Source organism: Zea mays, chromosome 1, assembly GCF_902167145.1.
Source record: "Zea mays cultivar B73 chromosome 1, Zm-B73-REFERENCE-NAM-5.0, whole genome shotgun sequence".
In the NCBI taxonomy this organism is placed as follows: domain Eukaryota; kingdom Viridiplantae; phylum Streptophyta; class Magnoliopsida; order Poales; family Poaceae; genus Zea; species Zea mays.
The window spans coordinates 53894935-53966600 of NC_050096.1; the positions used below are offsets into that span (position 1 = coordinate 53894935).

The 71666-nt window shown below is 43.7% G+C and overlaps 3 protein-coding genes across 5 annotated transcripts in view; 2 read left to right on the plus strand and 1 right to left on the minus strand.

Annotated features, from left to right (window-relative positions):
• Positions 1–2233: 2233 nt before the first annotated feature.
• Positions 2234–31008, plus strand: LOC100273928 (uncharacterized). Of its 2 annotated transcripts, none has more exons than NM_001360497.1 (31): positions 2234–2801; positions 2890–2996; positions 3975–4137; positions 4224–4342; positions 4794–4906; positions 5027–5082; positions 5204–5298; positions 5451–5588; positions 9450–9764; positions 9845–10108; positions 10228–10395; positions 10480–10671; positions 10754–10797; positions 13987–14056; positions 14165–14326; positions 16187–16294; positions 16447–16484; positions 19944–20088; positions 21579–21705; positions 21799–21992; positions 22541–22671; positions 23679–23754; positions 23921–24031; positions 24454–24636; positions 25294–25437; positions 27952–28125; positions 28203–28550; positions 28628–28957; positions 29144–29329; positions 29420–30394; positions 30501–30977. In NM_001360497.1, the coding sequence occupies exons 2-31, from the start codon at positions 2904–2906 to the stop codon at positions 30753–30755; spliced, it is 5517 nt and encodes a 1838-aa protein (NP_001347426.1). In that variant the 5' UTR covers positions 2234–2801; positions 2890–2903; the 3' UTR covers positions 30756–30977. The 2 variants fall into 2 exon arrangements, with proteins under 2 accessions (NP_001347426.1, XP_020403585.1); XM_020547996.2 differs by having other exon boundaries at positions 2425–2801; positions 10754–10878; positions 30501–31008.
• A 5013-nt stretch (positions 31009–36021) lies between these two features.
• On the plus strand, positions 36022–40316 carry LOC100194062 (uncharacterized). The gene is made up of 3 exons (NM_001139118.1): positions 36022–36570; positions 37504–37569; positions 40137–40316. Exons 1-3 carry the CDS (start codon positions 36135–36137, stop codon positions 40184–40186), a joined length of 552 nt encoding a protein of 183 aa, NP_001132590.1. The 5' UTR covers positions 36022–36134; the 3' UTR covers positions 40187–40316.
• A 23809-nt stretch (positions 40317–64125) lies between these two features.
• Positions 64126–71666, minus strand: part of LOC103644626 (putative GTP diphosphokinase RSH1, chloroplastic) — a 9135-nt gene continuing 1594 nt past the window's right edge. The window contains exons 2-12 of one of the 2 annotated variants that reach the window (XM_035963655.1): positions 70054–70126; positions 68508–69089; positions 68379–68431; positions 68103–68177; positions 66362–67149; positions 65804–65864; positions 65648–65710; positions 65517–65573; positions 65339–65440; positions 65071–65173; positions 64553–64954 (exon numbers count right to left, since the gene is read on the minus strand). In XM_035963655.1, the coding sequence (XP_035819548.1) occupies positions 64905–64954; positions 65071–65173; positions 65339–65440; positions 65517–65573; positions 65648–65710; positions 65804–65864; positions 66362–66504 (579 nt within the window). In that variant the 5' untranslated portion in view covers positions 66505–67149; positions 68103–68177; positions 68379–68431; positions 68508–69089; positions 70054–70126 and the 3' untranslated portion in view covers positions 64553–64904. Of the gene's footprint in view, positions 64431–64552; positions 64955–65070; positions 65174–65338; positions 65441–65516; positions 65574–65647; positions 65711–65803; positions 65865–66361; positions 67150–68102; positions 68178–68378; positions 68432–68507; positions 69090–69511; positions 69541–70053; positions 70127–71666 lie in introns of those variants that run through there. The other variant, XR_002266087.3, reaches the window with a different exon arrangement.

Sequence of the window (71666 nt, forward strand, 5' to 3'; positions counted from 1 at the left end):
CAGGACCGCGATCTTGTTGTTCATGTTCACCTGCAACTCTGCGTGGGGGTAGGTATGCACATTGAATGCTTCTATCTCCTGCGAGCTTTAGCTGAGTCCTACTTCGGGGCTGTCTTCCTTACCCGAGACGTGCTCAGGCGAGGCAGAGGAAGCGGTTCTGGGGAGAGGGGACCTCGGCCGGGACGAGGATTCTCCCAAGAACATACCACGTCCGATGGCAGGCTCGGGTGAGGCGGAGCTATGGTGACCCCTGAAAGGGTCATCGGGCGAAGCATGATTTGCACTCCATTGTCCTCGAGGAACGTGTCTTAATGGTGGTCTTGGGGTTAAACGTGTTTTAGGGGCGTAATCTAGGTATCCCTAATTACGGTACCAGACAACACTGTTTGACTGCGAGGTTTGAAAGACACCGCTAAGGCTACTTATGCTACTGCACAGTGACGTTCGACCACTTGAGTCAAACCCTATGCTACCATGCCATTTCGTCGAGGTCCTCCTACACTACACTAATGCACCGCCACGACAGACCATATGGACACCAGCTGTTGCTTATGAAAAAGAGAAGTAAAGGATCAGAGAGAGGAGCAATGAAGTAGGAGAGGCATGTTACCGTAGCGAGAAATAAAGCAGGGAGAGGTGGTGTTGGATGGAGACAGAAGCCCTAGCGGGCATCACCGCATGGGTGACTGCCCTAACCCAAAAACGCTGTGTCGGCTAGGGAGACCCATGTGTAGAGTTGTTGTGGGGGGAGAAGAATTGTAGGCGAAGAAGAGGCATACATCGAGGAGAGGAGCCATGCAAGGCGACAAATGGACGAGGATAGTGACATGTAAGTGTGAGGATGTGAGGGAACAAACAATGTTAGTAATTCTTATTGGCCACATGGTCCGGACGACAAAAATACTTTTTTGTCGATATAGTGGAAAACCCAACAAAAGTTAGTTATTTTATAGGAATAATTGGATATATACCATTAAAATATTGCAACTTTAGATATATATCACTGATTCTGCATGTCATTGATTCATGTGAACCCCACATTTAAGTTGGAAATCAATGGTATATATCTAAAGTTATAATTTTTTAGTGGTACCGATTCAAATTTCTCTATTTTCTATGGCCTGCTTGGTACAAGCGATATAAACTACTTATGTTCGTCATTTTTCTCTAGTTCAATGGAAATTGTTAATTCACGTTTGCCGTGTGGTTCTGACCGATGGAAATTACTTTTTTCCATAGACTTAGCATTGATCGACGAAATCATTCAATTTCTATTGGCTATCCTAAAGGTCCTCAAAAATTATTTTGGTTAACAAAAACTCTTTATTTTCCTGTATGGGGGTAAAGCCTTCGAGATCTAGAAGGATTTATATTAGGTTCTTAACACGGACCCAACATAGCTGGATCTGACTACGTCATGTCTGGTTTCACAAGTAAACTTAGGAACACAACGATAACTTACACTTTTTTAGCTTCATCGGGCCATGGAAGATCCTCCTGTACTGGGCTACCTCATTATCCTCATTACTAAGGACTATTTGAACGGACCATGTCATGATAATAACACTTAATTCATAGGAGCTGCACCAGCCTCGTCAACTAGGGCGAGTATGATTGTCTCATGACCAATATAATTCAAAAGGGGAACAGGTCAACAACAATCTTCCTTAGCTTCGAGTAACATGGTCAACACCCACAAGTCAAAGGACACAATTGCGAGAGTTATCGTACATACCCTCACGAGATTATGTCAACTTTGAGGTTCCACTCGAGACCGGAGAGTATGTCAATTTTGAGGTTCCACTTGGGACCGTCCACTAGATTTCAACCTGGCTTCTCAACATCAAGGACGTGTTGGCCGCCAAAAACATCTAGGAATGATTCAGTGCCAAATAATAAATGACTTAAGCATCATTGTATACTTTTTAAACAACATTATTTTTTATACGATCAAGATAAATCATAATCTTGTGCGGATAAATTAAAATCCTTGCAATTTGTGAGAGTGAGATTCATCTCTTGAACAGATTTTATTAAGGTCTTGTTTGGTTACTAGTTTTTTTAATTTAGACAGAAATCTAGCGCGTTTCATTAGATTCTGTACATGTGTATAAAATTCACTAAAATTTAACCTGCTTAATAGGATTTTGAAATTCTATAACTTTTATATATTTTTGGAAAATCCCTATGAACCAAACGGAGCCTAATATACTTCCCCTGGCAGTAGCGGGGCAACACTTTCTTGGCTGTCCTTCAGTCTGCTGACATTTTGACAACGAAGCACTCATGCGTGCGACAGCGAGAGCAGCCGCTGCACTGCACAGTACGAGTGCACAGCTGCACTGGCAGAAGGGCACTTCAAAAGATTTTGAAAACCTGCGGAACAAATTAATAAACGAACCAGTAGAAGCCAAACGAAATCTTTGTATTTCATACACTTAGCTTTTCCCCTCCTTTTTCAAAAAAAAAAACCCTCTCCCCCAACTCCACCTGCTTCGTTCGCTTCCCTTCATCCCCACTCCACCAAACCCTCGCGTCGCTGGGACTGGGAGCAGAGTAGAGCACAGCGGAGCAGATTAGCAGAAGGTGTCGAGTGGAAGCAAATGGCCAATGAGTGGCCGCGGTGGTGGTAGCATCCTCCTCGCCTTTTCTCCCCGTCTCCCGCGTTCTGGTTGTTGCAGCGAGCGGGAGCGGGAGGACACGTGCTACCCCCGTCGCTTCTCGGGCACGCCTCCCTCACTCGGATCTGGGCCGCGCGCGCGAGATCCTGAGCTCCGGGTTGGAGAGCTCCCGTGCTCCAGGTGTGAATTTATTCGGTCGGTTGATGCGTGTTGGTTGTGCTGAACTTGTGCTGATTCGCGCTTAACTGGTCTGTTGGTTGAATGGCAGCTCAGGTGACGTCGATGGAGCCCGCGGTGGCTACAGCGGGTGAAGGGCAGCGGTTCAAGCGGATTCCGCGGCAGGCGTGGTCGGGGAACCTCGAACTGGGTCCTCTGGTAGGGCTCGTTAGCTCCCTGCTCGTCCGTGCTTGTGGCCCGTGGTGGCTGATATGATGGTGCCGGTGTGATTTTATTGGGTTATTTGGGGATTGCTGTGCCGTTGCGTAGTCAATGTAGTGTTGAGGGAAGCCTGAGGTGTTTGAAATGTGGTAGAATGGTGTTCGGATCTCAATGTCATGCTGCTTGGTGGTTAGGGTTCAGGGGTTTCTAAATGCGTTAATGCTTTGGTGAGAGCTCAGGAGTGTAAACTGATGCCACTGACACTTAGTGGTGCAGTGCCACGAGTATCACATTGTTGAGGTCAAACCTGCATTGTGTTGCACAAGAATCTTCGAATTGCTGTGAGTCTTCAGTTGGGGTTATCCATGTTGGGTTAATAACAGCTTTAGGGCTAGTTTGGAAACTCCATTTTCCCAAGGGAAAATGAACTAATTTCTCTTGGGAAAATGAAAATCCCTTGGAAAAATGGGGTTGCGAAACTAGCCCTTATATGTTCAATACTCAAGGGTGTATTATTATTTTTGGATTGGTGCTATTCGGGCAGTATTTTCTACATATGGAAAATAAACTAATTTTCCTTAGAAAAATGGAAATCCCTTGGAAAAATGGGGTTACCAAACTAGCCCGAAAACAGAGGACTACACCATGCCTTTTTTTTTTGCTCTGTTGTGAACATGGTATTTTGTGATAGAATCACCCAACCGTTTCAAAAGTTACTTGGCATTATGCATTGTGCTTGCACATGTGTTGGACCAGGATCATCAAGGTAATGCTGAGACAGCCTGGACGATTTTAAAAACATTTATTATTCCCTGCCTATTAGTGTTGTCTATTGTGTCGCTAATAATTCATTTTCTTTCTTTTTATTATAGCTCAAAAATCAAGTAATGATGCCTGATTTTAAGAGTTTCAGGTGATATCAAGAGCTAACTATCTTTTCATCTGAAAAAAACTAAGCGCCTTTTCTATTTTCAGCTTAATGAAAGCTTAGATCACTGGCCACATCTAAATGAGCTGGTACAGTGCTACAAGGCTGATTTTGTGAAGGATGACTGCAAATATGGACACTATGAGAGTGTTGCATCACCGTCTTTCCAAAATCAAATTTTTGAGGGACCTGATACTGACATAGAAACAGGTAATTCATCTTCCTTTCTACTGAATGGCTGTATTAATTTCACATGTATCATGGAAAAAGTTCTATACTTTTGCTCTGTGTCACAGAATTGCAGCTTTGCAATGCAAGGCATTCCAAGTCTGAGGATGCTACTGAAGATGATACACCAAGCACCTCAGGGAGGCAAATATATGAAACTGAATCATCTGGTTCGTCTTCAAAAGTGGTAAGGGCATCCTCTCTTGAATCTTGATTTCTGTACTGGATAGGTCTGTCCTTTGCCACCCAGGTTTTCTGTAATGCTGGCGGCTGGCCTATAATCTGCAATTAATCTTAGTGCTTTTATAGTGGGCTATTCATAGTGGATAAGAACTATTTCATGCTTGATTCTTTATGTATTTTTTTTATCTTTGATCATTCGCGTCCCACTCCAATCACTTCTAGTACCTTTTCCATCGCTTTCTGATTTTCTTTGCTTCCTGTGCAAACAACTTGTAAATGGAGCTATAATACTGGATGGAGACTGGTAAAATCATTTTAAGTCTTTTGAACTAACACACCATGGGTTTTTATCTTTTAAAGCGTGTCAATTTTTTACTCCAAGTTATTGCAACCAGTATCAATTCTCATCTTGATGTTGGGCATTAACATTATCTTTATCATCTGTGTTTTCTCAGCACTGTAGTTTGTCACCATTGCCAGCATATGAGGCTGCATTTGATTGGGAGAATGAGAGGTCTTTGATATTTGGCCAAAGGGTGCCAGAAAGTATACCTGCAATAAGCAACAGGTTGCTTCAGCACACAGACTAAAACAATGCATCCAACATTTCTTTTTCCCCACCCCTTCTGGTGCTCTGATCAATGCTTATTAGTTACTCCTGTTTTAAATTACTCTGTACTGATTACAGTGGCTTGAAGATAACTGTCAAGGTACTATCTTTGTCATTCCAAGCTGGATTAGTCGGTGAGCAAAACTAGAATATTTTGTGATTGCTTCTTAACTTCTGTACTGTGTAATATATCTCAGTTACACTTAACAGCACAATCTTAACTTTCTGTTTTCACGATCTATCATGTGCGTGCAGAACCTTTCAGTGGAACGATTTGCTTGTATAACAGAGATAGAAGAGAGAGGCTGTCAGAGGACTTCTATTTCCATATGCTTCCAACAGATATGCAGGTTGTAAGCTTAGCGCAAGTCGCTTTCTTCTTTTTGTTCCATATCTACAATTCTACATATATAGAATCTTGTAGCATGTTAACCATGTTAATTTTCTACTTTAATCGAATTCGTATTCTTACTGATCATTTAACTTTCTCTGGACTTAACAGGACCAGGGTTCCTTGGATCGTCGAGGTGTTTTTTCATTGGACGCACCTTCTCCATCGGTCTGCCTTTTGATTCAATTGGAAAAGGCTGCTACTGAAGAAGGGGGAGTAACACCTTCTGTTTATTCTCGTAAAGAGCCTGTAAGTTAAAAACATTCTTTATTGTAATTGTTGTCATTTGTATGACACTAGGGTGCCGTAAGTAACCAAAACAGAGAAATAGCTTATGGATAGAGCGAGGGACGTAGGCTGGAGGCACACTGATCCTGGGTGCAGCCTAGTTACCAGCACACAGGCACTTTATAGAGGTCCGCACAAGATGCATAATACCCCGTGTCCCCTTTTTAGTATGGTGGGTTGATGAACACAAAGGTGAATAAGATTACAAACTCAGATATCAACTGAGCGCCATGACCTTCTAGCTCTACCTTCTTGTTTGGTTCTGGTGGAAGTTTTAGGCTACTAGTCTCTAGCTCATCTCTATGTTGCCCTTATTCTTCTTTCAGTCGGAGCTCATTGAACCCTGTAGAGAATGTGTTGAATTGAGTCGAGTCCCTAGAATCAAATCGGATCCTCGTCACGTTGTTCTACTCCTCCCTTTTATAGGGGGTGTTTGGTTAACTAAAGTTTAGTTCGTGTCGCATCGGACGTTTGAATCCCAATTACGAGTATTAGATATAATCTAATTACACAAATAAGGACTAAACGGCAAGATGAACCTATTAAGCCTAATTAGTCCATGATTCGCCCATGTGATGCAATAAACATTTGCTAATCGTATTAATTATGCTTAATAAATTTGTCTCTCCATTTAGTCTTAATCTGTGTAATTAGTTTTATAATTAGACTATGTTTGGGATAACTCTAGCTCCAGGAAATTTGGTGGAGTTGGTGGAGCAGGTCATTAGGTGCTCCAGAAAATCGTGGAGCTAGATCTGTAAGCCTTTAGACGACATTTAGATAAGTCATTTTTTGTTTATTATTTAGATTAAAAATGTTTTTAAAACTATTTAAATTGATATTATAAACTACAACTCCATACTGGAGTTGGAACATGGAGCCATCCCAAACACCCCCTTAATACTTTTTTTATCGAAAGCGCAGGGGAACTGCGCCTTAAATATATTAAGAAGAAGATAAAAAGGTCTATAGAAGACCACATGTTACAGCAATGAACTCCTTACGGAGGCCAGTAGCGCACATAAGCGAAAGAATCCATGGAAACCGGACTAAAAAAAACTACTAGAGATGAAAGAAACCAGGGGGGTTTAGTCATTAGACAAAGGAGCTGCCAAGAAGGAGAGACCCTTGGCCCCCGCTAATTCCCAAAGTCTTCTCTCGTCGTCAGCCTGCCGAAGGATAGAGGGGAGACTGGGAGTTTGACCATCAAACACACATCTATTGCGGTGATTCCAGATCATCCAGCCCCCCAAGGAGATCAGAGAACTCAATCCTTTCTTGACCATTCCTTGAACTGTTTCAGAAGATGTCTCCCACCAGTCCAAAAAGGATGTCAGGCCCGGTTGGGGAGCAAAGTTATCCAACCCAAACTTTCTGAGCAGATTATACCAGAAAATCCTTGCAAACACACATGAGACCAGCAGGTGGTTAATAGATTCAGGTTCTTGGTCACATAATGGACAATTGCTTGGATGAGTGAGCCCCCTTTTTGCCAATCTGTCAGCAGTCCAGCACCTGTTATGAGCCACCAGCCAGAGGAAGAAACGACATTTTGCTGGAGCCCAAGTTTTCCAAACCCTCTTATAGTGGCCAAATGTGCAGGATCCCAGGAACCAAGAACCCTCTTACTAACTATTACATTTTGCTTGTAAGCTGCTTTAGCCGAATACTTTCCATCTGGGGCTACACTAAAGATATGTCTGTCTTCAATGAGAGGGTGCAACTCAATTTCGGAGAGACAGTCCCAGAGCTTTAAGTAATCTGCCAAAACTCCAACAGTAAGACCACCTCTAATGTCGGATATCCATCTTCTGTTTAACAATGCCTCATGAACTGTTCTACTTTTTGTTATCCTCTTTGGGATTATAGAGTATGGTCTAGGGGCAATGGTCGAGATGCTTTTACCCTGCAGCCAATTATCAGACCAGAAAAGGGTACTATACCCATTTCCCACCTCAGAGACAAGGACCTTACTGAAGAAAACTCTGGCTTTACTTGGAACCTAAATAGGAAGCCCTGTCCAAGGTCTACTGGAGCCGGTTTTTTGAAGCCACAGCCAACGCATTCGGAGGGCCCATCCAAGCTCTGGGAGGCTTGATATTCCCAGGCCTCCAAGCTGAAGAGGACGACACACCTTGCCCCAAGCCACCAAACAGTGCCCCCCTTTGGCGTCCTTTCTTCCTCTCCAAAGAAAGCCCTTTCTTATTTTATCAATCGCATCAAGGGCCCAACGGGGTATATCAATTGCCATTGCAAGATACACAGTCTTACCTGTAAGAACATGTTGCACTAGGATTCTCCTGCCTGCTCTGGTCATCAAATCAGCTTTCCAATTAGGAAGTTGGTCAGCAGATCTATCAACATATGGCTGAAACTGCTGCTTGGACAGCTTGTGCAAGGATAGAGGAAGCCCCAAGTATTTGCAAGGAAAAACTGCAATTTCACACGGTAGCAAGCTTTGGACTTCCAATAGAATTTCCTCTGAGCACTGTATGGGGTAGACATTAGATTTTTGCACATTATTTTTCAGACCAGAAGCACTGCCAAAGAGCTGCAATATATCTAAGGTAGTGGTAATTTCATCAACCGTAGGGTGTAAGAAAAGGGCTACATCGTCTGCATAAATGGATACTCTATGTAACTTTCTTCTTGCTGCTAGCTGTTGTAGTAGACCTGCCTCTTCTGCCTTCAAAAAGAGGTAGCCAAGGACATCCATGACCAATATGAATAACATCGGGGAAAGGGGATCCCCTTGTCTAAGCCCTCTTCTATGCTGAATTTGATCTCCAGGAAACCCATTGAGCATGACTTGTGTGGTGGAGGAAGCAAGGAGACCACAAACTATGTCTCTCTACTCGTAGTTAACATTCAAATATCTGATATGACACGGACTAAACTTTAGTCAGGGGAACCAAACAGCTCCATAGACCAAGGGAGGAGAGAGTTACATCTTACTAAGCAATGGGCCCCACCCAACAGAGGCTCAACAACTCTCATCTCGCATAGTCGTGGAGTCCTACATGGCCGCGCGCTCCGGATATGCCACAATATTGATCATGTCTTGCTGAGATATGTCCCGTCGTAAAGGCATGCGTGCCTTGTTGTAGTGGCAATAATCGAAGTCCACGCTGTTAGGTACGTCATAGTTAGTAACCGGTGTAGGAACCTATACCTTATGCATGTTGAAGTGTGGCTACAAGGAATGATGACACATACTGAATAGTGGTCCTGAGTACGTCTGCTGCCTATGTCGTAACAACAGTGACACCTCCTTGATCGCAATGTTGTCCATCACATTTAATGTGATGGACGGGAGCCTTATTCAGAATGATAGTACTGCGAGGCCGTCTGGAGTAGAGATGAAGATGATACGGGGTTGTCCTGTCCCAAGGGCAGGACCGAACATTTACCTTAGTTTGCAGGTACTCCCATCCTAGCCGTGTCGGGTGCCTTTTTTTTTGGGGGGGGGGGGGGTGGAGAGGCCTGGGAGGTTGAGGTCCCACCCGTTCAGACAGATGACAATGGTCGGGACAGCCTTACAGGCCCGGGGGCCGCTGAGATCAGGCCCTCTGGCGCGATGGGCCCCTACATTAGGCAAAGCTGAGGTAAGTTCCCCGGGTCGCGGGCCCAAGGGCACGTGGCTGGCGTTAGCCAGCCCACCCCGCGATTTCTTATATCGGGATCTTTGGAAGGCTTCTTGGTAGCGTCTGAGGGTATGACCTTCCCCAGGCGCTGACTGCAATATTAGTGCTGTGCTCCCTAGTCCCTACATCGATTTGTGTGTTCTCATATTATTCCTGCACTCATTTTTTTTTGTGTCAGGTGCACTTAGCTGAGAAAGAGAAGCAAAAGCTGCAAGTATGGTCTCGAATCATGCCTTATAAAGAGTCATTTGCATGGGCCATGATTCCTCTGTTTGAAAGTAACCGTGCGGGTGGTCTTAGTGATGCTGCTTCTCCTAGCAGTCCTCTAGCACCGAGTTTATCAGGATCAAGTTCTCAAGATAGTATTGTGGACCCTATTTCGAAGCTTGCTTTAGATGGAAAAGTCAACCATTACTCAAGTGGAAGCTCAGTTATTGTAGAGATATCAAACCTAAACAAAGTGAAGGAAAGCTATATAGAGGACTCCCTCCAAGTAAGAAGGATAAGTGCGGCACATTCAGTTAATAATTGTATTTTGTTATGCTAAATAGTTATTACTTTTGTCTCTTATAGGACCCAAAACGGAAAGTACATAAACCAGTGAAAGGTGTTTTGAGATTAGAAGTGGAAAAACTTCATGATGACCATAATGATGTGGATAACGCTTCTGAAGGTGGAAGCATGGCCAATGATTTGAATGATGCTGGTGACATCAATAATGGCAGAAGCAACAGAAGTAGCTTTGATGGGATTCACAGTTCTGTGAATTCTATTGCCATTGCCAAAAAAGATGCTCATCACAATGGACACACTTCTAATGCTGAGAATGTTGACAATGTAAGTGGCTGGATACTGGACTACAGGTCATATAAAACAACACTTTTCTGTTTATCCTTGATACGTTCTTGTGTTATTCATGTTATTCTGCTTAGAGGAGATGCACTCTCTTATTGCAGTTTCAAGCTTTTGACTTTCGGGTGCTGACCCGAAGTGAGCCATTTTCGCAACTTTTTCATTGCCTCTATGTGTACCCATTGACTGTTAGCTTGAGCCGCAAAAGAAACCTCTTTGTTAGAGTGGAACTGAGAAAGGACGATTCTGACATCAGGAAGCCTCCATTAGAGGTTTGCTTGCTGGATTTTTTGTCATCCTGTTGAATGTTGGTGTCTAGTCAAACATCCTTATCTATTAGAGATGTGGGCTTCCAGGCTGTTCATCCTAGGGAGCGGAATACGATGCTACAGAAGTGGGGCCATACACAGATTGCTGTTGGAACAAGAATGGCTTCCTACCATGATGAAGTTAAAATCAGCCTACCTGCTCTTTTGACACCCCAACATCATCTTGTGTTCACATTTTTCCATGTAGATCTTCAAATGAAACTTGAAGCACCGAAACCAGTATGTGCCATGTTCCTTATTAGTTTGGATTATGCTTCATTGTTTAGTTTGCTCATGTCTGACATGTTCTTTATTTCTTCAGGTGATCATTGGATATTCTGTACTTCCACTGTCGACACATATTCAGTATGCATCATCTACTCAATTATTTTTCAGTGTACTAGTAACATCATATTTACTCTTTGTCACTTGCCAGCTGCTTCAGATGTGAGATCACATTCCATTCTCAGCCATTGCTGTTTTAGCCTCTGAACTTATTATGTGATCCATAGCTAATGTCATGTAATTGCATAAAGTTAGTCTTGGTGGTGAAGAAAAGTTTATGAATAAAACTTAGGGACAATAGTTCATATGCTGTACTCCTTACCATTCTTTTTTTAACTTTTTAAGCATTCTTATTTAGGGTATGTTTGGTTTGGCTTTTGCCTCCTAAAAGCCAAAAGCTAAACCAAATGGCTGGATCTAGAAAGCAGCTTTTTTCAAAAGCTGGCTTTTTCGTAGTGCAAAATTGAAAGCACATTTGGACCTGCTTTTAGCGGCTTTTAGATGGGACTGGTCAAATATATATGAAAGAACTTTTAGTGGTTTTTAGCGACTTTTACCAAATGGTTTTTAGCTTTTTTACAGTTCACAGCCCACGACAACTTTTTCCACAGCTCACAGCCCACGACAACTTTTTCCACAGCTCACAACTCACAACATCTTTTTTCACAGCCACAACCCAACCAAACATACCCTGAATCTTTGGGTATATCCCATCCTTTCAAGTCTTCTTTTGCTGTCTCTTCCCATGTCAACTTCCGTCTTCCTCTTCCTCTCTTTTCATTACTATCACGTCTTAGGATCCACTACGCACTTGTCTCTGTTGCACATATCCAAACCATCTCAATCGATCTTGGACGAGTTTTCTTCAATTGGTGCTACCCTTAGGCCTTAGCTTATCATGTATATCATTATTCCGGATTCGATCCCTTATTGTATAGCCACAAATCCAATGCAACATGAACATACATATTTCCGCAAAGTGCTGAACATGTCGTTTTTTTTGTAGGTCAACATTCTGCACCATACAATATAGCAATGCTAATCGTTGCTCTATAAAACCTGCCTCATCTTCATTAATATCCTCGTCTCTCTGTACTAAAAAAACTCGGTCGGGGAGGGAAAGACCGCCCTCCCGGTATTATAATTAAGAAGAGATCGAAACATGGTCCCGACCGAGAAAATCCTCGAACCCTGGCGTCCCATCACTAGCAGGCCGTCACCGCCCACTCTGCAACGGCTCAGCCGAAAGATGGCATGCAGGACGTAGCCCGGGAGCGGGTAGTGCACAACGATGTTTTTTAACCAAGCCAGAAATTCACCCCCGAGGGGGATCGAACCTAGGACCTGGAGGTGCTACTCGGAAGCCTTAACCATTACGCTAAAGGCCCTTTCGCTCGTCTCTCTGTACTCTGTAGCATTGATCCTAAATACCTAAGGTGTCATTCGTGGGCACAACTTGACCTTCCAAACTAACATTTTGTTCCTCATATGTAGTGCTGAAATCACATCTCATATATTCTGTTTTAGTTCTACAGAGTCTAAAACCTTTGGATTCTAGAGTCTCTTGTCACAACTCTAGTTTTCTATTTACTCCTGCCTGACTGCCATCAACTAGCACTACATCATCCGCAAAAAAACATACACCAATGGACATCCCCTTGTACATCCCTTGTGACCTTATCCATCACTAAGGCAATAAGGTAAGGGCTCAAAGCTGATCCTTGATGTTATTCTAACCGGGAAGTCATTTAGGGTCTCCATCACTTGTTTGAACACTAGTCGCAACATTGTTGTACATGTCCTTAATGAGTCCAATGACTTCATTGGAACTTTATGTTTGTCCAAAACCCATCACATAACATTCATTGGTATTTTATCATAAGCTTTCTCCAAGTCAATGAAAACCATGTGTAGATCCTTCTTTTGTTTCCTTGCTCCATCACTTATCTTATTAAGAAAATGGAAGCAATGGCTTGCATGGTTGACATTCTAGGCATGAAACCAAAATTGGTTCAAAGAGATCATTATTCCTCTCAAACGATGCTCGATAACTCTCAATCATAGCTTCATAGTATGGATCATTAACTTAATTCCCCGGTAATTAGTACAACTTTGAATATGTCCCTTATTCTTGTAGATTGGTATCAATATCTCCACTCATTAGGCATCTTGTTCGACCAGAAGATATGGCTGAACAACTTGGTTAGCTATATTATAGCTTAGCTATATCTCCATGCCTCAATCGGGATACCATCAGGGCCCATCACCTTACCCCCTTTCATTTTTTCAATGCCTCCATAACCTTCGATTCTTGGATGCTATGCAGAAAGTGTCAAATGGTGTCCTCCAAGGAGTCATCCAATTGGCAGGTGTTGTTCAATACCAGGAAGAATAGAATTGAGAAAAAAACTCGTCCGGGGAGGGAAAGACCGCACTCCCGGAATTATATTAAGAAGAGACCGAAACATGGCCCCGACCTAGAAAATCTCCGAACCATGGCCCCCCATCACTAGTGGGCCGTCACCGCCTACTCTGCAACGGCCCAGCCGGAGGGTGGCGCGCAGGACGTAACCCGGGAGCGGGCGGGCACGACGAGGGGATTTTTTTTAACCAAGCCCGAATTTCACCCCTGAGGGGGATCGACCCGGGACCTGGAGGTACTACTCGGAAGCCTTAGCCATTATGCTAGAGGCCCTTTCATAGAATATAATTGAGAAACATGAGTGGACTCGCCACCACATGGGCAGTTACAGATTGATTAGCAAAATTTTGACCAAGGAAAAACAAGAGAGAAATGGACTCACCACAACACGGGCAGTTACAGACTGATTAGCAAAATTTTGCTCCCCAGTAACTTACTTAGCAGGTTCATGGTGTGGACATTGAATTGCAGATTAATAGTTTGCAGACCTAGGTGACAAGCCCTTAAAAGTTAAGGGACTGCTGATGTACTTTACTCTTTATGTATATTATTAGTGGTCAAACTTTCTCAAGTTAAGCAAACAACATCTATGTAAGATCTGAGAGTGTATCATTGGTCTTATATCTGGTTCATGATTTAACTCCAGTATGCAAAGATACTGTGGTGAATTTTGGATAAGCAACAGTACTTGGATTTGTTTTATACTAACAGAGCACTGCAGTGATTCATGATTTACTAACACGGGTGTGTATTGTATGTCACCTTTTTTTACTATGTTAAAAAAGAAAATTGTGGACAAGCGATAATGAATTGGAACTGATACACTACAACTTTTCTGCATCTAATAGGTTACTTTCAGATGTGTCCTTGCCGATTTTGAGAGAGCTCGTTCCACATTACCTGCAGGAAAGTGGAAAGGTTTGCTTCTTGATTTTGTGTTTCTCGGTGCCACCTTAGTTGCAGAAATTTCATTTATGGAATTATATCTGTGGTAAGATTCTTCTCTAATTTTCAGTTTTTATACAGGAGAGAATGGACTATCTGGAAGATGGGAAAACTGTTTTCAGGTTACGTTTAAGGCTCTGCTCTTCATTGTTCCCAATTAATGAAAGGATAAGGGACTTTTTTGTTGAGTATGATCGCCATACTCTACATACAAGTCCCCCATGGGGTTCTGAGCTTCTTGAGGTAATTATTCCTTCTGGCCAACTTAATGTGTGTTAGATAGATAGGGGTGTTATTTGTATGAGGGGTTTTCTGTATATTTGTACTCCTCCTGTACTTGTATTTATTTGGGCTAGTTGCTACATAATGCATATGTGCTATTCATAATATGGGACCTAGAATCAGGTTATAGGGTTAGTTTTCCTCTCCCCCTTACGGGCGTTTCTCCCCTTTGCTGTGAGGATCCGCCAGCTTAGTTGGGATCGATATGGTGCGCCTGTGGCTTGTCTTCGTGCTTATCTCGGATTGAGTTTCCTTGATTTGGTGGGATTCGGACCTGTCTTCCACGAGCAAGACCTCCAGCTCCAGTGGGATCAAATCCAATCGCGAGAATCAAATCCAATCGCAAGAACCTTGATCGTGTATTTCAATCGGATGCTAATCGAGGGACGGAATCTCCTCTCTGGTCGGCGAATTTGTCCTCTCCAGCGTGTGGATTCGACCTGTCTTCCACGAGTAGGACCTCCAACGATTTCAAATCCAATTGCGAGGAGATTGGTCCGAATCCGATCAGGTGCACCTGCTTCCTCGCTCGTGCTGATCCCATCTTTCTATTCGGTTCGTTTGCTTTCGCTCAACGGATCGCTTGCTGCTTATTTTGCACTCTCGCCGTCGACTGTTGCTATGGGCTCATCTTCGACTTCTTTATTTAGTGCCGTTCTCATCTTGGCGATGTCCGGTGCTGGTTTGCGACTTTGGGACTTCCTCACTGGTGACCTGTATCCTGAGTCGGTTTGTTTCAGCTCCCAGCCTCCCACCCAGGTTCACTATAGTCACTTGCTTCGTGTCCTTCGGTATCTTCATGGGACCATATCTAGGCGCTTGTTCATTCTCTTCATTCTATGCTCTAGCTCGTTGCAACTGCAAGCTTATTGTGATGCTACTTGGGCTAGTGATTCCTCCGATCGTTGATCACTTTCTGCCTATTGTGTTTTTCTTGGTGATTCTCTTATTGCTTGGAAGACTAAGAAGCAGTCAGTAGTTTCTCGTTCGAGTACAAAGGCTGAGTTGCGTGCTATGGCTCTTGTGACTGCAGAAGTTACGATGGTTGTTTTAGGATTTTGGTGTTTTTGTTTCTATGTCGACTCCTCTTTTGTCTAACAGTACAAGTGCTATCAGTATTGCTCGTGATACAGTGAAACATGAGCTCACTAAGCATATTAGAGTTGATGTTTCTTATATACACGCTCAGGTCTAGGATGATGTTATCTTGCTTTGATATGTGCCTTCACAGGCCACAACTTCAGCTGGCTGATTTCTTCACGAAGGAACATTCTCAAACTCAATATAGATTTTTCCTCTTGAAACTCAGTGTTCTACATCCATCTTAAATTTGAGAGGGGGGGGGGAGGGGTAGATAGATAGGGGCCTTATTTGTATTTTCCCCTTTTATAAGGGGGTTTCTGTATATTTGTACTCCTCCTGCACCGTATATATCTTGGGGCTAGTTGCCCCATAATGCATATTGCTATTCATAATAATGTGGACCATTGTGTGTGTGTGTGTGTGTGTTTTTTTTTGCTTTCATGATTAACACAGAAGCTAGAGATTTTGCTTTTGTGGTTAGCAGATGTTTTGTCTTCTGTGCTTATATTTCGAGAAGTAGCCAAATATATTCAAGTTGTAGAAGACACTAAGACAGTGGAACCTACCTTTTTTCCTAACCCCAATTTTCTTTATGAAAGATGGTTACTAAATTTCCTTTGTAATTTTTTTTCTCAAACAATTGGTTTCTTGTATCACTTTTGCGTAATGTTCCATGTGGTACTTCGCAGTAGATACCAGTGCTATACACTGACTGATTTTGGGATGAGACTTTTGCAGGCCATAAATAGTTTGAAAAACGTCGAATCTACTGCATTATTACAATTTCTGCAACCAATACTTAACATGTTGCTTCATCTTATTGGTGATGGCGGTGAGACCCTTCAGGTTGTTGGTTGTTACAAGCTCTTCTTGTGCATAATTATTTTACACAATTTTCTAGACATACATATTTGTAACAGAATATACTCCGTTGTATATATTTCCACTTACTATTTGATGGTAAGGGTATTAATGGCTGCAACATTGCTGTTTTGCAGGTTGCTGCATTTCGAGCCATGGTTAACATTTTAACCCGGTAATTTTGAGTTTTCTTGTTTTATTTAAGTTACTACTACCATTTCTGTTATGCTGGTTTCCTTATTCATTACTCCCTCCGTTCTAAATTGTAAGTTTTTTTGGCTTTTCTAGATCCGTAGCTTTTACCACATAGCAAAAACTATGTACCTACAACTGATTTCCAATTTGGAACGGATGGAGTACCAGGCTACCAGCTATCCATGCGGATTGGACTTCTTGAATTCCCATTCTTTGACATTAACAAGGCTAACTATTTGCTGGAGAAGATAAAATCAAGCCTTTGGATCAAGGGTGTCATTTTACTCGAAACCCCATATTATCCATGTATTTTGTAGAAGGAAAAAAAGTCCAAATTACCCCCCTCACTTATGTACATTGTTCACATGACCCCCTAAAGTGTTTTTTAGTTCATTTTACCCCTCCAATCCTTTGAGTTGGTTCAATCTACCCCTTAACTAGATTTGTCTTTTTCATTTCTCTATGTACAAACTGAGTTTTTTAGTTCAAATTTTGTTGGTTAGTAGCTAATAGCATAATTTAGACTAGAAAAATATATTATGATTTTTTAATAATTATTTTGACAGGTTAGAGATCAGATAGATAATAACTTTAATGTTACAAAAATAAATATGAAATGATGATGAAAAATTCTTAACATATTTTTTAACATAAGTTATGGCGTCCTTAATCACCTAAAAAAATATGAACTTGAAATTCATCTTGTACATAGAGAAATGAAAAAGACAAATCTTATGTACAAGTTAAATTTCAAGTTCATATTCTTTAAGGTAATTGAGGACACCATAACTTATGTTAGAAAATTTTGTTAAAAATTTGCCATCATTATTTTGTATTTAATTTTGTATCATTAAAGCTATTATCTTATCTAATTCCTAACCTATGAAAATAACTATAAAATATAATATATTTTCTAGGCTAAATTATGCTATTAGCACTAACCAACAAAATTTGAACTGAAAACTCGGTGTGTACATAAAGAAATAAAAAAGTCAAATTTTGTTAAGGGGTAAACTGAATCAACTTAAAGGAGTAGAGGGATAAAATGAACTAAAAAAATACTTTAGAGGGTTATGTGTACATTGTCCTTAGGTGAGGGGAGTAATTTGGACTTTTTCCTTTGTAAAACGTATTATCTTCTATTGGACTGTAGTTACTAAAGATGGCCCGCATGTGTTCAATATAGGAATGCTGTTAACATGGGCAAACGGTTAACATTTTTTTTCAAACACGCAGGAGAGCTGCTTATCATTATATTAAGAAGAAAAGAGCAAATAAAAAAAAACAAAAGCAAATACAAATAAATGGAAAAGATCCCAAAGTCTCCATAACACACTCACGCCTACAGGGTTCCCCACCCTTGCTGGCTCCAAACTAGCAGCAGCAGCATGGAGAACACCGACAGCACAAGCAGACACCCCTACACTTAGACGAAACTAAACTGTAGGAATCTGCGCATGAAGGAAGGACAACCCCTTAGCACCAGCCATCGGCCAAAGTAAGGCTTCCTCCTTGGCCAACCTAACAGCCACTGCCAAATGTGGAGGAGAGCCTTGAAAGACAGAGTCATTCCTTTGTTTTCATAAAATCCAAGCTCCCAGGACAACCATAGAATCAAAACCTTTTTTGGACAGCCCATTCAAACGACCACTAGAGAAGCTTAACCATTGATCAAAAAGAATGTCATCCGGTCCTGGGTGAAGGTTCTGCATCCCAAAGGTCCTGAACAGCTTGAACCAAAGCTGCCGCACAAAGGAGCAGCCCACCAGCAGGTGGTTGATTGTCTCATCTTGCTGATCACATAACGGGCAGTGGATGGGATGAGGCAGCCCCCTTCTAGCAAGCCTATCCGCAGTCCAACATCTGTTGTGAGCCACTAACCATATAAAAAATCGACATTTGTTAGGAGCCCAAATCTTCCAGATTCTATCAGCTTGCTTGAACAAAACTGAGCCATGTAACATTGCTGCGTATGCAGCATTTGCTGTATAATCTCCTGAAGCTGAAAATCTCCAGACATGGTCCTGTACCTCAGATTGCAAAAAGACCTTATCCAAAATTTCAGCCAAATCAAGCAACTGTGACAATAAATCAAAGGAGAGAGCTCCCCGAACATCCTCAACCCAAGATTTTTTTGCAAAGCATCTTTAATCAATCTGGTCTTGGTCACCTTCTTGGGGATAGAAGCAAAAACTGCAGGAGCAAGATCTTTAATAGGTTTTCCACTCAACCATTTATTTTTTTTCTCGAAAGCGCAGGGGAACTGCGCCTTAAATATATTAAGAAGATGAAAAAAGGTCTATAGAAGACCAGAGGTTACAGCAAGGAACTCCTTACGGAGGCCAGCAACGCACATAAGAGGGTGTTTAAACCATTACCAATCTCAGTGACTACTGCAGCGTTAAAGAGGCTATAGACTTCTTTTGGAACCTGAATAGGGAATTCAGCCCAATGTCTCCTTGGGTTGATTTTCTGCAGCCAAAGCCACCTGACCTAAGAGCCCACCCAAATAATTTCAGATCGAAGAGACCAAGACCACCTAGATCTTTAGGACGGGTAACTATAGGTCAAGCCACTGAACAGTGACCCGTCTTAACTTCCTTCCCACCCTTCCAAAGAAAGGCCTTTCTTAACCTATCAATTGCCTTGATTGCCCAGCTAGGGAGATCCAGGGCCATGGCCAAGTAAACAAACCTAGAAGTCATAACTGATTGAATATAGATGGCCCGACCAGCTTTGGACATTAGCTCAGCTTTCCATCCAGGGAGCATCACTGCAATTTGATCAATAATAGCTTGTAGTTGAGAGTGAGAAAGATGTTTTAAAACCAGGGGAAGCCCAAGATATTTGCAGGGAAAATCAGATAATTGGCAAGACAATACGTCCTGTATAGTGGCCAAATCATCCTCACTGCAACGAATCGGGTAGAGATTGCTCTTCTGCATATTAGTCCTAAGGCCCGAAGCCTCACCAAACAGCTGCAAAATCTCCTTAATTGCACCCAAATCCGCAACATCCGGCCGTATAAAAACAACTGCATCGTCAGCATAAAGAGAGATCCAATGTTGTAGATTCCTTGATGAAAGCGGTTGGAGAACTCCTTCCTCCACAGCCCGTTGAACCATAAGATTTAGAACATCCATCACTTTCTAATTCTACCGATATTCACTCCTTAGCTCTTTTAGATTTCACTTGCAGTTCAGATATGACATATTGAATATGGTAGCAGTGCCCTCTTAAATAAGGTCTTAATTTATGGGATCCTGTTATCTAAGAATACTATTTGTGATTCTTTTTCTATAGCATCCATCTTTCATTATCTATCCACAAAGTAAATAGGAAAACTGTTATTTTTTTGGTTTGCAACAGCTCAGCATTCATAAGTTAGGGTCACACTTATATCTTAAATTGAATTACAGATGATGCATGTCTCTTGCAGTGTGCAGCAGGAGTCATCAGATGGGGCTGAAAGAAATAGATTCCTTATTAACTATGTTGATTTTGCTTTCGATGACTTCGGTGATCGGCAAGCCCCTGTGTATCCTGGTCTGACTACTGTTTGGGGAAGTCTTGCTCGGAGTAAGGTTAGCCTGGATTCTCTGTTGTGAGCTACTCCCTCCGTTCATAAATACATGACACCGTTGACTTTTTAAAAAAACTTTGACCACTCGTCTCATTCAAAAAAAATAATGAGTTATCATTTATTTTTTTGTGATTTGTTTTATCACTTAAGGTAGTTTGTGCTTGACTTTAAATTTTACATTTTTGAATAAATATTTTGAATAAGAAGAGTGGTCAAAGTTTTCGAAAAAGTCAACGGTGTCATATATTTGTGAACGGAGGTAGTATCTATTATTATGTTTGTTTTTTCTGGAATACGCAGGAGAGCTGCACATCAATAATATTAAAGAGAAAAAAGGTCCAAAGTGGACCTAGTACAAGAAGACCTTATGGAGGCCAGAATTTAGAGTACAGAAACACACACACAGTAAAAAAAACTCAGCAGACACCTCAGCACTAGCTAGGCATAAAACTCTACCACACAGCTAGAACAGGAGCTAATCGACCTGAAGGAAAGACAGAGCTTTGGTCTCCGTTAGAGACCAGAGGATAGCTTCCTCTCTTGCTGCCCGAAAGGCCACCACCAGACTTGTACTGCAGCCATCGAACACGCACCTGTTCCTATGCTTCCAGATAATCCAAGCTCCTAAAATAACCAAAGAGTTGAAGTCTTTCCTTGCTGCCTCAATCACTCTGGAGCTTCTACTCATCCACCGTGTCTCAAAAGAATGGTCTTCCTATTGGGGACAGAGGCCTTGCCAACATCCAATCTTCAAGAGCTCAAACCAGAATTGTTTGGCAAAGACGCAGTCAACCAGTAAATGGTTGATTGATTCAGCAACCTGATCACACAACAAGCACCTCTCCGGATGGTCAAGACCTCGCTTTGTGAGTCTATCAGCTGTCCAACATCTGTCATGCTCAACTAACCAAATGAAAAATTTGCACCAGGGGCAGGGGAGGCTGGCGGCGGCTGGAGGGAGGGAAGACGAGGAAACTAGAAACCCTAGCTCTGATACCATGTAGAATGGGAGTAAACCTAACCCTAGCAGGGGTTGGGAGATGTATTTATAATAGGAATAGTTGGGCCTAGGCCCATTACAGAGGGACGAGAGGGTGGACCCTAATACAGTTCTAACACTTTTGATCTCTAGCCTAGCCCAACTAGTTTGGGACTAAAAGGCCTTATTGTTATTTTACTTGATTTATCGATTATTTCCATGTTTAAATTGTATCTGCTGCATAGAAGACCTTGACAGTGACAGCTGTCATATTGCTTATAAAACATCTCAGATCTTGAATGCTGCCATGTTGCCACACATTGTTTGATCACACTGTATTTTGTAACTTATGAAATCTCGAGAAATTCACATTGTATTGATTTTTCAAATCAAAAGGGCTACAAGTAAAAGGGCAAACTGGGGTTAGGCCCAGTGCTATTTTTGCAATTTCTCTATTGTTAACATAATTACATCCTTGTACTGCTCCCACTATTTACTCTTTTGGCTTTTAGGCGAAAGGTTATAGAGTTGGTCCTGTGTATGATGATGTGTTGGCAATGGCTTGGTTTTTTCTGGAGCTTATTGTAAAATCAATGGGATTGGAACAAAGTCGTCTCTTCTACCACAATCTTCCACTAGGTAGAATAACCTTAGTGTTTTGTAACTATTTTTTTAATCTCTTCATGTATATTTAGTTCTAGAACAATTGATTTTTTTTCTGTCATGCAATAGGTGAAGATGTCCCACCACTGCAATTGAAAGAAGGTGTCTTCAGGTGCATCATGCAGCTCTTTGATTGCCTTCTAACTGAGGTTCATGAGCGTTGTAAAAAGGGTTTAAGCTTGGCAAAACGCTTGAACAGCACACTTGCTTTCTTTTGCTATGATCTTTTATCAATTATTGAGCCTCGCCAAGTTTTTGAGCTGGTAAGTTAGGAAATCATTTAAAGTTTATGCTCTCTACCTGTTTTTTTTTATTATTTACCAAGCTTATTAAAACAATAAAACGTTGGAACGCTCATGGGTGAAATTTTGACTTTTAAACGTTTAAACTTTGTTTAAACGTAGTTTTAAACAACATAGGAAAAATACCAATATATCATAATTTCAGATAATAATATGAAGTTAAATACCAAAACAGAGAGGTTAGTGGCTTACCAAAACTTCACCCATGAGCTAGCTGGATTGAACCCCAAAAGTAACTAATATACTGGGCCCAAAAATAGCTAATGGTCTAAAATGCATAAAACACTGCGTTTTACAGTTTAGAACGCCAAAGCGCTAAAACGTGATTTCAACCTCTAATTAGAGTTTTGACGTTTAAACGTAGTTTTAATAACACTGTTATTTGCATTTATGTTTTTGATTTCTCAGCGTGTCCCTGAATTGCAAACGCACTAATGCTTTGCCACAAGAAAGTTTCTGTGCACAGTTATGTTTTATATGGTGCTAAAACATATGTATCTATTTTTCAGGTTTCGTTGTACATGGACAAGTTTGCAGGAGTTTGTCAATCAGTCCTTCATGACTGCAAATTGACATTCCTGCAGATAATATGCGACCATGATCTATTCGTTGAGATGCCTGGGCGGGATCCTTCTGATAGGTAGCTTGTTGAAATGTTGCATTTGCAAGCAGTTGTTGAGTGTTGACAATGCTTATATGTTTTCTATATTTTCTTGTGGATGTAATTTTTTGAACTGTCTTGCTAGTGAAGTTGTCCTGTTGATTTCTAAGCTTACAAGTTTGACAGTACATCATATTTCTTTTCATAGACTGATTATTGTTCGAGCAGTAATTCTATTAAGATTCTAAACTTGCTAGTTGATTTGAAGGATTGCACTTGAATCACGCAACTTGTGTCTCTTGTTTTCAGATTTTAAATTAATCACACATAGATATGTTGACTTTGTCCAGGTCCAAGATGCTGTCCTAAAAGACATGCATCCAAACCAAACTTTTAAAGCTTACCACAATCATACATTGAGGTTTTTAGATCCTTCACATGAGAATGATACTACTTGATTCATTAGAAGTATCAATGCATCATTGTATCTTTATCATATACCAGTACAATGCCCGTACGTTACGACGACACACAAGAACAAATATTACACTTTATCTTAGCCAAATGACATATAATGGTATGAGTTGAAAATGAGCCCGACCTTTTTTTTATAGCTCAGTCGCTCGCTTGTCCTCCTTAAGTTAGCGTGGTGATACTATATGGGTGCGTTGTGTGCGACTTCCTGTCGTGTTATTCTTGGGTGGTTTCTCACGGACCATATGGGCTTGGGTGGTTTTCATTGCCCATCTATGGGGTAATGGCCAACAGGTGTGTGTGGGGGGGGGGGGGGGGTGGTGGGGAGGCGCTTCGCGTGTGACGCAGTATGACCATCAAAACCGGTGGTTTATAGTAGAGATAGAGACTAGAGAAGTAATGGTAAATGGTTGCATAATCGATCATGTTCATATACTAACAACAAATAAAGGTGGAGTATCTTGAGATTCCAATAAAGCACAATGAAGCTCATGGATGACAAACATTCTACATTTTTTCTCATGTTCATTTTTTGGGGACAATGTTTTGAACAAAGCAATTTTGTTTTACAGAAACTATCTCTCGTCAGTTCTCATCCAAGAGATCTTTCTGACCTTAGACCATGATGATTTATCTCAACGAGCGAAGGTAAGAAACTCAGTTCTGAGAAAACAAAATTTGTTTTTATTACGACTCTTTAGCAACCCTCCATATGAACTCAGAACTATTTGGGCATAGTGGCATACATAAATTTGCAATAGGCTATAATACTTACTTTGTTATGTATAAACATACTGTTTTCCACCCCTCACAGGCTGCTCGGATTTTGGTTGTCCTTATATGCAAACATGAATTTGATGCACGCTATCAAAAAAGCGAAGACAAATTGTACATTGCTCAGCTGTATTTTCCTCTTATAGGGCAGGTATGTGCCTTATACACTTCATATCTAGCTATCATGTAATGATATCAGTAATTAGCATGTCATTCTCTTTGTTTGAAAAAAATGTTGTTCCCTCACATGATTTAGTATATGCTTCCTCCGATCACAAATATAAGTCCATCTAGGTTTGCTTGAGTCAAACTTCTTCAACTTTGATCATCGATATATAAATTTTATATATATTGGTAACATAAGGTTGATATTGTTGGATTTATTCTGAGAAGTACTTTCATATGCAATTTTTTTTGTAAATCCATACAAATTTTAAGATATTAATTGTTAGTCTTAATTCATAAATGAATTTGACTTAGGACAAACTTAGATGGACTTATATTTGTGTCGGAGGAAGTGAATTTTTTTCATTACATATTTCTTTGCTTATGAGAAATCATTCTTTGTTTTAGATCCTTGATGAGATGCCTGTTTTCTATAATCTGAATGCCATTGAAAAGCGTGAAGTGCTAGTTGTCATTTTGCAAATTGTGAGGAACTTGGATGATGCAACTCTTATCAAAGCATGGCAACAAAGCATTGCTAGAACCAGATTGTTCTTCAAGCTTCTTGAAGAATGTATAATCCATTTCGAGGTTAGTAGTATGATCTTTGAGTTTTTAGAATTCCAAAAATACTTTCCAGTATAAGACTAGTACTTCTGCCTGTCGCAGTTATTATTTAGTATTCTGTTAATGTGGGCTTTGATTTTGTGTTAAGCTACAAAGCTCTTGATGTTATTCATATAAATTCCTTTGCAGATGTTTGATTGGAGTATATCTGAATGCGAATTCAATATTTGATTCCATACCTATTATATTTTTCATGCATGGACATCCTATGAACCTGAAATGCAATACGCTATACATGCATATTTAAGTTTTTTTTTCGAACACGCAGGAGAGCTGTGTATCATTATGTTAAGAAGGAAAAAAAAGGTGAGGTTTAAAGAAAACCTCGAACGACTTCATACAAAAACTCACACCCTAAACTAGAAACTTTACAAAAGAAAATAACTGGACCCTTGACTACTAGACCCCAAAAACAGAGCTCACTGATTGGAAGGCTAGTTCAAACTACACTTACTCATCCACACCTGTTTAATTCCGTACTATGACAAAATAATTATTGTTAAATAGGATCTGTGTATTTTGTTTACTTGTCATGTACTCATGCATTTGCTTTGTTCCATTGAGCCGTGTTAATTCTTAATAATTTATTTAAAGTTAAATATCTTGAATTTTTCTCTGCAGCACAACAAAACAGGAGACAACATGCTACTTGGTGCTAGTTCTCGGAGCCCAGATGTCGAGCATCCTGCATCCCCAAAGTACTCTGAACGATTGTCCCCATCGGTCAACACATATTTGTCGGAGGCTTCGAGGCATGAAATAAGGGTAATTGTTCTCCAGTAGTTTTGTTTTGTTTTCTTGTTGTTGGGGTTGGCCTTTTCCCTTACTAAGGTGTAGTCTCAGGACTGTTAGAATATAATATAAGTGAATTGTCCACCTTCTTCCATCAACTTAAGCTTTTGGTTTGAATTGGTTGGTGCATGCAACTTAATATGATATCAGAGCCACTTTCCTTTGCCATGCCTTCCTTGCGCGCGCTTTCCTTTGCCATGCCTTCCTTGCGCGCGCTGCTGCCAGCGCCCCCTGCGGCCTCTCGCTTTTGGCGCGCATAGGTGCGGCCCCACATGACAGGTCTCAAGTTCGAATCCTGATTAGCACAATTAAATAAAACAATTGTTGCTCGCTCCTATATTCCACGTCAGAGACCCAAAATAGGCTCGACGTGAGGGGGAGTGTTAGAATATAATATAAGTGAATTGTCCACCTCCTTTAATCAGCTTAAGGTTTTGGATTGAACTGGTTGGTGCATGCAACTTAATAAGGACTGCCACTTATCAGGTACAGTCCCCAAGGCATTGAACATTAGTTGCACTCAAATCAGGCTCCTTTCTTGGCCTAGTTTAGGGTAGGCTGAGTGTCTCTTTAAGGAGAAGCCCTCCTAGACCATGTGTTGACCAGGTAACACGAGCTGTTCAGAACTGTTGCTTAGTATTTTTTTTGTCAACTGGCAAACTAATAGGTTGTTGCAGAAAATGTGGACAATAAGCATCATCAATTCAAACCAGCCTAGAAATGATTCAATTTGGTCCCCAAGGACTTCTTTCTTTGATCTATTTAACACATTTCTTATTTTTCTACTACTTATTTTGGTTTATTTATTTTATTCCATTGAGTATTCAGAAAATGCTACTCCCACAACCAGACTGCTCCCTCAGCCTTAGTACTGCTGCAACAAAATATGGAATAACAGTTGCTAATACGATGTCTATTGAGATTTGGACATATAAATATGGTGACAATGGGGAGTTTTGGTTTGAGGAATTGGATGTCCATCGCATTCTCACTCACCTTTTTGTTTGATTTGTGAATGGTTGATTCACCACAGCGGCACAGCCTCATCCCTCACAGGCTAGTAATTAGTATTGGCATGGGGATGGAGTCATCGCACCGATCCATGGGATGGAGTCATGATGGACCACCTCATCTATTATGGTGGTGGTTCCTGAAACCAAACATCTGATGTTCCATGCCACTGCCCGCAACAGTGGAATTGACCGTGTGTCAAGCAATGTTTTCAAGTCATGATATGGACTCTAGTCTCCTGGTCACAGACTAGGTGATTAATTGTGCGTAGGCATCGACTGGTCGTGATCAGTTTGGGGCTAGTCGACATGTCGCCCAGGACAGCTTAAATAAAGCACTTAACATAGCATATTAGCATTTGTCATTCAAGCAGCATAACAGGCAGCCAACCATAAATAGAAGTGCTAAACAAGAGTGCTTACTGCTGCACATTGAAGTGCTTAATAACTTAACAAGTTCTTAAATCTGAAAGTTCATGATGGTATGTCAGGGCCTAAGGAGGCCTACGGAGGGGCTGCGGCAGCAGCAGACATGGGTCCTCCAAGGGGGATTAGATAAGGATAGTTAGAGATAAGATTAGAAGATTAGTTGATATTATTTAGGAGATTAGTTGAGATTATCTAGGAAGGTTATCAGTTAGTAGTTTGTTGAGAGTTTTTAGAAGAGTTTTAAGGAGATAATGATCTCTAGCTAGACAGGGGCGGCCATCCGGCCTATTTATATAATCAATGGATGAGAAATAAAGTAGGCAAGAATTAGAAGGGAGAAACCCTCCTCTTGCTCGGCTGTGGGCAGAGGCCCTCGGCCGACGTTCCTGCCCATCGATACCCCTCTTCAATCCCTCACCGATCTAGCGACCATAACATGGTAACTATTACTAAAAGGAACTATGAAAGACAGCTTGTCCATTGTCATCATCGAAAACCCAGTTTGCTGCATATGCTGCACATCAGCATTCAGCCATCCAAAGCACTATTCAATTGGAAAGCCCCTCCCTCTTGAATCCTGGTCCCAGATTCATCCTCCATATCTTCATCTTCATCTCTCGAGTTAGAAAAGTGGGATCATTTCTGCCATCAGAAGCACATCCTCCTTGCTGTTTTCATCATCTTCACTGATATTTTCTCTTACAGCAACCATTGACCTTGTACTTTTCCTTTGCATAACTCAATTGTGCACTTTTAGGCCCACTATAATAACCACAAGCTGCTGTTTTCCTACTGGGACCATTGCCTCGAGCAGCTGTAGGAATATTAGACCTATGAGATTCTGAGATGCACCTAAAGCTTCAAAGGTTCATGCTCAGTCGGTTCAGCTAATCGATGTCAAGGGACCGATTTGTCAATTAATCTAGCAATTTGAAACAATGTCATGCACATATGCTTCCTAAACTGATGTGAATAAAGTGCTTCCTTAATTTAAGCCAGTTTAATATTAGTTATTTCTTTTCATAACAATCACTGTTATTTAATGTAGCCTCAGGGAACACCAGAAAATGGATACATGTGGAACAGGGTTAGCCCTCAATTAAGTTCCCCTAATCAGCCCTATTCATTGAGAGAAGCACTTGCTCAAGCACAATCTTCAAGAATCGGGTCAACCGCCAGGGCATTGAGAGAGTCTCTACATCCAGTGCTGAGACAAAAAATGGTATATTCTATGTATATTATCATATGCGGTGTTGCAGGTTACATGTTTCTCTTTTTAACCTGAGGCAATTCTTGCAGGAACTTTGGGAAGAAAATCTCAGTACTGCCGTGAGCCTCGAAGTGTTGGGAATAACTGAGAAGTTTTCAGTTGCTGCAGGCGCTCGAAGCATCACTACTGATTACGCGAAGCTAGATTGTGTAACATCAATCTTAATGGGTCTTTTATCTAGGAACCAATCCTTGGCTTTTTGGAAGGCTTTCCTTCCTGTGGTCTACAATATATTTAATGTTCATGGTGCAACACTAATGGCAAGGGAGAATGACCGCTTCTTGAAGCAAATTGCTTTTCATCTTTTGCGGCTTGCTGTTTTCCGAAACGATTCGATTAGAAAAAGAGCTGTTGTTGGGCTGCAGATTCTTGTTAGGGTAAGCTGCTTAGCTGAATTGTAGCTTTATCTGGTCTTCAATTGAATGACACTGATTAGATGTTCTTGTGGTTCTAGAACTCATTCAACTATTTCAAAAACACTACAAGGTTAAGGGTCATGTTGACAATTACTTTGTCCGAGTTGATGTCCGACGTGCAAGTAACTCAAATGAAATTCGATGGTTCTCTTGAAGAAAGTGGTGAAGCTCGGCGCCTTAGGAAATCACTGGAGGAAATGGCTGATGTGAGAAGCAAGGATCTGTTAAAAGATTGTGGCCTCCCTGTTACTGCATTGGAGGCGGCCCCTGAAGGCTCCTCTGATAATAGGTGGTCTTGGGTAGAGGTGAAACATTTGTCTAAATGTCTAGTCCAGGCCCTTGATGCTGGTCTGGAACACGCCCTCCTGGTAAGAAAAGTTCATCAATGAATTCTAGTGTGCTATCCATTTTTATCGTGGCAAAATGGCAATTTGTAATCTGCAAAGGAAAATAGATTTAAGACATTAACACACAAGTAGTGGTATTATGCTTGGTTCTGCCACTTTATTTGAGTCCTACCACTCACGCCATGTAAATCCAAATAATTCTTGTAGGGTTCTGTAGTGACTGTAGACAGGTATGCAGCTGCCGAGGGTTTCTATAAACTAGCTATGGCCTATGCACCCGTTCCAGATCTTCACATTATGTGGTTGCTTCATCTGTGTGATGCACACCAGGAGATGCAATCATGGGCTGAAGCAGCACAATGTGCAGTTGCTGTAGCTGGCGTGATCATGCAGGTTGTGATCTTTGCTCCTATACTAACTTTGATTCCAGCAATCTTGACATATCCTGTATGGAGTTTTGTAACCTCTGTAACTTCCTTACAGGCACTTGTTGGAAGGAATGATGCTGTGTGGAGCAAGGAGCATGTTGCTTCGCTGCGCAAGATTTGCCCTATTGTCAACACTGATGTGAGTGCAGAAGCATCTGCAGCTGAAGTCGAGGGATATGGTGCATCCAAATTAACAGTGGACTCAGCGGTCAAATATCTTCAACTAGCCAATAAACTTTTCACACAAGCTGAACTCTACCATTTTTGTGCAAGCATTCAGGAACTCATAATTCCTGTGTATAAAAGCAGAAGGGCTTATGGACAGCTGGCCAAATGCCACACATCGCTCACAAACATCTATGAGTCAATTCTTGAACAGGAGGCTAGCCCTATACCATTCATTGATGCCACATACTACCGAGTTGGTTTCTATGGTGAGCGTTTTGGCAAGCTCAATAAAAAGGAGTATGTATTTAGAGAACCACGGGATGTACGTCTTGGTGATATTATGGAGAAGCTTAGTCATATATATGAGGCTAAAATAGATGGAAGTCACACTTTACACATAATTCCAGACTCTAGACAAGTCAACGCTGATGAGTTGCAGCCTGGCTTCTGCTATTTACAGATCACTGCTGTTGATCCTGTGATGGAGGATGAGGACTTGGGTAGCAGGAGGGAAAGAATATTTTCTTTATCTACTGGTACTGTTCGTGCACGTGTTTTTGACCGTTTTCTTTTCGATACACCATTCACAAAAAATGGAAAAACACAAGGTGGTCTAGAAGACCAGTGGAAGAGGCGCACAGTGCTCCAAACAGAGGGTTCCTTTCCCGCTTTGGTGAACCGTCTGCCAGTTATCAAATCTGAATCTCTGGAGTTCTCTCCTGTCGAGAATGCGATTGGAATGATCGAAACAAGGACAGCTGCATTGAGAAATGAGCTAGAAGAACCACGGAGTTCTGAAGGTGATCAACTCCCAAGGCTTCAGAGCTTGCAAAGGATACTCCAAGGAAGTGTGGCTGTGCAGGTGAGGCTGAATCCCTTCTGCAGAATTGGAAAGGTCTATGGGTTTGTCACTATCGTTTGCTCATTTTCTTGTTTTTTTAGCTAATTCTTTTGATGCTGCCATGCAGGTCAACAGTGGGGTATTAAGTGTGTGCACTGCATTCTTATCTGGTGAGCCAGCGACTAGGCTCAGATCCCAAGAACTGCAGCAGCTCATCGCTGCATTGCTTGAATTCATGGCTGTCTGCAAGCGTGCAATCCGTGTGCATTTCAGATTGATAGGGGAAGAAGACCAGGAATTCCACACCCAACTTGTCAATGGGTTCCAGTCACTCACCGCTGAGCTATCTCACTATATCCCTGCTATACTCTCCGAGCTATGATAGAACTGTAGCAAGCCAGAAATTAGGTAGCATGTGAATGGTTGTTCATTCATTCAGTTGCAGGTTCCCACCAAATGTCCATATTTCCATTAGCTTTGGTTGTATAGTTCTAGGAACCGGAAATTAACTAGTCTTCGAAGTTCTGTACCGTATTGCAGAACCGATTCCTGATTTTGGAGTGTAAAGTCTGTATAATACCTAGTGTTATCTGTTATGCACCAGTTATATGCTGAGTTCCTTCTTTTTTGCAGTTTGCTACTATGTCACAACTAGCGGACATTTTGCACTTGTATTGTGATACATAGTGCATATATATATATATATATATATATATATATATATATAAAATGCACCTGGGTGCATTTTAGTTTGTGGATGCACAGACCCAAGACTTCCTGTCTCCGTCGCTGCCTCGCGCACAGACCCAAGATTCCCTGCCCCCCGCCGCCGCCTTGTGCCTCCCTGTCCCGCGCCGCCGCGCGCCTCCTTGACCCGCCGACTCCTCCTTCCTTCGATCCTCTAACCCTAGATCCATAGTCCCACCGTCGCTGCCGCACCTTGAATCGCCTCGATGCTCAACCCCGCATTAGGTGTGATTGCAACTGCTGTATAATTCTACCCAAATATCTGTTAAAAAATGTAAACAAAATAATTGCAACTGCTGGTGTGTTGTAATTGCAACTGCTGGTGTGTTGTAATTGCAACTACTGGTGTGGTGTGGATGCAACTGCTGAGTTACTCTGATGTGATTGCAAGTACTGAATAACTCTGGGAAATTTTGTTAAAAAATATGATTGCAACTGCTGGTCTGGTGTAATTGCAACTGCTGGTCTGGTGTGATTGCAACTTCTATATAACTATGTCCAAAATCTGTTAAACAAATAATGATTGCAACTGTTGTCTGGTGTAATTGCAACTGCTGGTCTGGTGTGATTGCAACTTCTATGTAACTATATCCAAAAATCTGTTAAACAAACAATGGTTGCAACTGCTGTCTGGTGTAATTGCAACTGCTGATCTGGTGTGATTGCAACTTCTATATAACTATGTCCAAAAATCTGTTAAACAAATAATGATTGCGACTGCTGTCTGGTGTAATTGCAACTGCTGGTCTGGTGTGATTGCAACCTCTATATAACTATGTCCAAAAATCTGTTAAAACAAACAATGATTGCAACTGCTGTCTGGTAATTGCAACTGCTGGTCTGGTGTGATTGCAACTTTATATAACTATGTCCAAAAAATTTGTTAAACAAAACAATGATTGCAACTGTTGTCTGGTATAATTGCAACTGTTGTCTGGTATAATTTTAACTGCTGGTCTGGTGTGATTGCAACTTATGTGAAGAGGTTGAGCCGTTCGCGGAGGAGCCGTTCCCGGAGAAAGAGGGGCGCGGGCGAGGAAGTGAAAAGGTTCTGTCACGAGCGTGCGGGAGGGACGAAGACGGTCTGGGTGGGGCGGTTGGCTCGGACCTGGCGCGTAGATTCGGCCTGAGTGCATTCTCTATATTGAATGCACCCAGGTGTAATATATAAAAACAGTATACGGCGGCACTAAAATGCACCTGGGTGCATTTTAGTTTGTGGATGCACAGACCCAAGACTTCCTGTCTCCGTCGCCGCCTCGCGCACAGACCCAAGACTCCCTGCCCCCCGCCGCCGCCTTGCGCCTCCCTGTCCCGCGCCGCTGCGCGCCTCCCTGACCCGCCGACTCCTCCTTCCTTCGATCCTCTAACCCTAGATCCATGGCCCCACCGTCGCTGCCGCACCTTGAATCGCCTCGATGCTCAACCCCGCATTAGGTGTGATTGCAACTGCTGTATAATTCTACCCAAATATCTGTTAAAAAATGTAAACAAAATAATTGCAACTGCTGGTGTGTTGTAATTGCAACTGCTGGTGTGGTGTGGATGCAACTGCTGAGTTACTCTGATGTGATTGCAAGTACTGAATAACTCTGGGAAATTTTGTTAAAAAATATGATTGCAACTGCTGGTCTGGTGTAATTGCAACTGCTGGTCTGGTGTGATTGTAACTTCTATATAACTATGTCCAAAATCTGTTAAACAAATAATGATTGCAACTGCTGTCTGGTGTAATTGCAACTGCTCGTCTGGTGTGATTGCAACTTCTATGTAACTATATCAAAAAATATGTTAAACAAACAATGATTGCAACTGCTGTCTGGTGTAATTGCAACTGCTGATCTGGTGTGATTGCAACTTCTATATAACTATGTCCAAAAATCTGTTAAACAAATAATGATTGCAACTGATGTCTGGTGTAATTGCAACTGCTGGTCTGGTGTGATTGCAACCTCTATGTAACTATGTCCAAAAATCTGTTAAAACAAACAATGATTGCAACTGCTGTCTGGTAATTGCAACTGCTGGTCTGGTGTGATTGCAACTTTATATAACTATGTCTAAAAAATTTGTTAAACAAAACAATGATTGCAACTGTTGTCTGGTATAATTGCAACTGCTGGTCTGGTGTGATTGCAACTTATGTGAAGAGGTTGAGCCGTTCGCGGAGGAGCCGTTCCCAGAGAAAGAGGGGCGCGGGCGAGGAAGTGAAAAGGTTCTGTCACGATCGTGCGGGAGGGACGAAGACGGTCTGGGTGGGGCGGTTGGCTCGGACCTGGCGCGTAGATTCGGCCTGGGTGCATTCTCTATATTGAATGCACCCAGGTGTAATATATAAAAACAGTATATATATATATAGTATTTATATATTACACCTGGGTGCATTCAATATAGAGAATGCACCCAGGCCGAACCTACGCGCCAGGAGCACCTGGTCTGAGTCAACCGCCCCACCCAGGTCGAACCAACGCTTCGTCTTCGTCCCTCCCGCATGCTCCCGACAGAATGCTACAATTTTCGAACCAGACCAGCAGTTGCATCTAGTTATATAGAAGTTACAATCACACCAGACCAGCAGTTGCAATTACACCAGACCAGCAGTTGCAATCATATTTTTTTAACAAAATTTCCCAGGGTTATTCAGTACTTGCAATCACATCAGAGCAACTCAGCAGTTGCATCCACACCACACCAGTAGTTGCAATTACAACACACCAGCAGTTGCAATCATTTGTTTACATTTTTTTACCAGATATTTGGGTAGAATTATACAACAGTTGCAATCACACCTAACGCGGGGTTGCAATCACAGCACACCAGCAGTTGCAATTACACCTCTTTGTCCTGACACTAAAACCAGCCAACTTTGCATAGTCAAGGTAAAAGAGGTAGGCTTCTTCCCTTGTATCAAATATTTGCCGCACCCTGAGGACAAACACATCAAGTATGTTTGCATCATGCAGAACAACACACAATCATGAGTTTGCAATTAGCGGATATCCATAGTTGCAATCAACAAGCAACAAACGTTGCAACTGGAGTAACAACACAACATGCAATGGTAATCAAGAAGTAAAAACAGAGACTTAAGTTTGCAATTAGAGGATACTCGCGGCGGGGGGCAGGGAGGCGCGCGTACAGGAGGGCCGAGGGCGTGCTCTTATGGAGAGGCGTGCTCGGGGTGTTATTGCACCCTGGGTGCATTCAATATAGAGAATGCACCCAGGTGCATTTTAGTGCCGCCGTGTATATATATATATATATATATATATATATTGGTGTCAATCTGGACGCCAATCATTGCAATGTGTACTTGCGGTGGTGCTCTGTGAAGCGTTGACGGTCTACGGCCGAGGGCCGAATGGTTCGCAATCTGTCGTATAGTCACCTGATGACCGGACCGGACAGTCCGTGTGTGTACAGAGGTGGCGAAGTTCGTCAACAACATCTAGATTTCGTTGCCGGGAGGGATCCTGTTGGGGAGGAGAGATCCTATGATTTGTTTTGGTGTCGGTAGGCCATCTAAGACGCATTTAAACGACGTAGACTCGGAGTGAGGTGAATATTAGAGAAAGAAAAGTACGTTACTGTCTAATTCTAGGGTAAAATGCAAAGATCGAAAAATATATTGATTGATTATTGGTGTTTGCAATCGGTCGTACCCCTTAGTATATATAGGGGAGGTCTAGATTTGTTTCTAGCCGTACCCCTTAGTATATATAGGGTTGGTCTAGATTTGTTTCTAGACGTCTGACAACAGCAATCACAACTTTAGAGTCATAAACTTGTGCGCGGCTTTAGAAGGATAAACTCGTGCGAAAAAGGGTTAGTTGTGCCTGATTTGATCTATTCGCGAACTGTCCGCCCTCCGCGCCTATGGGTGGGCCAGACGGTTCGGACCGTTCATCCGTGTCTAGTGCCACAAATGATGCTCTTTTCCGGTCGGAAATTAGCTGCTGACGAATGCCTGTTTCCTCAATTTGTTTATGCACGATTTGAAGTCTTGTTATTGAAGTCGTTCCCATAACTGTAGTGTGCTTATTGTTCCTAGTGCATAATGATGCGTTAAATTGCTCACATTCCATGGGCCATGGTTGAGCAAGACTTGGAACATTTCCAGGAGTCCACTTAAATTGAATCTCCTATATTTTTAAACGTGCTTCCTACCTAAATCTTTCTTTCGCACAACAATTCCATCATCTTAAACACCCTATATTTTTAAATGTGCCACGTAAGCAATATGTTTAATTGCAACAATGAGATTGGTGTCACGAAATGGGCGCAATAAAAGTAAAATGAAATAAAAATGACTAGTGCACTTTAGGATGACTTCGGAATGCAAGTGTATAATTCTGAGCTACATGGTTTTAAGACAAAAACGAATACACTTATATGTGTGTCTAATAATTTTATTTCACACATACAGGGAAATTGTAACACCTTAAATCCATCAATTAAAACAATCTAATTTGATTCACTTTCATTGGAATTTTTTTTGAATAATTAAAGTAGTGATGTAACAAGGTTTAACAAATTTTGGTGAATAACTAAACCTACTGAGTGATTGATTTCATTTATTATTGTATCATGATTTTTTGTGTGAAGTCTAATTTATTAAAATAATAGTTTTGTCAAATTTTTTCGAGGATTAGATAACTTAAATCATATAATATTATTTATTATGATTTCTTTGGAATATATATATATATATATTATGTGAATTTGGAAAAAAACAAAAGAAAAAAAGTGAGAAACGAACGCTCGGCCAGAAGCCAGGCATTCATTCTCGCGTCTTTCTTTTTCTTTATTGTGCACAGGACAGGTGGGTCCCACATGGTGTCCCTCTCTCGACCCTTTCTTCTCCCTGTGTTGCTTGCCAGCCGAGCCGACGCAGCCACGACTGCTCGTCTCTCTGCCACCGCGCGCAGTCCCGCCTGCTTCTGCGCCGTTGTGCTCAGCCTCACCCACGTCTGATCCGTTTCCTCCATGTCGCGGCTGTTTCTCCTTACGACCAATGCAGCCGCCATCAATGGTTGAAAACGGAAGCTTCAATGCGTTCAATCGGCCGCCACGACTTAATTCTCCCCTCCGTGATTCTCTCCTTCTCCCAGCTATAAAGCGTGCTTGCCAGTCCTCATTTCCAAAGCCCCAACACTCAATCTCTGCTCTCCTCCTTGCACACGCTTGCACAGCCTCTATCATCGTGTTCTGTACGCCGCGAGCTCTGCTCCCCCTGCTCACTGCCCACACACAACAATCGTGCTGCCACTCACGGTCGTTAGCTTGTTCGAGCTCTGCTTCCGTGCACAGCGCGAAGACGAGACCTATTGCCCCTTGTCGGAGCTCCGCCCTTCGCTGCTGGTGCTCCTTCCTCTGCTTCCCTGCAGCGCCGTCCGCCGTCGCCGATCTCGACGCCGTTCTTCCCCTCTCCTGTTCGACATTGCTGCGAGGTACAAGATGAGCAATATGTAGCTTAGCCTCTAACTTTTTTTTGTGTAGAACTCGTTTATATGTTTAGTTCAAAAGAGTTAAATTAGGTCCCTGTAATCCTATGTGATACACCCCAAAGTTTATAGTTAATAGAGGATCTAATCCCTGCATCGTTTTGTTATTTCAAATTTATATATTTTAGAGTTAGAATGACGTGTAATTTGAATTATTAGCTTCATGTGTGTGTGATAAAATATTTTATCTAGTATCTCTGCTGTCTTTTACATTTGTGCATTTTAATATGAATATAGTAGTTGAGAATTAATTTAAATATAGGTTCTATAAAAGTTAAGTCAAAGGGAAATACAACTCAAGTAACTTATACTTAGTGGTAGTAAATAGAGGTTTAGACTATTAATCTAAAAGTGTTGAAACGGTTGAACTACTGATCATGACGACCATAGTTTAAATAGTAGCTTAATATAAGTTATCTAATGATCCTTAGATTATATCTATTAAATATTATTATAGTGCCGTGAGGTAGATTTGCAAATGAAAAGTTCAAAAGGAAATATTACCCACGTGCTTTCCGATAGAAATACAATAAATTAACTCTTAATTTTCTAGATTCCATAAATTTTGAGCTAGCGTTATATTTACGGATTTTTTTTAAATGAATCTATATAGTGTGTGTGTTTCCATGATTAATTTACCATATAGTCTTTTATAGGAAAATGGTGAAACAAAATAATTAGTAAGTCATGTCATTAGCAAATAAGATGATCGTCGATATGGATAGACTTATATTATAGTTGCAAATCACGTTTTATTTTTAGATGTCTTCCTTTTATAAGTATAATTTGTAAAGTGTATGTTTCATTGTTTGTTGAATGGTGTATGTTTATTTATTGGTGTATGCTTTCTTTTTGTATGGCGACGTGCGACGTTATTAGAAGCTGATTGTGTGGTAGAGGATCCGAATTCATGTGAGGACGATCCGCAGGATACTTTTGAGCAAGGCAAGTGGATTCTCCCTCTGCATATTGTTTTTGTACCCAATCATTACATATAATAATGTTTACTTTTTGATATACTGCATAATTTGATGGGTTTTACCTAATTAAGGATTTCCTAGATTTACCAACTGTATTCCTTGTTTAACCTGGGAAATTATTAAGCTTTGCAAATTTGTGCTACCGCTCAACTTAATGATTTTAATGTCACTCATTAATTGGTATTAATGTTCCAAAATTGAAAATGGCAATTATGACATTAACCCGATAGTTAACGCAATATTATTTCAAATTAATTGGAACATAGAGTGACCACCCAGGATAACAGTGCAACCACGAGTGCTATCATGGCTCTGGCTTTGGTAATTAGCTTTATATGTGTCGAGGACCATAATTAGGGGTACCCTCAAGGCTCCTAATTCTCAGCTGGTAACCCCCATCAGCATAAAGCTGCAAAGGCCTGATGAGTGCGATTAAGTCAGGGATCAGTCCATTCGAGGGACTCGATCACGCCTCGCCCGAGCCTAGCCTCGGACAAGGACAGCCGACCCCGGAGGATCTCCGTCTCGCCCGAGGCCCCCCTCCAGCGACGAACATATTTCCGGCTCGCCCGAGGCCCTGTCTTCGCCAAGAAGCAACCCTGACCAAATCGCCTTACCGACCGACCAAATTGCAGGAGCATTTAATGCAAAGGTGGCCTGACACCTTTATCCTGACGCGCCCCCCCCCAGCCGACAGAGCCGAAGTGTCCGCCGTCACTCCGCCGCTCCACTGACCGGCCTGACAGAAAGACAGCGCCGCCTGCGCCGCTCCGACTGCGGTGCCACTTGACAGAGTGAGGCTGACAGGCAGTTAGGCCCGGCCGCAGGCACCATAGGAAGCTCCGCTTCGCCCGACCCAGGGCTCGGACTCGGGCTAAGCCCCGGAAGACGGCGAACTCCGCTCCGCCCGACCCAGGGCTCGGACTCGGGCTAAGCCCCGGAAGACGGCGAACTCCGCTCCGCCCGACCCAGGGCTCGGACTCGGGCTAAGCCCCGGAAGACGGCGAACTCCGCTCCGCCCGACCCAGGGCTCGGACTTGGGCTCAGCCCCGGAAGACGACGAACTCCGCTCCGCCCGACCCCAGGGCTCGGACTCCGCCCTGGCCTCAGCCGACGGTCTCCGCCTCGCCCGAACCAGGGGCTCGGACTCGACCTCGGCCACGGAAGACAGACTCGACCTCGGCTTCGGAGGAGCTTCCACATCACCCAACCTAGGGTGCAGACCAGCCACGTCAACAGGAGACGCCATCATCACCCTACCCCGAGCTGACTCGGGCCACGAGGAACAAGATCGGCGTCCCATCTGGCTCGCTCCGCCAGAAAGGCAATGATGGCGCCCCGCATACTCTGTGACGACGGCGGCTCTCAGCCCCCTTACGGAAGCAAGAGGACGTCAGCAAGGACTCAACAGCTCCGACAGCTGTCCCTCCCCCAGGCTCCAGCACTCCTCCGACGACCACGACATCACACCAGCTGGGTGCCAAAATCTCTCCGGCTGCCACGACGGCATGTACTTAGGGCGCTAGCTCTCCTCCGCTAGACACGTAGCACTCTGCTATACCCCCCATTGTACACCTGGATCCTCTCCTTACGCCTATAAAAGGAAGGACCAGGGCCCTCTTAGAGAGGGTTGGCCGCGCGGGGACGAGGAGGAGACAGGCGCTCGCGTGAGGCCGCTCGCTCCCTCTCCCGCGTGGATGCTTGTAACCCCCTACTGCAAGCGCACCCGACCTGGGCGCGGGACGAACACGAAGGCCGCGGGATTTCCACCTCTCTCACGCCTGTCTCCGGCCACCTCACTTCCCCCCTTCGCGCTCGGCCTCGCGTCGACCCATCTGGACTGGGGCACGCGGCGACATTCACTCGTCGGCTTAGGGACCCCCCGGTCTCGAAACGCCGACAATATGCTTAGTTCCTAGCGACCTTACCTAAAATATGGGCAAGAGGGGGAGCGGTAGGTGCTGGCAGCCCACGTTAACATGAGGACGTATTCTTGGCTAAGGTACCTCACCCAGGGGGCCACCACCATCGTCTTTAGAAACCTTAGCGGGTTGCTTCGTATTAAGTGTATTTTGTGAAAGCCTCATAATGGATTCCTAGACATTCACCTCGGCAGTGTTTAAGGGTCCGATCAACCCGGGCTAGATGGGATACATGGCTTGTGGGTAAAGTTGTACCACCTCTGCAGAGTGTAAAACTGATATATCAGTCGTGCTCCCGGTTATGAGCGACCTGGACTCCTCACATGATAATTGAACTTGAAGATGAAATTAAATTGAGATCTGATGATCTGCCAATGGTTTGCTTAAGTGGTTTCACTTAAGTGTTTTTGTTATATTCATACTCCTTTGTTTAAATGGGACATTTGAGATTCACACTGATTAGTAAGACAAGTGTTGTTAATAAAATGTTGACCAACTAAAATGCTTACTGCTCAACCTTAGCCTCACCTTGTTATACCTGCATTAATTTTTTCCCCACTTGCTGAGCCCCGATCATAAGTGAGCTCACCCTTGCTAATATTTTGATCAGAGGGTGATGCTGGAGACTTTGATGGAGATTTTATCGACGACGAATTCTAAGTCTAACGATGCGCCGGTCATCTTCCTGTGGGAGATTGCCCCTGTTATTTATTTCCGCTTTACTTTGATGTGATACTTGTTCAAGATACAATGATGCAGATGATGTAATAAAGTATTATACTCTCTCTTTACACCTTTATTGCATTATCTTTTGATATATTACACTTGTGACGTCAACATATGTGTGGAATTGGATCCTGACACACATATGGTATGCGCTCGGTTCTACCCCTGGAACCGGGTGTGACAGAAATGTATCAATGTTAACAATTATTCATATCCAGCATAAAATAACGTTATTTATTCAATATGGACCTGTAGGTCAAAAATAAAAATTACAACTAATATATCAAACATCAAAGTTCAGTAGATCGGCCTCCATAGGCCTCGACCGATAAGACCACAATCCTAGACTTCATCATCGTCTTTGTCAATATATACCCATATGCCACCTTCAGCTGAGCAACATTGTATATCGCAAAGGTTAGTACATTTAGTACTTAGCAAATGTGAAAACGATGTTATGCATGTTATTATTAAGAATGGCTAAACCTGATTCTTTTACTAAAAATCATTTATTTCAAATTCATTTTATACGAGCAATTATTATTTATGTGATCCTTCAACTCATAATTTTCTCGTAAACAAGGATTGTCATCAAAGCGGACGACTGTTTTGCAAGCAACATTTATGTGTAAACGTGCAAACGAGCCTCTAGACCTTTAGATCGTGATCCAACAATATATCACATTTAACACCTAAACTCCCCACCACCAGCTCACATAGCTTTACCAAAAACCTCCCTAACAAACTTAACTGTATCTGCAGTTGGATCACAATTTAAAGGTCAATAAGGCCTGCTTGCGCGCTTACACCTAAGCAGTGGCGGAGCTCTATAAAATTAACGCCCCGGGCCACTTTATAAAACTTAAAGATTACTTTAAACATCCCCTAATATATTGTATGGCTAAATATACCGCTAAAACAAAATATACAACAAAAATATACTAAGACAGTATTTACTTCAATTCAGCATCTAAAAATACAATAAACTTGAATAAAAATGTACAAAGTACCTAATTAGAGACGATTTGGTCCTTCCCCCTCTAATAACTTCATCAACGTTAGCACGTGAATTTGAACCTACACATTGCAAGTTAAATATTTGTATAAAATAAGAGATAAAACATGACAATATAACTAATGAATGCAAAAATATATAAGTGAGTATAAAAATATACCACTTGAACTTTGTGGAGGTAGCTTTTTCATTGGACTCTTCAATTCTTGAAAATGGTCATATTGAGAGAAGTCTGCAGAATAAATCTTAGCCAATTCTTGAAAATGGTCATATTGTATAAGTTTCCCTTATTGCTTGAGGTAGAGGATTCAGCATGTCCACGAAAAACAAGTGTTTGCAATAAAAGGAATCTAGGGACAATAAAAGGAAATAATAGACGGATGGTTTGGTGTTGATGAATCAGTTCGTATCAAACGTGTAGGAGCCAGACAATAAACAATCTTAATGTTTTTATTCTCTTCATTCTCTTGTTTTGACATCAATCTACCATCACATAAATATTTAACAATCTAGTATTTAGTTTGTTGTTCTAGTGACAAAAAAAATAAGAAAATGAGAAGTCCTTACCGTAACTAGGATTGGCTAGCGGTTGGAGGTCTGGACGCCTGGCTAGCTGGCTGGAGACCGTGCTGGAACTGCTGGACGCATGTCGTCACGCACGACCGGACGGAGAGGCTCTATCGCTCTTGCCTCTGGACGCGGCTGCTGGACGCACTGCTGGACGGGGAGAAAACTGGCTTGGCTTGGCGTGGACGGCCGGACGGCTGGACTGGACGCCTGGTCAACTGACGACGGGAGGAGTCAGGAGCGGGCGGACGGCCGGACAGGACGCCGCTGGACGCACGACGGCACGAGCAGGGAGGCAGCGGCAGCCGCCAGCCGGCAGGGACGCAGAATACGAACGCTGAGACCTGTACAGTTAGGGTTTGATTTTATTTGGGCTAAAATCTCTACTGCATTTTTTGTTACGACCCGGGCCACGGCCCAGGTGGCCTAGGGCCCATATCCGCCCCTGCACCTAAGGCTTGCTTGTACAACAACCGTTTCCACCATCAAAACCATAACCACCAACCAAAATATATCTCATCTAATTGTGTCATTGTGTGAGGGTCCATGCCGCTCATAACTGTAAGCATGACTACTATGATAGTTTAATCTCTACAAAATTTGTACACTTTTTTCATGAGAAGTGACTTTATACCCCATCAGTTTGAATATCTCCACCTAGTCCGTGATTTTAAGCCACTTACACACTTCCTTGATGTGTGGCCCTATCCAGTTTATGATTGTAGCCACATGCGCACTTCCTTGGTGTTGGGGACTTGTTCTCAAATGCTATGAATTAAGAACAAGACAACATAGAATGTTAAATGTTAAAGCCCTTCGTCCGCTGAAGCATTATTTCCCCAAGGATTTAATGAGCTTCGGACGAAGGTTATGAATAATATATCACGAAGGTCACACCTTCGTGATCAAAGATAAAACAATGCGAAATGAAATATAAAATATAAAACGTTATAGAATACCAAGAATAAATAACATTATTCACTTATTTTTATTTGCATTACTGTATAAACAATAACAAATTATAAATGTACCTTCGGCTCGAAGGAATGCAGGGGTACAAGCGTGACGCGAAAGTAAATGCCAAGTCAGCGTGAACAGTACAGGAGCACTGTTCATCTATTTATAGGTACGGGACACAGCAATGTAAAATTACACCCATGCCCTTTACATTTGTTAATAACTCTATAACAATCCAACGGGGTCTAAATAGCCTTTTCCCTTTTAAGTTGGTTTCTTTTTCTGCTATCACGCCGAAGCTCCCCTGCGCATAGCTTCGACTCTGCGTCATCCTTCATATTCTTTGTGCATCTTCACGCTGTGGTTTTGATTTAAGTCCGAAGGTACCTGTTTACACATTATACTCCAGAGACATTGTTAAATCATGTTTTTGAGGACCTTCGGAAGCCGAAGGCCCCCAACAGTAGCCCCTCGCAATATTAATTTGTTAGAGTGATAAATTCAGATTGCGACATGGACGAAGGCCTTAAGCCGAAGGTCCGAAAAAACATCTTCCCTTTGCTAGAATAGCAACAGTCATTGACAAGCGGGACCCTCCAGTTTTCAACGCACTAGGCGTATAAATAAGGGCTCACCACGGGTTCATTTGGCACACTTTCTTGCCATCTGCTCTTGCTTACCCAACTTTTAGCCCTTGCGCACCAACACTTGCTTGGCTTTTTAATTTTTTAAGCTTCGGTTTCGAGAGCACTTTCTCAGCATTTTCGAAGATGTCTGAAGATAAGAAAGCTGTCGCTGAATCGAAGCTGAGCCTTTCTGAGGAGATGAATCTCGGCTTTCTTGAATCAATGGCAAAGACAAATACAGAGAAGATTACTAGGGAGATTTTAGAGGGTTTGTCTGAAGACACTGGTGACAGTGACAGCTATGATGTGGAAAGTGGTGGTGAAGATTCCGAAGATCGACCTTGGCGACCAAGCCATGCAGTTTTTGGAAAATCAAGCATTAAACAAAGCCATCTTGCCAATATGAGGGGTAGATATTTTCGGGATTTATCTATTATGAGGGCTGACGAAGGAGAGAAAACTTGTCCGACTCCCGAGGAGAATGAAGTCGTGATATTCCGAAGTTTCTTTAAGGCTGGACTTTGGTTTCCTTTGAGCAGTTTCGTGGTAGAAGTTTTGAAGATATTTGAAATCTGCTTTCATCAAATTACTCCCGAAGCAATCATAAGGATGTGAATCTTCGTATGGGCCGTGAAGAGCCAAGGTTTGGAGCCAAATGCAAAAAGTTTCTGCAGTATGCATGAGTTATTATATGAGACAAAACCATGGGGTAAAGAGCAATATCATAACAATTTTGGCTGTTATAGCTTCGGTGCCCGCTCTGGGTCAAGCTGCCCCATGCCAACTTTTCGAAAGAGATGGCCCGGGGACTGGATGAAGTAATGGTTCTATGTGAAAAACGACTTGAAGACACGAGAAGATATTAAAGGTATCATCATGCGCCCCATCTGGCAGCGTTTTGGCCTTCGGAAATCGAAGGTGGATATTGACGAAGCAGCCGAAGAATGCCGGAGAGCCTTCGGTGTAGTTTGCTCTTTCATCGGGACGAGGGATTTGATCCAGGAACACATTGCCTTCAGAGTATGGCCACTTGTAGAGAAGTGGGAAATGCCAAAGGAAACCATCAGCAAACCTAACGAAGGTGGACTAGTTAGGTTAAAATATACCTTCAGATATGGAGATAAGTTTGTCGAGCCAGATGATGACTGGTTGAAATGTATTGAGGCCACAAGCGATGAACTGCTTGGACCATACTCGAAGGCAGAAGATAATGCACTGTCTGCGGCCTTCGGAGGCCGGAAGAAGAAAAGACTCAATCGAGTATTTGATGCCATTGGGTTCGTCTATCCTGACTACCGTTACCCAACACGGGGTCAAAAAAGGAAAGATACGACTTCTGTGAAGGAAGCTGCTTCAGCCGCTCCTAGTGAGCCATCGCCGAAGAGGAAAAAGACGAAGGTTCTTATGCACCGGCCACACTATATTGAACCGGCCACAGTGCCTGAGTTTGTCGGTGAGACCTCTTCGGCCACCGAAGCCAAGGAGCCGACTCCCCTGCCAAATACTGAAGAGCCAGCCATAATGCCGGAGATGGAGAAAATAGAAGAACCGAGGGCTGAAGAAACAAAGACATCGGAAATTTTAAGTCCTTCAGCAAAAGTTGAGGTGCCAACACCAATGCCGAGGGAACAAAAAGACCTTTCAACAACTCCCAAGAGGAAAAGAATGGTTAACGTGCTAGATGTGCTGGAAACGATAAAATCTTCAAGCTCTACTTCGAAGATAGCTGCCGGAGCTCCAAAGACACAAATTAAGGCCGAAGCTGCCAAAAGTCAAGCGGAAACTGCAACTGGGCTTTCAGAGGCTATCAAGAGGGAATTCTTGGAAATTGAAAAAGAAACAGAAAAAGAATCTGCAGAAGAAATTTTATTTGAGAAAATCGCCACACCTATTCCCGAAGCATCTTCTAAAGCTTTTGACTATGTGTTATGTCATGCTTCGGGTAAAAATCTGACCAAAAAAGAAAAGAGAGAAGCTCAGTTCTATGCACAAAAATTGAAATATCCAAAAGGGGCGCTGATATTCAACGACAGTGAAGAAGAAGACTTCTTGTATTGTCTCCCTGACAGCAAGGAGATTTCTGTCTGTCGGGAGATGAGCAAGAGCTTCGGATTCCCAACATTAGAAGACGGGCTCTCGGTGTTGTCAAAAAACGAGCTGGCCGACAGCTTAGCGTACAATAGTTTAAAGGTGAAAAAAATGAGATCTTTGTATTATTCCTTGAAACCAAATTTTTTCATTTGCTTGAACTTATTAACGCATTTTTTTGTAGGGCCTTATACTTAGCAATGCCCTCAGGGCACAAAAAGATGCCGAAGACGAAGGGTGTACCATAGTCTTGAGTAACCTTCGTTCCGAAGTAATTGAACTAAGGAACAAAGGTCTCGAAAAAGATAAAATATTACATTCGTTGGTGAATAAAATAAAAGAAGACGAAGCTACTTTCAAATCTCAAGCTGAGGCTCAGAAGCGCGAAATTGAGGATCTTCGGAAACAGCTAGCCAGAGCTAAAGAAGAATGCACAGTTGAAGAAACAAAACGAGAAATTAGTGAACAATGGGCAAATCATTTAGAAAAAAACATTGAAGAGCTTCGTGCATCCAAGAAAAGGTGTTATGAAAAATCTATAGAATGTGTTAAGAAAATAAAAACCAGCTTCGCCAGCGTTGGCGCGTTCTCAAGTGAAGAAAATTTCATGAGGGGCGACCCCGAAGGCCCAATTGGATGGATCAGCCACGAAGCTGAAGCTTTTGAAGAAGTTTTGAATAGCCGCGGAGACATATGTGCCTTCTCGGGTGCTAGGGGGATTGCCACTGCTTTGGAGAAAAAAGGTTGCGATCACGTGAAATCCTTGGCACAGACCGAAACCGATTTATCTTCTGAAGACATAAAAGACCCTTCGGCCGAGGCAAGTTTGGTTGGTTGAAAATTTTTCACCGACATCTGGGAAAATGGTGGCCGGGAGATGGCTCAAGAAATTATACGGAGAAGCGAAAAAGGTATTCATGACGCTAGAAAAGTAGCAGAGGCCGCTGAGAAAAGTGCGGATCTCGAAGGGCGAATAGGTACTAACTACTAGTTTTTGGCTTTTTGTTGTAACTTTTTGATTTCGAACTTGTTTACACTTTGTAACATAGCCGCAGCTTCTCCTCCCTCAGAGCCCGCCGAGCCATTAGCGGACCCCAACGTAAAGGGGGATGACGAGATTAGAAAAATGGCCGAAGCTATCATGGACAAAGTTGTTGATCAACTACTAAACGAAGCTGCAGAAGTAGTTCTAAGGGAAGATTAGATGTTATTGTAAAAACACTTGGAATGTAATATTTGTTGAACAATATGTGTAATATTTTGTAACTTTGAATGTAATATATAAGCTATTTATGGTTCAATTCTTTACGATGCATGAAACTTTACATACATACCGTTTTTGAGCCTTCGGCGAAAAACACCTTCCCTTCTTTTCATGCTTCGTAAATAATATCCGTATTTTCATAAAAACATCCAATCTTCGTAAAATCAGTTACCAATAGATCTTTTCATTTTAGAGTTTGACGAAGGTATGCTTCTTCAATAATTATTTTTTGCCTTGGCACTGTTTCTTCGAAATAGTCTCCGAATATCAACATTGAACCCCCTTATTGCGTCATTGATGCAATATGATGTATGATGTTATGCTATGCAAATGATGTGATGATGTGATGTTATGCAAAATGATATTTGCCGAAGATCGACGTTTATTTTTCACTGTAAGCCTCCCTTAGGAGCTTCTTCGGCTTTTACTTCAGCGGAATCAACGTTTATTTTTCGCTGTAAGCCTCCCTTAGGAGCTTCTTCGCCTTTTACTTCAGCGGAATCAACGTTTATTTTTCGCTGTAAGCCTCCCTTAGGAGCTTCTTCGCCTTTTACTTCAGCGGAATCAGCGTTTATTTTTCGCTGTAAGCTCTGCATTCCCTTCGGAACGACTTTTGAGTAGAAAACTTACGCTGTGCTCCCTTAGGAACGACTTTTTGTTATTTCGAAGGTTCTCCCTGTAACCATAAGTTCTTATGCTTCGGCAACTTTTTGGACTCCGTTATTCTGTGGAGAAAGTATATTTGTACTATGGCAAAGGCGAAGCTATTACAAGAAAGTGAAAACGACAAAAAACACTTAGGCTTTCAATAATTGTTCCTTATTAAAAAGAAAATGATACTGAATGCAAAAACTAATGCCGAGGTAGGATATTTGTTAGTAAATGTGCTTCGATTCTGGCACAGTACTATTGACTGTGCGAGCTTCAGACTCTTCTCTGAAGTCTCGTTGGTGTTGAGTATGCTGACTCCCTTCTGGCTGCTGGCCTCATTGCATTGGTGGTGGAGATGGAGGCTGTTGCCAAGATGCCTAAGATTGACTTGCCGAAGCAACAGAAGCTGCAGAGTGGTTGCCCACATACTCTGGGATATAAGGTGAGTGGTACGAAGCAGTATGCATAACTTGCTTCGGCTGGGTCTGTTGGGCTGCAACTTCTGCTATTTCCTTTTGTTTCTGGATGGTGACATGGCACATCCTGGTGGTGTGGCCCTTGTCCTCACCACATAATAGGCAATAAATTTTCCTAGGCTGATCCCCAAATCTTCCTCCGAAGCCCCTGGCACTCTGCCCCTTGGAGCTGGAGGCCGAGGATAGCTCTGCTGCTGCCCCGAAGCCTGGGAAGAATATTGCGGCCTCTGCTGCTGGCTTCCCCTGTCATCATTCTGAGTGGAATGAATCGATCTGACATGTCTAGGATGAATTCTCCCTCCGAAGCCCCTGGCTATTTCGGAGAACCTGTAAGCTTCCTCCCTTCTCTGTCGAAAGTCATTGTCAGCGCGGATGTATTCATCCATCTTCTGAAGCAGTTTCTCCAGAGTCTGAGGGGGCTTCCTGGCAAAGTATTGGGCTGAAGGTCCCGGCCGAAGCCCCTTAATCATGGTCTCAATGACAATTTCATTGGGCACTGTTGGCGCTTGTGCCCTCAGGCGTAAGAACCTTCGGACATACGCCTGAAGATATTCTTCGTGGTCTTGGGTGCACTGGAATAAATCTTGAGCGGTGACCGGCTTCGTTTGAAACCCTTGGAAACTGGTGATCAGCATATCCTTCAGCTTCTGCCATGATGTGATTGTTCCTGGCCGAAGGGAGGAGTACCAGGTTTGTGCAACATTCTTGACGGCCATGACGAAAGACTTTGCCATGACTGCAGTATTGCCACCATAGGAAGATATCGTTGCTTCGTAGCTCATCAGAAACTGCTTCGGATCTGAGTGTCCGTCGTACATGGGGAGTTGAGGTGGCTTGTAAGACGGAGGCCAAGGTGTAGCCTACAGTTCTGCTGAAAGAGGAGAAGCATCATCAAAAGCAAAATTTCCATAATGGAAATTCTCATACCAGTCATCCTCGTTGAAGAAGCCCTCTTGATGAAGCTCTCTGTGTTGAGGCCTTCGGTTCTGCTCATCTTGAGTAAGATGGCGAACTTCTTCAGAGGCTTCGTCTATCTGCCTTTGCAGGTCAGCCAGCCTAGCCATCTTTTCCTTCTTCCTTTGCACCTACTGGTGGAGCATCTCCATATTTCTGATCTCTTGGTCCAAGTCCTCCTCCTGAGGCGTTGGACTGGTGACCTTCCTCTTCTGGCTTTGGGCCTCCCGAAGAGAGAGGGTCTCCTGGTTGGGGTCCAGCGGCTGCAGAGCGGCAGCCCCTGTTGCTGAAGCTTTCTTTGGCGGCATAACGAAGGTCTATGCTTGCCGAAGGTGTTCGAAACTCAAAAAGTGGAAGTGAGTTCACCGGAGGTGGGCGCCAATGTTGGGGACTTGTTCTCAAATGTTATGAATTAAGAACAAGGCAACATAGAATGTTAAATGTTAAAGCCCTTCGTCCGCTGAAGCATTATTTCCCCAAGGATTTAATGAGCTTCGGACGAAGGTTATGAATAATATATCACGAAGGTCACACCTTCGTGATCAAAGATAAAACAATGCGAAATGAAATATAAAATATAAAACATTATAGAACACCAAGAATAAATAACATTATTCACTTATTTTTATTTGTGTTACTGTATAAACAATAACAAATTATAAATGTACCTTCGGCTCGAAGGAATGCATGGGTACAAGCGTGACGCGAAAGTAAATGTCAAGTCAGCGTGAACAGTACGGGAGCACTGTTCATCTATTTATAGGTACGGGACACAACCCATGTAAAATTACACCCATGCCCTTTACATTTGCTAATAACTCTATAACAATCCAATAGGGTCTAAATAGCCTTTTCCCTTTTAAGTCGGTTTCTTTTTCTGCTATCACGCCGAAGCTCCCCTGCGCATAGCTTCGGCTCTGCGCCATTCTTCATATTCTTTGTGCATCTTCACGCTGTGGTTTTGATTTAAGTCCGAAGGTACCTGTTTACACATTATACTTCAGAGACATTGTTAAATCATATTTTTGAGGACCTTCGGAAGCCGAAGGCCCCCAACACTTGGTGTGCGACTAGGAGATCAATCTAAGGCTTTTCAATGGTTTCTACACCCACAAACGTTCAACCAATAGAAAAGTACCCCATTTCTATAAAGCCCACCTCTTGTGCTCATTGGAATAAGGAGTACCCATCCTACATGCATCACCATTTGGTGTACCCCGCCATACCTGCATCACCATTTGATGTGTAGCATAATTGTGCTCCACCATTTACTATGTCATGTCGGTTTTTATAGGTGATCGTTCGGTGCTTACGATCCATATAATTCCAACGATAAACACAAACAAGTAAACTATCGGCAACCATAAATGTAGATTCTAAACTGCCGGTAACACCGGAAGCATCTCTCCTCGGATTACCGGTAACCCCGGACAAAATCCATATTATATTACTCAAATTAAACTTTGCATGTTACATAAGTATCAATGGACTAGATGAAGCAATAATCATTCATATTAAACACTATCTGAAATTTAGAGAGGCTAAGTAATTCTACCCATATCAAAAGAAATAATAACAGTTACAAGGTGTCGGTACCCTGAAACTAGGGTACCCCTTGCTACTATATAAAGACGCAGTACCCACGCGGCTATCTCTTAGTCGTGTGGTAAAGGTGCTGTGTGTGGGACCGAGCCATGACTCGCCCCAGCTTCGGGTGACTACTTTGGGCAGCGCCTGACCCCACCACATGGGCGGGTCCGGAGCCGCCACGTGTCCAGAGAAAGTGATATACCCCAAGGCCTCAACAGTGAGTTCGGACCCCCATGGGAGAGTACAGGACCCCTTTATATACAGTCCAGACCTCCAAGGTTGATCCAAGACCTCCATGTGTGCAAGCCGGACCCCTGGAATGGGATCCGGACCCCTCCGTATGGGGTCCGGGCCGCCCACAATGGGGTCCCAAGGTCCCAGGACAGAATATACTCGGGCCTTGAACAGGACCCAGGCGGGGGTCCGGTGCCGACACGTGTCTGGACCTAGTCTGGTTCCGGACCTGTCCGCATACACTCCTACCCCCCGCTTAGGCGGAGACCCGTTGCAGCCATGTGGCATACTGCGCGCGGCTTAAGTCAACGGGCGGAACCTATCATGACGTTTCTGGGCTACGCGTGCCTCCGCATTCATTGCGGATAACACATGCGCCTGTCCATTCCACTGACAGGTGGCGTGCACAGTCCACGATACGCGGGTCGTGCTGTTATTCACCATTACTCGTACGTTTCGGCTATCAATGCTGCATGGACTGCGATCATCAAGACTCCCGGTGATTGCTCAGGCGTTACTAGCATTAATTACTCACATAATGTATTCCTCCCATTATGTTCCTGGGCCCGTATATCAAGGCTCAGCATCCTTGTATGTGCCTCCCTTAAACTATAAAAGGGAAGGCACACAATGTTACAGCAGACAAGCTCTCAGACTCACAAGTTCAAACACAGACACTCAAGCACACTCTCAATACTACATACACATAGTGGAGGTAGGGTATTACGCTCTGGCGACCTGAACCACTCTAAACCCTCGTGTCCTCGTGTGTTCATCCACCTTCCAACAGACAGGCAAAAGGCTTAGGCCCCCTCCTCATCTTAGGATTAGGGCGGGTGCGTTCCGCCACTCGGCCGGAGGATTTTCTCTCCGACATTTGGCGTGCCAGGTAGGGGACTTTGGCATTAGGTTTTCGCCTGTTTTCTTGCTCGACACGATGGTCCAGATCGTCGAGCACCGTGGCTTAACTCCTGAGGATTTCCTGATGGAGGAAGAGGCTGCATCTTCCATGCCACGGGGCTCCAACCGCCCTGCGCCTGGTGCTGGTGCTGTGCGCGCTACGCAGCAGCACACGCTTGCACAGACTTCCTGGGCTCCATCAAGGGCTGCTCCTGGGGCGCTGTCTGCAGCCAGGGAGTTGTTGTGCCACCCTCCGAGCTCCATGGCCTCGCCGGGGGCCATGAAGCAGTGGCGTGACGATGTTGACCGTCTCCTCGGCATGGCGCATTTTGGATCGGCCAGACCCAGGCCTCGGTCATTTCGGCGTCAACACGAGGCATCAGCGTCTGTGCGCTCACCCTCAGTAAAGGCCGCACCGACTGAGGACCTGCGGGCGGAGCTCAACCACAGGCGTGCGGGCGAGGATGCTCCAATCTCTCTGGAGAGGCCTGACGACCTGCGGGCAGAACTCAACCGTAGGCATGTGGGAGAGGACACACGAGTCTCTCTAGAGAGGGCGTGTGAGCGTCGGCTAAACTTCGAGGGTCACAACCTCGACCAGGACTTCGCTCCACTTGCGCCACAAACTCCAAGGGGTGCCCGAATCCACACGGGTGTCCCATTGGTCGACGTGGGCTGTGCCGCGCTAGCGGATCACCTCCGCACGGTGACTTGGCCGCCCAAGTTTCGACCACACCTGCCAGAGAAGTACAACAGTACGTCAAATCCGTCGGAATTTTTGCAGGTTTACGTCACCGCCATTACGGCAGCTGGTGGAAACACTGCTGTGATGGCGAGCTACTTCCATGTAGCCTTGACTGGGCCGGCCCAGACCTGGCTCATGAATCTGACCCCAGGATCCGTCTACTTCTGGGAAGAGCTCTGTGCACGGTTCATAGCGAACTTTGCCAGTGCTTATCATCAGCATGGTGTGGAGGCTCATCTCCATGTCGTAAGACAAGAACCTGGGGAGACTCTCCGGGCTTTCATCGCCCGCTTCACCAAGGTACGCGGGACCATACCTCACGTCTCCAATGCCTCTATCATCACTGCTTACCGATAGGGGGTGCGTGATGAGAAGATGTTGGAGAAGCTGGCGACACATGACGTGGAAACCGTCACCAAAATCTTCGCTCTGGCTGACAAATGTGCCAGAGCTGCCGAGGGCCGTGCATGGCACTCGACACCATAGACCGGAGTTACCCAGACGGGTGGCTCGGGTGCCGTCACCCAGGGCGGCAACAAAAAGAAGAATAAGAACCGCGGCCACGAGAGGCCGCAGTCTGCTGTTCCAGTCATCACAGCTGTGACTGGGGGTCGGAACGAGCACGACAAGTGCCCACGGCCACAGGGAGGCAATAGTGGGTCATGCCCTGTGCACCCCAACAGTCGCCACAATGCCTCGGAATGCCGCGTTGCAAAGCGCGTCAGCGAGCGGCGCGAGCAGGCTTCCAAGGATGGCTCGTCGCCTCATCACCGGCCTGGCAAGGAGAAGGTCGACGAAGGTGACGCGGCCACAGGAGAACGGGACCTCGGGTATCAGTCACCTGAGGGGGTCCTCAAGGACGTTTTCACTAGAGATTCTGACTCTGGTGACGACAACGACCACCGGAAGAAGCTGTACGTGATGTACGACGGGAGCTGGGAGCTCACATCCCATAGGAACGTCAAGTCTCTACGCCGAGAGGTCCTTTCGGCGGTCCCAAGGGTCCCGAAGGCTGCTCCACATCAGCGGTGGAGGAGCACCACTATCTCGTTCGGGGCATCCGACTGCCCCGAAAACATGGCAGGGGCCGGTATACTACCGCTCATCATCGCCCATGTCATCGCCAACATGTGGCTGCACCATGTCCTGATTGACGGTGGGGCTGGGCTCAACGTCATCAGCCATGCTGCATTCAAGCAGCTGCAGATCTCAGGGTCCCGACTGAGGCCCTCTCGTCCATTCTCCGGAGTGGGCCCACAACCGGTGTATCCTCTTGGGAGCATCGCAGTCCCGGTTACATTCGGGACCAAGGAAAACTTCCGCACAGAGAACGTCCAGTTCGATGTCGCGGAGGTTAACCTCCCCTTCAATGCCATGCTGGGGTCCTCATTATGGGTATTTGGTCCTCAAGATGTCATCCCCTGCTGGGGTCCTCACCGTGCGGGGCGACCGCGCCGCAGCGCTTGCGGCTGTCGAGAAGCTGCACGCTCTGGCGGCAGAAATTGCTCGCCCGGATGATGGAGGGAGGGACCCCTCGACTTCTGGTACCAAGGTGCCAAAGGTGCAGCCATCCGGAGCAGACAGCGGTCCTGTCAAGACCATCTAGGTCGGCGCGGATTCTTCCCAGACCACCCGCATCGCGGGCAATCTGGAGGAGAAATAGGAACTCGCGCTCGTCGCCTTCCTCCGGGCAAATGTCAACGTTTTCGCATGGGAACCATCGTAGATGCCTGGGATCCCCAGGGAGGTGATTGAGCACCATCTGAAGATCCACCCTGACGCCAAACCGGTGAGTCAGAAGCCTCGAAGACAGTCCGTTGAGTGGCAGGACTTCATCTGTGAGGAGGTCCAGAAGCTGCTAAACGCTGGCTTCATCGAAGAGGTCCATAACCCTGTATGGCTGGCCAACCCAGTCATCGTTCCAAAGGCAAACAAGAAGCTTCGGATGTGCATCGACTACACCAGCCTTAATAAGGCTTGTCCCAAGGACCCATATCCACTTCCACGCATAGATCAAATCGTGGACTCTACCTCCGGGTGTGACCTCTTGTCCTTCTTAGATGCTTACTCTAGTTTCCATCAGGTCCATATGTCTAGGGAAGATAGGAAGCATACCACTTTTGTAACAGTGGATGGGCTTTATTGCTATGTTGTAATGCCCTATGGTCTAAAGAACGCCTTGCCAACATTTGTACGGGCGATGAGTAAGACCTTTGGGGACCTGATTAGGGACAGGATAGAGATATACGTCGATGACATCATGGTCAAGACTAAGAGAGGGTCGACTCTAGTGGAAGACTTGACCCTGGTCTTTGACAAGCTGCGGGCAACGCACACGAAGCTGAACCCAGACAAGTGCGTCTTTGGTGACTCTGCTGGGAAGTTGCTGGGATTCCTGGTTTCGTACCGGGGCATTGAAGCAAACCCGTAGAAGATGAAGGCAATTGAGGCAATGAGGCCTCTGGCCCGGATCAAGGACGTCCAAAAGCTTATGGGGTCCCTAGCTGCCCTTAGCCGCTTCATTTCACGGCTGGCTGAGAGAGCGCTACCCTTCTTCAAGCTCTTACGGAAGTCTGGCCCATTCTATTGGACCGAGGAAGCAGAGCGAGCCTTCCAAGAGTTGAAGCAGCACCTTGTGTCCTTACCGATACTGGTAGCTCCGGAGCCAGGGGAGCCGCTGTACTTATATATTGCAGCGGCTACAGAGGCGGTGAGCATGGTGCTAGTCGTCGAAAGGACGGTGCAACATCCCCAGGGGAGTTAGGAAGTTCCCCTAGGAGAAGGTGGTGGTCCGACCACCATGGACCTTGAGGGCCCAGGGCCACCCGTAGGGGTCCGGACCATACAGAAGTCGGTCTACTACGTCAGCGAGGTCCTCCATGAGGCAAAGGCTAGGTACCTTGAGACGCACAAGCTTCTCTATGATGTGCTTGTTGCGTCCAAGAAGCTGCGCCACTATTTCCAGGCACACAGGGTCGTGGTGGTGACCTCCTTTCTGTTAAGGGCCATCCTCCACAACTCTAACGCCACAGGCAACATAGCCAAGTGGGCTGCGGAGCTTGCAGAGTTCCAACTGGACTTCCAGCCTCGCCACACTGTCAAGAGCCAGGTCCTAGCTGACTTCATAGTGGAGTGGACCCCTCCCCCGAGTGCTCCTGGGGGTCCGGATCCCGATTCGGACCCCACACCTGCAGAGCCCAGGGTCCCGGTCTTCACTAAGCCACACGTGATGCTCTTCTTTGACGGATCCGCCCGCCAACAGGGTGGTGGTGCTGGAGTGGCCCTCGTCGACCCAAGCGGAGATCAAGTAAAGTACATGGTACACCTTGAGTTCTAGGCCACCAACAACATGGCAGAGTACGAGGCACTGATCTTCGGCTTGTTTGCGGGCCTATCCCTAGGGATCCGCCAGCTCCTCGTGAAGGGGGACTCCCAGTTGATCATCAAGCAGGTCTGCGGGGAATGTAGCTGCAACGAGCCTAGGCTCGCAGCTTACCTCCTCCACGTGAGGAAGCTGGAAAAGAACTTCACGGTCCTGGAACTGCAACATGTTCCTTGGGCTAACAACTCAGCGGTAGATGAACTCTCCATGAGGGCATCAACTTGGACACCCGTGCTCGAGGGCGTCTTCGAAAGAAGGCTACTGAGGCCTACCGCCCAGCCTGCCGAACTGGGCGAAGGGGGTGAGACTAGCACCTCGAAGCTAGCGGTCCCGGTGGCGTACCATCAACAAAACCCACCAAGGATTGTATGTGCTACAGGGGGTCCTACCAACCCCTTAGCGCCACAGCCAGTATCTCAGAGTGGTCCCGATGCATGGATCTCCGAGATCCGAGACTACCTGAAGGAAAATATCCTTCCTGAAGATCATATGTCCACAGAGCGCATAGTGCGGTTGGCTAAGCGATACGCGGTGGTAGAAGGGGATCTCTACCGCCGTGGTGGCAACGACATTCTCATGCGGTGCATCACCCAGGAGGAGGGCCGTGAGTTACTCACGGAGATCCATGGAGGTGAGTGGGGAAGTCATTCGTCATTCCGCACGCTGGTCGGTAAGGCCTTCCGGCATGGCTTCTACTGGCCAACCGCTCTCTAGGATGCAGCTGAGATGGTAAAGTCGTGCAAGGCGTGTCAGTTCCATGCAAAGCAGATACACACACCAGCTCAGGCTCTGCAGATGATTCCACCCTCCTGGCCATTCGCCGTATGGGGGGTGGATATCCTGGGACCATCCAGGGCCGTCAGCGGGTACCATTTCCTCTTCGTAGCCATCGATAAGTTCACAAAGTGGCCAGAGGCCACCCCTATGGTCAATATCACCCAGGGTGCTGCTGTTGCTTTCCTCAGGTCGATTGTCTGTAGATTTGGGGTCCCAAGCCTTATCATTACGGACAACGGGACCCAGTTTACAAGTTGGCTCTTCCAAGAGTATTGCGAGGGCATCGGCACCCAACTCTGCTTTGCGTCTGTGGCTCATCCCAGGAGCAACGTCCAAGCTAAGAGGGCAAACGCAGAGATCCTCAGGGGGCTCAGGACACACACCTATGACTGCTTGAAAAAGCATGGTGCAAATTGGGTCAATGAACTCCCGTTTGTACTATGGGGGAACTGGACCACACCCAGCCGAGCTACCGGGGAGACCCCGTTCTTCCTGGTCTACGGGGCCGAAGCCTGTCTTCCCCCGGAAATTATTATGGGCTCCCCATGGGTCCAATCTTTCGATGAGTCTATGCAGGAACAACTACGGCGTGAGTACGTGGACTTCATTGACGAACGCAGATGGCGAGCGGTGATCCGAAATGCACGGTACAACCAAGCGCTCAGGCGCTACCACCAACGGTTCGTGCATAGTAGGGAGCTCAGGGTCGGGGACCTAGTCCTAAGGCGAGTACTAAACCGAGAAGGGCTCCACAAACTCTCCCCCAGTTGGGAAGGACCCTTCAAAGTGACAGAAATATGCCGACCCGGGTGTGTCCGCCTTGCCACAACTAAAGGAGTGCCTCTGCCCAATCCCTGGAATATAGAGTATCTCCATAAGTTCTATCCATAGAGGCAAAACTGAGGGGTTGAGTTTTCTTCCTTTGTAACTGGGTTGTGCATATGTGTACGTCAATCCGGTGAGGACCGCCCTCGTAAGCCCGGCCTGTTGGTCTGCACCCATGTATATCAAGTTATAAGGAAATAATTTACCCCCAGAGGAGCTTTTGTGATGGTTCATTCTACTTCAGTTTACGAACATTATTTTTTATCTAACCCACCCATACAGTTCCCACCCTTGCTGGTATAATGACATCCGAATTGAGTAAGCCAGGCTTGCAGTTTAGGACCCCTCTACTGCTACAGGGGGTTCGACAACCTGTGGGTCCGGTTCTAGAGAATGGGCGCTCGTTTCCTGGAGTGGTCCGGAGTTGTGTAGCCGCTTAGCCTGGTTCCGTACCCTAAGCCTACACCTCCACCATTCTGCAACGGGTACCCTAGTATTTGGAGTTGTGATCCTGTGGGTCCGGACATATGGCTTGGCTTCCCAGGCTAAATCTTGCAGGTCCTGTTGCATGAATCAAAGGATGGCAGATACCAGACGATGGGTCCTATGGGTGTGCTACAAACACTTCAAAGCCAAAGCTGTGTGTAGGTCTAGGTCCCAATCCAGACGTAGGTAGTCTCAAACCGTAGAGACTGCCTCCTAGGGACCGGGCAACTAATTTTCCCTTAGGTATACCGGTATCTAGCCTCGACACGTCGAGCCTACATCCCAGGGGGCCAAGTACCAGTGAGAAGTTGGTAACGCTACACACGGCGAGGACAAATAGTATACAAATAAGTGTTGTTTGATTAATAATTCTCAAAAGTATCTTACAAAACCAAAAGTTATTACAAGCCGCTCCACAGCGGGATCCTTGCCTTGTTTCTGCAGATTTGGCTACTCGTCATTAGCAGGATCCCGCTGGAAGCGCTCGGCCACTAGCTCCACGACGTCTTGTATGCCCTCCCGGGCGGCGTCTTCAGTGTCGGCCACCGGACCAGCGATCACCGGCTCCAAGCATATGGTCGGGTCGTGACTCCGGAAGCACGTCAAGATATATTCGATCACCGCCCGGCAGAGCTTGTCGCCCTCTGCCTCCAGGCGAGCTCCAAGAATCTGGTCCAGGCGCCGGAGGCGATCGACAGCGGAGTCCAGCACCGGGAGCGCGTCGGAGATCGACGCTGGCAGCTCCGACACTGGAATAGGGCTCACCCCTAGCGGCACCAGCGCCGTGCTTGCCTCGCCGGCCCACGCGGCAATACGCTGGACCCCGGCGCGGTGCTCCGCCTGGGGATCTTCAAGTGCTTTCCTGGTCGCCTCCATCGCCTGGGGACCCGGTGCCGCCTAGAACTACCGGATCCGCTCCTCGAGCTCCTTTTCTTTCTTCTCCGCCTCGAGCTCGTGCTCGGCCAGCATCTCGCCTCGCCGGGTCAGCATTTCTTCCCGGAAGGTGAGATCCGTCTCCCGCCTATCCAAGGACTGCTCCTTCGCTTTAAGATTCTCCTCAGCGAGGGCGGCGTCGCTGGCCTTGCCCTCGAGCTCTTGCTGCAACTTTTGCAGCCTCTCCACACCTTGGTCTGCTGGACCCGCTGCTCTTCTAGGGTCTGGTTCAGGGCACTCAGCTTGGCCTGGAACTCTGTTGCGAGGGCCTCCCGCTGAGACATGGCCTCCTCCCTCCTGGTCACCTTTTTCTCCCTCTGGTGTGCCTCCAGCTCCCTGGCATACACCTTCTAGAGGTCCTTCTTGTACTCCTTACGGTCCCGCTCAAGTTGGGACCGCTCGGAGATGAATTGGTGGGATGCCGTCCTGGTGCGCTCCTCCAGCTGGGTGCGGCAGTCGCTGAGGCGCTGGTGCTCGGCCTCATGAGAGCACCTAGAGGGGGGGGGGGTGAATAGGTGATCCTGTAAAAATCAAATACTTGTAGCCACAAAACTTGGTTAAGTGTTAGCACAATGGAATCAAGTGGCTAAGGACCAAGCTCTTGTGAAACACAATGGTCACAAAGAAAACAAGCACAAGAGACATAGAGATTTATCCCGTGGTTCGGCCAAGTATAACACTTGCCTACTCCACGTTGTGGCATCCCAATGGACGAGGGTTGCACTCAACTCCTCTCAAGTGATCCAATGATCGACTTGAATACCACGGTGTTTTTCTTTTTTATACTCTTTCCCGTTTGCGAGAAATCTCCACAACTTGGAGCCTCTCGCCCTTACAATTGATGATCACAAAGAAGCACGGAAGTAAGGGTGGGAAAAGCAACACACACAAGACTCAAAGCACGAGCACAATCGCACACACAAGCCACAACTTGAGCTCACAACACAACTCAAGGGGTTCTCTACTCAAATGGAGCTCAAGTCACTATCTCAAAGAATCGAATGCGTGAGAATGAAGTCTTGGTGCTTAGGAATGATCAAGGAATGCTTGGGTGCCTCCTCCGTGCGCCTAGGGGTCCCTTTTATAGCCCCAAGGCAGCTAGGAGCCGTTGGAGGCATTCCTGGAAGGCAATTCTTGCCTTCTGTCGGGTGGCGCACCGGACAGTTCGGTGCACCACCGGACATCCACTATTCATGGTCCGGTGCGGATCTCCTTCCTAAAATAGCACAACCGACCGTTGCAGAATTGTAGCCGTTGGCGCACCGGACATTGTCCGGTGCCCCCTGCCAACCGTTGGAGCGGGCCACGTGTCGCCCGCGGATTTGGCAGCCGACCGTTGCGCTGGCGGCCGTTGGCTCAACGGACAGTCCGGTGAATTATAGCCGTACGCCACCGACGAATTCCCGAGAGTGGCCAGTTCGCCAGAGGCCAGCCTGGCGCACCGGACACTGTCCGGTGCACCACCGGACAGTCCGGTGCACCCAGACTGAGCAGCAGTTGGCTGTACACAGCCAACTCTTTTCCAATCATTTTCTTTTCCTGATTCTAGCACTTAGACTAATATATTAGTACATAAAAACCAATGTACTAAGTCTAGAACCATACCTTCTTGTCGATTTGCACTTCATCCATCATTTGGCATATAATTACTCACTCAATATGTGTTGGGCACTTAATCACCAAAATCTACTAGAAATGGCCCAAGGGAACATTTCCCTTTCAATCTCCCCCTTTTTGGTGATTTATGCCAACTCATCAAAAAGCAACAAATAGAAGTGCAACATCAATGCAATTGAGTACAAAAATAGTCTTTGACAAGATTTGACATATTTGGATCGTTCTTCGTCACCACTTGGTTTGTTTTTGCAAATCAAATTCATTTTCCTATCTCTAAGTTAAACACACATGTTTAGACACAAGGAGAGATAATCCAAGAGTAAAAATGATTAAGAGCCAAAAACTACCCCTTTTCCCATAATCAAACATTCTCCCTACAAGAGACCAAATTTTGATAGTAAGAGTTATTTTAACAAATCAAAAGTTCTACTCTACTCTTTTTCAAAAATTTCACAAGTGGTAGCTGATCCATTTGCTTTGGCCTTATTTTCTCCCCCTTTGGCATTAAGCACCAAAATGGGATCAATCTTGGCCCTTATTCCCCATTGCCTCACCAAAATCGTCAATTACAAGTAAAAAGGCAATAAGAGCATGGAGATGAACTTGGGCCTCATCGGAGTGCAGTGGAAGTCTTGCATGGTCCAAGTTCACCTTTCCCTTTCAATCCACCTTTGAGACTAGATTGAGTAAACTCAAGCACACGGTTAGTTTCAAAGGGTCAAGTTGTAGCACATCTCCTCCTAAATATGTGCATCACTCACACATGGACTTTTGAGGTCCGGGGATTGCTTGCACAACTTGAGCACCATAAATAAACCACAAAATGCATAAAGGAACATGATCAAAGACATAAAACACATGTATGCTATAGATCAATCCAAGTTACGCAAATCTAAGACATTTAGCTCACTACGCAGCCTGCAAAAGGTCGTCTCATCTAAAGGCTTGGTAAAGATATCGGCTAGCTGGTTCTCGGAGCTAACATTAAACACTTCGTTATCCCCCTTTTGCTAGTGGTCTCTCAAAAAGTGATGTCGGATGTCTATGTGCTTAGTGCGGCTGTGTTCAACAGGATTATCCGCCATGCGGATTGCACTCTCATTATCACATAGGAGTGGGACTTTGCACAGATTGTAGCCAAAGTCCCGGAGGGTTTTCCTCATCCAAAGTAGTTGCGTGCAACACTGTCCTGCGGCAACGTACTCGGCCTCAGCGGTGGATAGGGCAACGGAAGTTTGTTTCTTAGAACTCCACGACACCAGGGACCTTCCTAGGAGTTGGCACGTCCCTGATGTACTCTTCCTATCAACCTTGCATCCAGCATAATAGGATTCTGAATATCCAATCAAGTCAAAGGTAGACCCCTTTGGATACCAGATCCCGAAGCAAGGCGTAGCAACTAAATATCTAAGTATTCGCTTAACGGCCACAAGGTGACACTCCCTTGGGTCAGATTGAAATCTAGCACACATGCATACGCTTAGCATAATATCCGATCTACTAGCACATAAATAAAGCAAAGAACCTATCATAAACCGGTATGCCTTTTGATCAATGGACTTACCTCCTTTGTTGAGGTCAACATGTCCGTCGGTTCCCATGGGTGTCTTTGCGGGCTTGGCATCCTTCATCCCGAACCGCTTGAGCAAGTCTTGCGTGTACTTCATTTGAGAGATGAAGGTGCCGTCCTTGAGTTGCTTCACTTGGAGAGCCATTAGTTTCATCAAATACAACGTCGCTAGAAACTTCAACCAAACCCGATGATTTGTTGAAGACTATGTACGCCTTTGTATTTGAGTCATAACCTTACAAAAACTCTTCTACAGCTTTGGGAGCAAATTTGGAATTTCTACCTTTCTTCACAAGAATGTAACATTTGCTCCCAAATACACGAAAATATGAAACATTGGGTTTGTTACCGGTTAGGAGTTCGTAAGACGTCTTCTTGAGGAGGCGATGAAGGTAGACCCGGTTTATGGCGTGGCAAGCTGTGTTCACAGCTTCCGACCAAAACTGCTCGGGCGTCTTGAATTCTCCAAGCATCATCCTTGCCATGTCTATAAGTGTCCTGTTCTTCCTTTCTACCACACCATTTTGCTGTGGTGTGTAGGGAGCGGAGAACTCGTGCTTGATTCCTTCCTCCTCTAGGTACTCCTCCACTTGAAGATTATTGAACTCGGACCCGCTGTCGCTCCTTATCTTTTTCACCTTGAGCTCAAATTCATTTTGAGCTCTCCTTAAAAAGCGCTTTAGGGTCCCTTGGGTTTCTGTTTTATCTTGCAAAAAGAATACCCAAGTGAAGCGGGAAAAGTCATCAACAATAACAAGACCATACTTACTTCCCCCGATGCTAAGGTAGGTGATGGGTCCGAAGAGGTCCATATGAAGTAGCTCTAGAGGTCTTGTCGTGGTCATCACGTTCTTGCTGTGATGAGTACTTCCCACCTGTTTACCTGCTTGACAAGCTGCACATGGTCTATCATTTTCGAAAGAAACATTGGTTAGACCTAACACGTGGTCTCCCTTTAGAAGTTTTTGAAGGTTCTTCATCCCAACATGTGCTAAACGGCGATGCCACAGCCAGCCCATGCTAGTCTTAGCAATTAAGCATGCATCTAGATCGGCCTCCTCCTTCGAAAAATCAACTAAATAGAGTTTGCCGTCTAGTACACCCTTAAAAGCTAGTGAACCATCACTCCTTCTAAAGACAGACACATCTACATTGGTAAACAGACAATTATATCCCATATTACAAAGTTGACTAACAGACAATAAGTTGTATCCTAGTGATTCAACTAAGAACACATTAGATATGGAATGCTCGGATGAAATAGCTATCTTTCCTAGACCTTTAACCTTGCCTTGGTTCCCATCTCCAAAGATGATCGAGTCTTGGGAATCTTTGCTCTTGATGTAGGAAGTGAACATCTTCTTCTCCCCTGTCATGTGGTTTGTGCATCCGCTGTCGATAATCCAGCTTGAGCCTCCCGGATGCATAAACCTGCAAGGCAAATTAGGCTTGGGTCTTAGGTACCCAACTCTTGTTGGGTCCTACAAGGTTAGTTACAATATCCTTTGGGACCCAAATGCAAGTCTTGTCTCCCTTGCATTTGGCCCCCAACTTCCTAGCAACCACTTTCTTATTTTTACGTGAAAGTACAAAATCAGTGTTGCAGGCATGAAAAACAGTAGCAGATTCATTATGCATTTTCTTAGGCATATGATGAATAACATTTCCCTTCCTAGGCCTACTTCTACCATGCACAAAAGTAGAACTTGAAGCAATCATAGCATATGAATCATAAGCACCATAACTCCTGTTATAATGAGTATTCCTAGAAACTTTTCTATCATAAATGAACACATGATTCTTTTGAATGCAACTAGCCATAGGGGCCTTCCCTTTTTCCTTGTTGAAAATGGGAACCCTTTGGCTTGTTAAGTTCTTGGCTTCCTTCTTAAAGCCAAGCCCATCCTTAATTGAGGGGTGTCTACCAACAGTGTAGGCATCCCTAGCAAATTTTAATTTATCAAAATCACTTTTGCAAGTCTTAAGTTGAGCATTAAGACTTGCTACTTCATCATTTAATTTAGAAATGGAAATTAAATGTTCATCACAAGCATCAACATTAAAATCCTTGCATCTATTGCAAATTACAACATTCTTTACACAAGAACTAGACTTGTTAACTACTCCTAGCTTGGCATTTAAATCATCACTAGGTATGTGCCCGTGCGTTGCCACAGAAATTAAAAATTTATATAAAACATAGATACAGAACGATAAAAGTCACTATGATATATAAAATCTGTGTGTCAAAATATCATCGTATCACTGATATTATATATACCCTCAAGGCTCCAGGGACAACAAAGTAAAAAAAGAATCAAAATGGCGTATTGCAACATAGGCAACACAAGGGAAATCCAGATACCACTACAATAAATAGTAGAGAAAAATACCAAATTTCAGTTATGGTACCACAACATAAGACCAAAAAAACTCAGTTTCATTGGATCAGCAGATCATTCCTCCTTTTGCCGCATCCTCCGCGTTCATCATCAATCATCACCAAAAGTGGTCTTCTTTCCTGTGCAAATAAAATGTAGTACAACAGTGAGTTCAAGCTTTTTGCAGCAAGAAACCACAGTGCGGCAAAAAAAATTCTCAAACCAAAATGCAGTTAACTTTACAATTACAGGATGAGTTGTACCTACACTGGGAGTGCCAGCGCTCTGCTTGTTAACAAAGCCACGGCCACCGCGTCCACGGCTGCCATCCCTACCACCGCGTCGGCCATCGAATCTGCCGCCACCATCCTTGCCCCCAGATCTTTCACCAAATCTACCACCACCACGCCGGCCACCAGAACGGTCACCAAATCTCCCACCAGAACGGCCACCAGATCTACCACCACCACGCTGGTCGTCGCCTCTTGGCTTGGCTTCATCAACATAAAGCTCATAGCCACCACCAATGTCAGAGCCACTGAGCTCAAGGGACTAAAGACACGACTTCCTAGAAGATCCGGGTGATAGTATCAACAAATTCCCTAGAACTCATATTACCAACAAACTCTTCTTGCCACTCGCAGATTGCATTGAGCCAACCAATCTATGAAAGATGGTATGCTATTAATTTTTTTCTCAAACCTACTGTGGTACACTATTTAAAGTAGTACTGTTAGCTTTAAAGGCATCAGTATGATTGGATTAGATAATGTATAGTACCCTCAGAGCAAAGCCTGTGTTGTTCAAGCAGATTACTTTCCCCTTGGCATTTCTTCCACTTGATATTCCAGGCTGAACAGGTCCAGAAACCACTCCTCTTCCACTGTAATGTGCAGCAATGCCTATTTCAGCTATTAAATCCATATCTTCTGTTCTTATTTGCAATACAGTTAGAATTTTAAACATAACTCACAATCAACAAGATGAAAATACAATCATTGCTTGATATTTGCCAGTTTCAAGTTAACAAATGAGTAGGCAGCATTACCTGAACTTCCAAATGAAACATACTCTCATTAAGAAATGGTATCGCTGTTGTGTGTAGACTTTGGTAGCCATTAGGTTTTGGAGTTGCAATGTAATCTTTCACCTGTTGACATAACTGATTGTTAGAAAAGTGGAATTCACAAAAGAACATTAAATACGGCAAAAAGAAGATAACTCACAGCTTGAGGAACGGGTGTCCATATGCCATGAACAAGGCCAAGAACATGATAGCAGATCTGAATTGAATAGACTTGTGAGCCAATCACAAACCCATTGTATAAGCAATATAGTAATTTGTTGTTAGTGGTACCTGTTGTGCAGTGCACAATGGCCCAACACCATTGCAGGATTTTGATTTTATGATGATCCTCAGCTATGAAAATAGTGTAAGGTACTAAGGTTAATTATTTTACAAATAACAGGATATTCAGAGTAATATAAATAGTATGAATATAAAAATACATACCTGAGCAACCTGATTCACCTCATTTATTGAACTCTTGGATTTGAGTGTAGTTTTGTAAATGCTGAAAGATGGGTCAGATAATAAATAAGCCAACAAATAAACAGCCTTACACCACATTTCAAAGTAAGAACAACATAACACTCACGCCATTTTTTTTGACCGGGACACTCACGCCATTATAATAATAACTTTTGATTTAAAAGGCAATTGAGACGCACAACTAAGCAAATAAGCAGGAAACCGTACCACAAAGTATTATCATATTACAGAGTGTTATTTAGTCAGCAACAAACATGGTTCACTGACCAAAGTTTTTTAAAAGAAAAGAAACTAATGAAAATGTGTAGCAGACTGGTTAATTGTACGATCTCATATGAAATGAGTTAGAAAACTGTGTAAGAAATATCTAGGGAACACCAGAGCATGCTAGCACAGCACTACATCAAGCAGATGTGGTGTTATAGTACCGTAATCTGATTCCTAATGAAAATAGATAAAATTCTCTTTGGAGTCTGAAGCCAGTAGAACTTTTAGTTTAATGAGATGTCATGCGCTCACCTGTAGAGCTCTTTGTAAACTGAGCGCACTTCTGTTTCAACACTAACATGATCGAGAAACTGATCCTCAGCAATCTTTTGCCTTAAAATTCTATTTGCCTGGAATCGAAGAATCTCAAACATGAGAAAATAGTACTGAATCATGCGGTATCAATCATTACTCAAACAAACACAACACATCTTCCAATTCTTGTTCATGGGCCTTGTACAAGTCTTCAACTCTTTTTCTTAGTTCAGCAAAACCAGTGGGGTTAACGTACATGAAGGATATATATTCGAGTTCAGATGACAAAGAACACATCATACAAGTAGACAAGGTGCGCTATCGAAAGTATATTGTAACTCAATTTGTGGCAAGAAGGCAAGCCGAACTTGTTAAGCTTTATGGTAGGAAGAAGATATGCAAATGTGATACTCCTACTCACATTGAATTAAATGGGCAGCAAAATGTAGGAAAATGCGGTGAAAACAATGAATTCCAATTCAGAGTACTGAGCAGTTTATCAAAATGATACTCATAACTGTTGCAAATTATTCAGAATACTAAGCACTCGAAGCGTCCCCATTCACACCACCGCAGTAACGCAAAGGAACTAAGGGAATGTCAATATCATACCAGACCCTTGCTTTTGCCTTGACCATCTCTAGCGCGAGTCCAGCCTCTAGTGATCCCTCACCCACACGGGCGCAGTTGACACGGTTTTTGCTGAACACCCCCAAATATAGTTTGGGAGATTAACTGCACCCAGTGCTTCAGTGGATTGATATCGTGCACTGAAGAACGAGAACCTAATCGAACCAAGGATAGATGGATGGATTAGATTAGATTAGCAGGGAACCAAGCATCAAAGAAAATTGGAACCGATCGATCGAAATGAAATGAACTTGCTTGCTCTCAAACATAATAGAAATTAGTAGTTATTGCGACAGTGAAGTGCAGAAGAAGAAAAAAGCGTCGAGGACCAGAAGCTATGTAGTAATTAGTACAGGAATTGGCAAGAACGGAGAAAAAAAATCACACTCCTGCGGGGACGGGAATCTCAAAATGACAAAATACAAAAGAATAAACAAAAACACAAAATTACCTTTGCAGCAGCTTCAGCTGAAACAAATTCAACATAGCAAAATCCTTTACGATTGCCATCAATTGTTTGAAAGGATATGCAACTTGACTACATTAGGCACTGAAACAAATATTATAATCGACGAGGTTTGCGGCTGAGATCATGTTCATACCAATTGGGGAGGTGGATGGGGGCGAGGCGAAGGGAATCAGGCTTATATTAAAGACATGCTATGATTTGATGACATGTACCAAACTGTAGAGTTTATGGCTCTTTTATGCCCTCGTCATTACGTTTCCAGTTTGTCTACAGGTGGAGCAGAATGATGGTCTGCGGGTAAGTGTAAAAGCGTCGAGACAAGGAACATCAAGTAATTCCCCTCCCAGACTACCTCATATGATCAAATTAAAAGAGAAAGCAAGAAGTTTATACTTTATTCCTTATGTACACATCCAATGTATTTTTTAGTAGGCTGCCAATTTTTCCAAACAAAAGTATGTACACATCCAATGTTTCTAGTAGAAAACAAGTTATTTAGCGAGAGGCTGTAATATACTACAATAACAAAAACATGGGTCAATCATTTGGTCCTAACAAATGGGGCAATCATTTGGTCCTAACACACGGGCAAAAATCAGTGTAATTTCACAACAGATTGTTGTTAGGGAGTCCACACACCTTATGGGGAGAGAGTAGTAGGGATTCTGTGTTCCAAGGTGACAAACACAGACAGAGCTGCTCTACAATCTGAATCTGAAAAAAGAACAATAACAATTCTGATCAGAATGACTGCAAGCTGAAAAAATGGTACAATAAATGAGTATGATGTTGAGCAATGCAAAGGAAAGCAAAGATCAATACGATTCTATCCCTGGTACCGTGTGTTTTCACATCCCTAATATTTCTTAACCAAAACAGCAATGCACAACCAAGGAAAACAGAAAAGAGGCTCACAATGGTTTATAATTGAAGAACATACAAACATAGTCGGCAATGTAATCTTCCACCTGTTGACATAACTGATTGTTAGAAAAGTGGAATTCACAAAAGAACATTAAATATGGCAAAAAGAAGATAACTCACAGCTTGAGGAACGGGTGTCCATATGCCATGAACAAGGCCAAGAACATGATAGCAGATCCTTTTTGCTCTGATCTTATTATCTTTTGCAACACAATTTGGTTCCAGTTTTTATTGCTGTCATCTTTCCTTTCAGATCATTGTTAATGATAGAGAAAATAACATAAAACATAACTGCTTGACGAGTGTGCTATGCATTTTGGTTGGAACATTATGTTTTTTTCCAAAATGTTCTCCAAAATATCATGGATCTAGCAAAAAAACAAAAAAAAACAGACATGTATGTCTGTAGCATCATGGATAAAAATATTGACCTGTGAGACATACTTACACAATTTTACTGCATTTTCTGAACTTAATATGTTTGTGTAACCTTGTTGTGGATGGCTACTGTAGTGGTACTGTAGCAGTTTTTCTTGGGCCCTGACAAACCCTCTTCTATTTGCTTTCAGATACTATACCTCTCCCTTTGGAAGGAAACTTAGGTCTCTGGTTGAAGTCGATAGGTATGGCATTCTAATTTCTTCAAAACTTCCTTGAATACCATCCTTTATCACTGAGCTTTATAAGTTTCCTGAAATTGCACTGTGAAAAGTTGCAACATCTTGAATTCATGAGCAGAACTTTCAAAGCAATTATTGTATGTTGTAAGGCCTTTAATGACATATTACGAATAAATAGTATGCAGATGTTAACTGTACCAGTTATGCACTACCTTTATTCCTTATGATTCTGAATTGTATACATATTTATTCATAACAATGGTACAGTAAATGAGTACGATGTTGAGCAATGCAAAGGAAAGCAAAGATCAATATGATTCTACATATTTATTCTATGACTGCAAGCTGAAAAAAATGGTACAATAAATGAGTATGATGTTGAGCAATGCAAAGGAAAGCAAAGATCAATATGATTCTATCTCTGGTACCGTGTGTTTTCACATCCCTAATATTTCTTAACCAAAACAGCAATGCACAACCAAGGAAAATAGAAAAGAGGCTCACAATGGTTTATAATTGAAGAACATACAAACATAGTCGGTGAAACTTTTTTTCAGGATTGTAAACTGCAATCTGAACGCAGGCTTGATATATGTACTAAATGTCAACTCAATCACAGTTAGTCTAACATGTTTCGTTCACTACTTACAAGCCTACTAAACTACAAATTAGACATTACACAACAATTTCCTAACATTCTCACTCATGTATGCAGTACCTATAAACTTTGCCATATGTTCTCAACTGTTCATGCAAATTCCTACAAACCGCATCCTTCATAAATCTCAATATAGTTTCCCTTAGAAATGCAAAAACTACTTTGTAGCCCGCAGTTTGCAACAGGTGCAGAAACTAAATCAGATGTTCAATTAGTATAGCCTCAATACAGTAATGGGACCCTACTCCCCAAATTAGTTCAGCTATGGTGGATGCTGAAATTTAGTTAGAAAGCAGAAAACCTAGCTAAAGGGTTGAAAATTGAAATAGAAAATCGAATACTAACAGCATGGATTTCAAAACAGATTGTTGTTAGGGAGTCCACACACCTTATGGGGAGAGAGTAGTAGGGATTCTGTGTTCCAAGGTGACAAACACAGAGAGCTGCTCTACAATCTAAATCTGAAAAAAAACCAGAACAATTCTGATCAATATGACGGCAGACTGAAAAAAATGGTACAGTAAAACACTTCTAAGATTGTTCCATAAATTTCGGTTGATTCTTGGATCGTGTAAGGGTCATTTTATTGGCATGCTTTGCGTTGGACATGACAAGAAGGGACCTTCAATTTGTTGCTAAGGTGACTTCCATTTTATTGGCATGCTTTGCGTTAAAACACTTCTGTAGTTATTCTAGGCCTCAATACTACTTGTTCAATTACAGAAGCGTTAAAACACTTCTGTAGTTCTTCTAAGGCTCAAGATGCAGGAAGTTTGATAGTACTTTTTACTGACGAGAACTGGCATTGCAAAGCATATGCTGGTTGGCAATGCTGAATTGCTAATTCGCTTGGAGTTTTCGTCAGCATCATCACACTGTATGAATGGACTTGGCTATACTGGTTAATTAATTAGGAGAGTAGGGTTACTGCAGAAGCATCCAATTTACATCAGTAATGTCTATGCTTTATTAGCATGCTTTGCGTTAAAGGGGATCTGTAGTTTTTCTAAGCCTTGCTTAGAAAAAACTATCCAAAGCTCTTTGTATCATCTCGATCCTGCAATACAAATTCGAGAAAAAATCCATTGTACTGCTTACACTCAAACAAAGAGTTCTTTTTTTCCTTGAACATTTAGACAAATTACTATTCCTATAAATATTTAATTACATAAGTTAATGATCAAAAGCTAAGCACGAGTAGGCGGTGATCATGCATGAGCCTCTCCTTAACTCCTAGTGAAGTACATATGTGCTAATAATTATATATATGCATAATTAAGTTGAGTTTTAGTTCGTTCTTCTTTCTTTGCATTGGCCTGTTATGTTCATGATGATAAGTTTTTAATACATTTTCCTTCGATATTCTCCATACGTTTTCTTTTTCTTGTATACTTGGAATCACATGAGCTAATCTTATTTCCACTACAAATGTAGTGCGTACATCCCATCCCACTCTAGAAATAATTGTTAGTTGCTTATCAATTAGGCTCTCGTCCTTTGCATTGCTCATATACATTGGGCGAGGGCACACCAGGTTATTGAGTTTGATCTGTGTTAGGATTTCTTATTGATGTGGCCATTGGTATTACTTGTGATACATATAGCACATATATACCACTGTAGTAATAAGTATTGTGCTCAGATAATCATTAGGTAACCATTGTAGGAAAAAAGAGTTGTACGGCTTCATAAGAATGTGATGTATTAACAGTAGATAAAAATGAACCATGCAACAGGAAATTCAAGTTCTAGCTAGTCTTTGACGCCACACAGGGAAAGAACTCAAAATTGGCGCAGATTGAATCATCCAAGCATGGACGAAGGAGGAAGGGAGCCGAGCAAAGGGCCACTACCTGGAGCGGATGCACACAGGATCTGCAGAACAGAGAAATCGAACAAGATCCAATCGATGGGTAGGGACAACATCAACATGGGGATTCTGGGGAACTTGGCAGAGGTGGAAGAATCATTTGGAACTTTTGGGGAGCGTTTGTAGGAAAT

Bases quoted from the DNA above. Each gene is read 5' to 3' on its own strand.
- LOC100273928 (XM_020547996.2), top strand. From the start codon at position 2,904: ATGGAGCCCGCGGTGGCTACAGCGGGTGAAGGGCAGCGGTTCAAGCGG. The intron at 2,997-3,974 runs GTAGGGCTCGTT...TTCTATTTTCAG, and splicing joins ACCTCGAACTGGGTCCTCTG to CTTAATGAAAGCTTAGATCA. The intron at 4,138-4,223 runs GTAATTCATCTT...TCTGTGTCACAG, and splicing joins TGATACTGACATAGAAACAG to AATTGCAGCTTTGCAATGCA.
- LOC100194062 (NM_001139118.1), top strand. From the start codon at position 36,135: ATGCAGCCGCCATCAATGGTTGAAAACGGAAGCTTCAATGCGTTCAAT. The intron at 36,571-37,503 runs GTACAAGATGAG...CGACGTTATTAG, and splicing joins CTGTTCGACATTGCTGCGAG to AAGCTGATTGTGTGGTAGAG. The intron at 37,570-40,136 runs GCAAGTGGATTC...TATTTTGATCAG, and splicing joins GCAGGATACTTTTGAGCAAG to AGGGTGATGCTGGAGACTTT.